This window comes from Cloeon dipterum, chromosome 3, assembly GCF_949628265.1.
Source record: "Cloeon dipterum chromosome 3, ieCloDipt1.1, whole genome shotgun sequence".
Lineage (NCBI taxonomy): Eukaryota > Metazoa > Arthropoda > Insecta > Ephemeroptera > Baetidae > Cloeon > Cloeon dipterum.
In genome coordinates, this window is record NC_088788.1 from 21128819 (window position 1) to 21189766 (window position 60948).

The window sequence follows — 60948 nt, forward strand, 5'->3', positions numbered from 1 at the left end:
GGAAACAAATACAAATTTAGTGGTGCAGTCAAGACAGTGGCCTGCACGATTTAAAATTGTGGAAAATCACACAGCAGAGCCGAATCACCTTTTGTTTATTTTGTTCAGTCACGTCTTTCCCTTGTTCTTAATTATCTTCTTGAATATATGAAGAAATCACACAATTTAAGATTTTTCTTTTCAAATTTGTATTTTTCCCAAAGGATTGATATTTTTGCTTTCACATCAGCGAATTTTTCAATAGTTTACACTCAACCATTCATAAATATTGCTAGTAAATTTATTTTAATCTTTGCTTTACAGCAAAAATTTTTAATTCATTAGAACAGATTATTTTTCGTCTTGATTATAAAATTCAGATAATTTTTAAAAATTAATTAAATATCCTTGCTTTTGTTAATTTTCTTGATAAATTAAAAAGCGACACATATACAGGCTTAATTAGTTTTTTAATCTACAATCACATATGTTTACCTAAAGATTTAATCAAGCAAAAAAAGATTTTTAAATGGGGACCCCGCGTATTTTTTTCTTACATTTCACTGGACATATTTTGCTTCAATAGAGGAACAGTTTGAATTCTCTGCTTACCTCGTGCGGAGCGATGCACCTGCCGCCAAAGATGACTGTCAAAGTGCAGAAAACGCTACTTTGCTCTGCGCAATTAATTTCGACGAGCGGCCTGACGATGTGAAAATCCAGCAACACTAAAGCACAGGCGAGGATCGAGAGGCGCGTCGCGGAGAGATCCGCTAGAGCAGCAGCTGAGTAGCAGAGGTGCTACTTCGCGAGAGATGCTTGGCTGACTGAGCTCCTGAAAGGTGGAAGAAGCGCCGACTAAGTGTGTCATTTGCACACACCGCGCGCCGGACTGCAAAAGCGCTACCGCCGCCAGCGCTGATCTCACATCAGGTTGGATAATCCGACAGGACCGATCAGGAAGGAAACGAAGCAAATATATTTATGACATTCTGATCCACTTAAACTCTTGGTTTTTAGATAGCGGTCGTTTACTTTGAATATTCTTTTTGTTTCCGTTAAATATAAAAAAACTAAATTACATTCAATTGAAAATAATTTCCTGTTTCATAACAATTTTTTGCGTAAAAACTTTCTAAAATAAGGAGTTTTTGGTATTTTTAACAATACTTATACATTCTGTGAGCTAAACTTTCGATGGTAGATTGTGCGCAAGTCATTTTTGTGGAATTCTACACACATAATGTGTATAGCAATAATGACTAAATTTGTACCAAATAAGGAAACTCTTATAGGGTTCAAAGTTTTTACAAAAAGCATTCTGGATGGATTTGAGTATCAAGCGTAAATTTATGCGGTCAAACTTTTATCGAAAGCTAATATTTATACGAGAATCAATCGATGGGTCATATTTTACATTCCGGAAAAGTATGCAAAATTAAATAAAGGGGTATTTTGTTCTGCGGATTTAGCGACTCTATTTATCGATCACAACCTGTATATATGAAAAGCTTATATATAGAATAATATATTAAATTATTGTATTGAGTTGATAAAAACGTTCTATGAATATTCTCAAAAGTTAATGGGGAAAATTTGCAGCTTCTTCAGTGTGTATCGAGCTGCCTATTTTTCCGTATTTTTGCAGATGACCCAATAAACAAACTTGAATCCGCAAAAGGCTCCTTAAAAATGACTAGATTGAAATTCATTCAACCACATGACTCTTAAACTGAAAATTATTATTCCTGCTGATTGTAAAACATATGCAGTGTTAGCTTTTACCGTAATTAAAAATAACAAAATCCAAGGATAATTTTCATCCGACGCCATATCCGCTTTTAAAATAAATAAAATCTCATCACAAGTAGATCACAAAGAAAAAATTGTTAGCTAGAAAAATTGGAAATCAGTCTGCTGCACGAAGTTTGGATGCTTTCTTTCTGAGAAAGCATTCAGCGCCGCCTCGGAATCAGAATCAGTGACAAGGAGTCACATTTTGAGAACGCATTCGTGTAAAGTGCACCGACCATTATAATTATTATTACTCGCGTCCTTCAAAGAGTGATTTCTGTGTGCTAGTTGGCTGGCGCGCCAGACACGATGTTCATCTTTACAATGCTCCACTTGCAGTTCGACAGGCTACTTTCTTTCTCTCCGCCGCGCATCGCGCATCCACACACGCATCCAGTCTAATTTTCCTCGCCGCAATCAGACGCTGAATGAACAATAACTACTATAGTTCCTGGCGTTCCTGCTAACCCTCAAATGCACTGCCACGGACGAGTTTAACGCGAAATCTCACCTGAATTTTTGAATCCACATTGGCAAGAGAGGATCTGAATAACAATAATCGTGTCTATTATGATTTCAACATAGCTGCACGACATAGGCATCAAATTTCAATTCAAATGTGGCTATTAATTTATTTCAATACGACTCTAACCACTTATTTTAATATTCAGGAAATTAAATAGCACTACACATACACACTCTATTTATGTAATGTTTTCCAATGATTAAAATAAATAAAAATTCATTTTTTATTTTAAAAAAGCAAATATTGAAATTTTTGTTTTCCACATGAGAAAAATTAAAATGACACTGAAAAAATTTAATATCATTTTCAAGTTTGCAGTAATTTTTATTGCAAAAAGTTGATTGGACCTCTTTTATATGTCTGAACCCCTGAGAAAGATTGATAATTTCTGTAAAAAGGAAAGAATGCAACGTTTAAAAACATAAATATTTAATAAAAGAAAAACGGTAAAATATTGCTTCTCAATATCCAAGTACCTCCAAATTATGACATTTCAAAGTTAAAATGAGAGTACTGATGCATATAATATGTATAATATCACTAATTTTTTTAAAGACACATTTTTGCAATTAAAAATTACACGTGAGCAAGTTTATTTAATCGATTTAATCTATCAACCATCACTATTTTTATGAAATATGGGGCATCTAAGTGAGAGAAAAGATTATTATTATTTTCTTGCCCATTTTATTTCTTGTTCTCTTTCGAAGTTTTATGTTTGCCTGGAATGCTATTTATGCTATGCAATTATCATCTGCACTAAAAATTAGTTGACGGAGCTCAAGGGGCATTAGGTTGGCAACAGTTAAAGTGAACCACGCCCCTTATGTCAGTCAATAACAAAACACGAAACACGAGGGTAGACGTTTGGTGTCTTGTCTGTACTCTCCTTATTGTCTGTTACTGTAGCAAGGTGAGAGGGCACTTAGGGAATTGATTGGTGAAGTGAGCACAACATACTTCTTCCTGTTTTATTTAAGTCCTTCTTTGTTGGTTTTGTTTTATAGCTTTTTTGTAACACTGACATTAATATGTACAGTATGAACTCTTATAATTATTATCTAAATTATCGTGCATACATAAATATCATACACTTCTCACTCTCAGTTACATATTACATGCATATGTAATTATATGTACATCACATATTTATATTTTATTTATATTTAGAAAATTTATTCTCGTTCTTCTATAAGAATGTCATTTTTGCACCGAGAAGTGTATTGTATGTATGTATCTAATAGAAAAGCTACGTGCATAGATACATACATGTATGAATGTATGTATCTAGGCAATTTATGACGAGTTTTTTGGTTTTTGGTTGTGTTTAGCATATATCATACCTCAATAATATTACATAATTTTAACACATATCATACGCCATCAAATAATTTGCAATGTGATAAAATTGTGCGATGTAATTAAACTATAATAATTATATTCCACAGTCACAGCTAAACAAAATGTCTTGGAACCAGAAGAAACGCGGAGGTGGCAACTTTCACAATCGCTCCTCTGGGCACAAGGGTGGCGGCGGTGGTGCAAGCTGGAGAGCGAGACTTGAGGTTGGACAGCGAGGTTTTCTCTGTACCTGTAACAGCTTTGAAAAGGAGTGCGTCAAGGAAGCCATGAATTTGCTCAATGAGTACGCAGACAAGTTGTTTGGTCCAGACGACTGGCGGAAAAATGAGTCAGCCCCAAAGGTTTAAAAATAAAATCATCTTTAAAAAAATATTTTATGTATCTAGAACATACATAGTCACATGCCATGTTGAATGGATGCTATATGTATAGTGAAATTATATTGTCTTAAAACAAGTACATTAAGCTACTGTTATCCGATGATTGCATCTTTCAAATAATTTGAATAAAAATATTGATTTTTTTCCTATTCAGACAGACATTCCTCCTGTGGATAATTCCAAGGAGGACGAGGAAGAGGAAGGCAGTGAAGAAGACGTCAGCAAGTCACTGCAGAAGGAAGTGCAAAGCTTAAAGCAGGAGTCCAAAAGGCCCATTCACTTGCAAAGATTCCGAGCTGTTGACTCTGGCGCTAAAAATGTCATCTTCATCAGCTCCAATGTATGTTGGTTATCTTTTATTCCTTTAATTACAGTCAACAATTTTATGTTGTCCATTAAGGTTCCTGATCCTGTTTTGCTTGGACACACCCTCCTGACTGATCTCAAGACTTCCAAAGTAGGCAGAAGCAGGTTCCTGCAGAGACTGCTGCCTGTCGAGGTCACTTGCAAAGCCTACTTAGAAGATATGACCAGAGCGGCAGGCCCGCTTTTTGACAAGCACTTTGCCAAAGGGAACACCAGCTTCTCAATTGTTTACAAGTGAGAAAATTTAATGTTGATTCATAAATCCACACTTTTACATGAGCACAAAATATAATTAGGTTTGAAAGCTATCCAAGTTAAATTTGGAAATAGTTTGTTATTACCAGAGGAAAAATTTTCTTTCACAAACTCATTTTTTTCAGCTGATTAACTAAGCGGCCTAATTCCATTTAGTTGAATTGTGTTGAAGGCATATTTTAATTTTTGAATTCATTATAGGTGATGAACTTAATGCTCTGAACGTTATTTGCCTGACAATATAAGGAGTCTAATTTTTTTTAAAGAATGTCGGATTTGATTCTTTTCTAATTTTTGTCAGTGAAAGGTTGGTATTTTTTTATATAGCCTTACATTAGCCAATACCATTTTCTCTGATGTGTTTTGATAAAAATCAGGTCATTAGGTTACAATCTTGTATTTTTTCTTGAGAAGAACAAATATAGAAGATTTAACCTAAAGACAAGATTTCTCATTGAAATACTTCTACATCTTGTATATAAAAAATGTATAATGTACAAAGATTCTCTTGGATTTTTTTATAGATGCCAATGTTGTCAGAATTGTAAGAATAAATTGATCCATTATTTAAGGTTTGTCTACAACAGGCTTTATAATTTTCTATATTCTTAGAGTTGGAAGTCAAGTTGTCCAAAACTTAATATGGCGTTGTTCGGTTGGCAGAATATTCAAACTTCAAATTTATCTTTTCGCAAATCTAATGAACCTGCGAGCGTTAAATTTTAGAAATCAAATAGGAGGAGGATTAACAAGCTTTTAGCATAAAAATCAAAACATGAAGTTTCTTAGATCCTATTAATGACGAGATGTCATCAACAATATTTGCCTGTAGTTTTTCACTAACTTTTGACGCAAATTGCATTGCAGGTGCAGAAACAACAAATTGAATCGAGACGCTGTGATCAAGGAGCTAGCAGATCTGGTGTGCCTGAAAAATGCATCCAACCATGCTAACCTGACTCAACCTCAACTGGTGGTGCTGGTGGAAATTATCCGCAACGTTTGCTGCATCTCTGTGCTTTCGGATTACTACGAATTGGCCAAGTACAACCTGTTAGAAGTCATTGCTCCACCCAAAGCTGAGAAACAAGGTGAATATCTTTGCCTTAACTGATTGATATTCAATGGAATTGAGTGTCTTATTAATCTTTTTCTACATAAACTTTCCAAATAATTTGAAAATGGTTGTCCTTCTGGGGAAAGTTATAGCTTCCTGTTAGTGGGTTTGGGGCTACATTACTTTAATAAATATGTTCATCCTGGCATGCTTGAACTAATATATAGATTAGAATTAAATTATTGTTTTACTTAACTCGAAGCATAAAACGTATATTAAAAATTGAAGCTTGCCCATTATGTTAAAAAGTTTTTTTGTTGAATATTGGGAATTTGTCTCATTCTCTGCTTGGAGAAGAAGCTTTTAAAGTTATTCTTGTAAAAACTTACCTGTCAAAGATATGTACATATTATAATAATGCTGTGGCAGAGCCTTTTCCCAGTTAACCTTTGACATAGGGTTGAATTTTTATTTTTGCATCAATTTTTGAGTGATTTTTTGCAACAATTAAATTTTTGTTTTGTTATGAGAAGTTACTGGGAAAAAGCGCTGTCACAGCATATGGCTTTTGTACAAATCTTTCCTGTCAATAAGCGGTACAAAAGTTTAAAATATGCCAACGTTTACTGTGTTTGCAGAATCTCAGACAGATGGAGCTGATGGCTCTGTGGATGAAGAACCTGAGGAAGTGCCTGCCTCTGAAGAAGCAAATGATGCTGATGCTAGTCCTGCAAAGCAGGCGAAAGAGATGTAAGTTGTAGAATTGTGACTTACTCATCGGTTTAGGACAATGTCAGCTATTTTGTCATGATATTTTTGTTACTCTGTAATGAACTCGTTTAAAATAAATAAATATCCAGAAAGCTTCGTCAGATTAAAGTATTCCTACAATAGTTAAATGCAGTCATTATTCATCTCTCTTTACAAGAGCTATAATTACGCAACACAACAGTGCTGTTTGCATCAACTACTGACCCGCCTGACTGATTAGTTCCTAGGCAACATGTAATAGCCATTATACATCTATGGGCCACATAATTGACCAGAAACCAGAATGTAAAATGAAAGAAAAAGTAGCATCTGAGCATTAATGGCACCTGCAACCTTGAGACTTCGCGGCTCCTCTTCCAAAAAAACCTGGCTCTTTTACTCGCTCCTGAAGTGTGGGATGGGTGTGGTCTTTTCTAGAAATCACGGAACGAGTAATCAAAGCAGGAAAATTGCTCCAATTATACATCAGACATTAAGTTTATTATCTTTTTGTAAAAATGCGATGGTAAAAAATCCAATAAATCATTTATCTATTCAGAATGGATATAGGTAAATTAGAGGATGGTTTTTTAAGTTCTTCAAACGCGAGTCTTTCGATTTTAACGGTAATATTCTGGTAAATTTGAATTATGTGTTAAAAGTAATTGTTGACATGCAGAAGCACGCGAAGTTGGCATAATTTTCATATGAAATTAAATGCAGCTCCCGCGGTGTATAGTTAGTTGTTTAATTTCTGTATTTCTTCAGAAATTTCCTGTCCAACTAGTTTCGGCTGCTTAGTTGCAGCCCTAATTCATCAGCTTCCTATTCCATGTGAGGGCCGAGATGAAATGTTTATACATAAATTGGAGCAGCTGAAACTAGTAGAGCAGGGCATATCTGTAGAAGTACGGAAATATATTCAGCTCACTATATATATACACCGGGGAAGCTGCATTTAATTTCAACAAAATAATTCAAATTAAATATTTCTGATACAAGTATGCATCAAAATCTGTAAATATAGTCAAATCCTTATTTTCCTTAAACTGTTTGGATTTTTTTAAATTTGTTTTGCTTTTCCATTAAAAACCATTATTTTTGGTTCTATTTGCAAACGTTTATGCATATCATGATTGATTCTATTATTATGATAATTATCTCTATGTTCCATCTGGGGGAGAAAAGGCAGGCCCTATTAATTTAGCTATTTTTTTATAAAAAGTGAAATCGCCTGCGATAAAAATTAGTTATGCATCCCGCTAGACTTGGCTTCGTGGCCGGTTGCATAGTTAACCACAAGGAAGGAGAAGTGAGCGTAAATCGAAACAAATGCGTTTTCCGATGAGAGACAAATAAATTTATTAAATTAAACAGTCTACCTCGTTCTAGGTGTCATGCGAACGAGCGTGCGTTTTTACAAAAATTGGTGATGGACTATTTAGTAAGCGATCTTGTAGCCGTGCTGCTCAACGGGCTCGGCGGAGTAGGTGATCTTCTGGCCAGTTGCGTAGGTGACGGGAGCGGGGGCGGCATAGGCGACGGGGGCAGCAGCGTAGGCAGCGACAGCGGGGGCGGCGATGGCGTGGTTGTAGGCCAGAGGGGCGGCGTTGTAGGCCAGAGGGGCGCCGTAGGCATAATGGCTCGAGTAGGCCAGGGGAGCGGCGGCGTAGGGGTAGGGGAGGGCACCAAAGGAGGTGACACCAGCGGCGGCGACGGCCAGGACGGCGGCGAAAACGAACTGTGGAAAGAAAGAGAATTGTTAGGAAGTGTCGAAATCTATTTCTAGTTTGGGATATTGAATTTGGATGATTTTCGGGACTGTTTAGAATATTTCGAGTGGCACTCACGAGCTTGTACATGGCTGCGGTTAGCTGATTACTTGCAAGTCAAGTGATACCTGTCGAGGACCCGGCGAGGGTTTTATAGAGCGGCGTGGCTGGCCCCTCCCAAGGCATTCCGCCTCCCTTTTTCTCACGCGCGCAGTGAGAGGATGTGCCTTGCCTTCTTTCTCTCGTTCTTGCTCGCTCAGCATCCGTAAATCGCCCTGCCCGCAGGCACCCCTGGCCCGACTGCCAGATTGATGGGTGCAAAAAATCGCGCAAAATTAAGCATAATTGTTGCGGCGAGTGAGGCGGTCACTACATTGGTTGTGTCCGAGTGAGTAATATAAAAAATGTATTAGCCAAGGTGAATGCCAAAAGAGACTGGGCGGCTGGTAAAAAAATCACTCGAAACACACACGACGTTTGAATGGAGTCAGTGTCAGCATATAGTTCCTTGAACGGTTTGCGTTGGTGCAGTGCACTTCAATCCAACCTTATGCTAAATTACTTCTCTCAATAAATCCACGGATTAATCACAAAAGAGCCATTTAATAAAGATATATATTAGACCTTGTTGATGATAGAGTTAATCATTTTTTAAATAAAGCATTGTTTTTAGATATTAATTTTATTAGTAACGCAAATAGATTATAGAAATAAAAATTTGGTCTAGTTTACAAAGACAGTCAAAATATGATATTAAAATACTAATTTTAACTGGATGTTTGTTTAATTATTAGTTTTAATATAATACATACAAAGCGTGATATAAAAACCTTTATTTCTTTATTGGTTTTTTCATTTAAATATCAAAATATATTTGATGCAATAACTACATTTATTGGATAGAATGTTATCATTCGAAAGCTAGCTGAAAATTTTGAAAAGAGCAGTTATCTGCTACTGAACCCTCACGCTATACTACAAAATAATAAGTGTCACAAATGCCTCTTGGGAACTTAAGCACAATACATGATAAGTTAAAGAAATAAAAACGTTGATTAAGTTTAAAAAAATATGGAATGAGAGCGTAAAAATATATTTGGAGTAAATTGTTGCAGTATCACTTTGAAATTCATGTGTAAGCTGATAGGGCGGGCAAGAGTAGTACGTTGCATTTTATAATCTATAACACTATACATAAACTTTTAGAAATAGCAATTATTTAAAATTGCATCTGAATAAAGAAAACCAGTTATAACAATACGACATTTGTTCTGATTTCAGAGATGTGTGGGTTTGATGAAGTAAATTTACTTAAATCAAAAAGTTGAAAAATATTTAAATTTATTTTTTCGAAGCAATTTGTTTCATTTTGCTCTTGTTTAAAGTAAGGCTTTCGGGAAATTTCTGTGAAGATATCGCAGTAGTTTTTTTATAGTTTTGGTCGCATATTTTTCCCACATTTTTCCCACATCTTTTGTTTTGGGTGTGAACTTGAAGCATTTTAATAAATTTTGGCTTTAAACTGTTCGTACATTCGTCTGATCTATTTCCCTTCCCAAGACAAGTGATGAAAGCATCGTGCGTACTTGGTGCGCACAGAAAAAGACGCAACATCCGCTCAAATTGTCAACTTCGATAGTTCCAAAGTTCAAAGACCCCCAATGGTAAACTTTGTCACCATTTTTGTAATTTAAACAAATTTTTGGATTAAATTGTTGAGTTAATATGCTGCTTGTTAGAATTAAATTATAGACAGTTACCGACAGTCAACAAGTGCCTATACAAAGGTTCACCATTTAGGGGCATATAACGCGCCGGATGTTATGAGGATTATCTCGAAAACTACATCGCGGATATTTTACAAAAAGGTTTTCTCTGGCCGAACCTGATACAACGTATTTCGAAAAATAAAAAATACAATAATTCTCTCCTTGATGCGAATATTTTTTATTAATTCATAAAAATACATATTATGCTATATAACTTTTTGTGTAGGGCAAGTTAGCCCACAAACATTACGTGCACACTCGTAGTTTTAATTCACGGTCTTTGATTGTGATTAACTCCATGCACCACCCACTGCTGCATGCGGAAATCACGAACTGGATGAAAGCGAGACTATTTTTACAACTGTCCTTCAACGTCCACGACCTGTCGCTTGTGCACTTCAGGCCACTCTCAATTATTCTTTTGTCGCGCTGACGTTGAAAAAGAAAACTTAAAGGTGTATTGAATTTCCAGCTTCGTCGCCGAAAAACGAGGGTCATGGTTTACCTTGAAAATGCCGTCGCTCGGAAAACTCCATCAAAACACAGCTCTGATATAATTTTATTACAATAAATAATTATTTTACTGGAATTCCCGAAATTCCGGCTTGTTGTCAGTGCTTTGAGAAATTGTTTTTGTATATAGTTGCTCATTTTCTGCATGCCATTATAGCCATTATTTGTTGCTAGCTATCTTATAATGTATTTTATTAAATGACAAACAAGCATATCTCAAAACGGAAGTAAACGATCCATTAGTTATCAAAGTAGTTAATGATTGTTTTCCCAATCCTCTATCTGTTCCCGATGACAAGTCTTGATGTATTTCAATCGCCCAGAGTCGTCTGTAGGCGGCCATGCAGCATCCGTAATCCGATTCCTGCGATATAATTAATCATTCTGTGGCGCACCGATCAGCTGCTGGAGTGCGCTACCAGTTGAGTTGGGTAAGAAAAGTGGAGAAATCGGATCGCTATGCATTTGCTTTGATTTCGAGTTAAATAATTCAGCGTCGAAAGAAGGAGCGCGAAGGATGCGGCGGCGGCGGCGACGACTGTTACATAAATGGTGCCAATATGTGGGTAAGTGGGTGGGCACGGTCATTTGGCGCTCGCTCAAAACTCGATATACCACAGAGAGTGAGTGAGCGGTTGCCCAAGACCAAACGCGCGCCGCGGCACGCTGCTCAATGATTGATTGCACTGCGCGGCGTGCGGTCACGTATACTTTTTCAAGAATGGTATTTCTTCAATGAAATATTCAAATTAAATTTCAACGTGGTTTTCCAAGTATTTTATTCATTTTGCAACGCATTCAACCGCAAAAAGTTTATATTGAATCTCAACGAATGTCAAATTTTTTAAATTAATCGTAATCGTTCTCTGACTGCTATTAGAAGTTTTTTTTCTTAAAGAGGGTTTAACAAAATTTGCGACACTTCCACAATTTGTCGGCTAACGAAGAACCAGCAGTCAATATTTTAATATGCAGCTTCACAGCTTTAGTTGATAGAACAAAATACAAGAGTATTACTTGTTTTTTCTGATGGTTGGTGCTAGTTGTGGTTTTTAAAGTTAATTTTGTGATAGTATGCATTGAATTAATTTACTATATATATACCTGTTTATTCTTACTAAATAAATGCTGGTCTTTCTAATTTATTTTTCCCTTTCAAGAGAATTAAGTTATTAATTATAAAGGAGAAGTTTGCTTCCTTCATCATGCCCCAATTTTGACAGATTTTTTAGCTTAATGCAAAAATCAACGTCTCTAAGACAGGTTGGCGAATTTTGCTTGTGTTAAATAACCTAAGCCTTCTGCTTTCTAGTTGAAGGTCGCTTCTTTGCATCAATATAACCTGATACCTGGCCTATAAATATGAGTAGATCAACAAATCAAGTCTGCTGACGCAGACCATATTAAGCCAAAACCCATAAAATTTCCTTTTGACGCGCTTAGCGTGAATGACAATTTTGCTCCTTCCTGATGCTGCTCACGCAAAATATGATTTTATACCAAAATAATTATAAATACTAAGAGAGTTAAATAAATTATGACTACGAACAATTTTTGTGTGAAATAAGTCCTCTCTTAATTGGTGAAACAGGTTTGAATATAATTTTTGTTGATTATGCTTAATATATTGAAGACAATTTCATTTGGTTTGATCGTTTGAAAATATTCTAAAGTGAAGTTTCAACTTGCTTTTATTTAAAATTTGCTGATTTTTTCCGGAAATGAAGGGTGACTCAACCACAATATTTTGATTAACGATCCAAAGTGACACGCTCCATTTGTCGTGCATCAAGCGGATGGAAAAATAATGATGGCGACTGTGTCGTCAGCCACCGAGCACAAAATTCAAAACGAAAAGAGTAAAAAACTTCGATGCCAACTTAAAAAAAAATCTTAACAAGCAGTAAAATCATATAGCAATATTTAGTTGTATAGTTAGGTTTAGTATGACGTGTTTTTAATAAGTCACAAATGTAAATATCGACTTAAACAAAAATAAAATTGAATCTGAATCTGAATCTGAATCATATTTTAACTGTACTTTCATTTCTTGGAATTCATATTCAATAGGAACGACTGCATCCAGAAACTGAGATGCAATATCTTAGCATCTATAATTTTTCTGGTCATGCTCCACAAACTCGGTGCCTAATCAAGAACTGACTAATGACGGTGCATACAAAAGTGCTGATTTGCGTTGCAGCCGTGCATACACAGGCTAGCTGTCACTCGGTTGCATAATGAAGAGCGCAGGCGGCGTCCCGAGCCGAGAGCCATGCGGGTGTGGTGCGGCTTGTACACGGTCAAGAAAAGGCAGAGCCTCATTGTCTAGTCGAGTGTGACCATCGGCGGCGGCTGCTGCATCCCCGAGCCTACTCCGCAATAATACAGATCTACACTATAGCGCGTAAATAAATAAATTGGCCGGCCGAGAGCAGAAGCGCCACGCCCTGTGCACCAAGGCCCTCCGTGCAGACCCGATCACCTTGGGCGGAAGCTTTTCAGGAGGAATTCCTGCTGTCCAAGGCTGTTTGTTGATCTCCGCTGGACCATCGACGCGCACGACGGGTGCATCCTCAGGGTGCGGTCGGTGGGGGAGGCACGCCATACGCCTCTCCTCCAGGATTTTGCGTCTTTCGCATTGTTCGATTATTTTTGCGCTGTGCTCGCGATGACGCACCAAAAACACTCTTTATCTTTCTTTCAGCTTCCGTCTCGCGTCGATCCTGGCGCGAAGTCGGAACTTTCAGCTGCCGATAACTTGATAAGGCGTCGCCCATACCTGGTCACTGGTTTAATTTACCTGTCAGGTCCATTCGCACAAATCCTTTTTCGGCGCGGATGCCCATTTTCAAGATTTTATTTAACGGCTCTGGAGGGATATTATTTGCAACGAACGAAGGCTAATTAGAAATGACGTCCTTTTTAATTAGCTTATTAGGTGTTTTGAATATAGTTTTTTACTTTCAAAAGAAATTTCGGATATAAATGCAACATTGGTTTTTTAATAAATTTGATCGTCTCCGTGGAAGCTTCCTTTCATTAAAAAATATCCATGAATTCTTATTGTTAGAGTGCTTCAGCCTGCAAAAAAATATAAAATAATAAGTTAAATGTGGCTTGCACGCACACATAAACCCACAAAAACTTGCATGTTTTTTAAATCATCCGTTTGTTATCAGCAGATGTTCGTTTCTCTCGCAAGAAACGAGTCGATAAAAATGTATTCTATATTTGGCATTATTAGAGTGGTGAAGGTATATTTTTTTAAATAGTCCCACTTTCTAAGATGCGTTACGCGGAATTCTATAATGTACCTATTATCACGATTTCAATGCTTCAAATGAAATTTTGTTTTCGGACAATCTAATAGGCTCCATTAAAAAATTCCTGACAATAAGAGTTACAAACTGTTAGATATTATTATTATTTTTTACAAAACGTAAATATGGCATTAATTCAACTGACTTTTTAATTTGTGAATTCGCTGAAGTTATATTATTTTTACTATTTCAATGTGCAATAATGTCTATTAAGTGGACGTCAATTCTGTATTTTTCTTTTTGCTCGAGTTGAGAATAAAAAACTACATAAATTGCAATTTATATCAAAAGCTAACTTTCGACATAAAATCTTAAATTGCAATAGATTGTTTTAAAAAATCTAAAACATTAATTTTAACAAATGCGAATATTTATGGAGAAAAAAGTGAAACAATTGTAAGTAATTTTTATATCCATTCAAGTGCCTATTATCTTAGTCAATTGTTTGACACAAACAAGTAATAAAATTAACGAAACAATTTATGGATTGATTACAACGTCAATCAACTTGCTTACAACATTCCTGGCGCAGAACAAAGGCGTCCATTGGTCGATAAAATCTGATCACTCTATACCATGCAATTAGCAGGGTAAAAAATGAGTAATTTTTGCTCGTCACATGCACATACATTCTCACAACCTCTGATTAAAAGGTAGCCGGTGTTAAATTAATTTTGATTGGCACGCTGCTCAAAGCAGTTGGACGTGACTTTGGGGAACTTTTTACGCACTCGCCGGTATGCGAATGATCGCCCTCGCCGGTCCCGCCAAGGCCGATCATCGAGTGCCGGCGGCGAAACGAGAGCAAAAGCGCTCCGCGACTACCGTATTGCACGCACCCATCAGGAAAACCAAGCGCCGACGTCAATGACTGTGCACGTGAACACTAGAGCGCAGTAATTGCACAAAATGAATCGGCCGACTACTTGTCATTTGACTGAAACGGCTGCCACGCCAGATCGAACGAGTTCTGCTAAGCCAAGCACATTTGCATAATTGAGCCTCTCTAAAAGTTCCAATTTTTGTTTTATTTTTTTCTCTCTTCCTACTTACTTACTGCGTCTATGCGATCGGCATTGTTCATAATATCCCTGCAATTATGTTTAGCCGTGTATAAAAATTGCAGCAATTACAATTATTACAAATATATTAGTGTAAGCTGAAGAATGCTTTGTTGGTTGCATGAATTACGTGTAGCGTTTAAAAATAAGTGGACCTTTAAGAGTGCTCTTTATTTCACTCTCATTTTCATACAATGCGATACGGGAACGAAACCAGCTTTACCGGTGCGATGAGAGACAATATCTGCATACGCGAAACAACATTCCTCCAGCGGAAGGTGAAGACGACTCCTATTATATGGCGTTAACTTCATTAAAAAGAAAGAACATTAAGTCCCATTTACGTAACACGCAGTAAGCATATTATTATTAGTGCATCACGATACATGTTGTCAAAATAGGCTGCAAAGTAAGTAAGTAAGAATTTTTGTGATTGCGCTTCTAAATTTACAAAAAATCCACCACCATGCAAGGGAGAAGTTGTATAGCTAAAATAAAATCATAGCTCTATTTGATATTATAATTTAATGTCTTTTTTCTTAATATTACTCATGCAGATAAACAGGAAATAAAAAAGGCAATAATATAGGCGTTTGAAACATATTGCAAAATGGTACAAACATAAAATCAAATCCTCCGCTGCACAGAACAACAACAACAAACAAAACAACCAAGATGCAAGATTTAAATATTGCGGTAACGTGTATGCCTCTCCCCATTTAGCAGCCTGAAAGGCTGCGGTGAAATTCAAGAGACCGCATAGGCGGCTAGAATTTTCCGCGTTGGGATCGAATTCTGCGGTTTGAATCGTCGGTAATGAATTTTCCTTGCTCAACAAAGACCGACCGGCGTGGCTTGATTACTCTCCTCAAAATTAACCAGCTGCCATAGTGGTAAAAAAGGAGAAGAGAAATAGAAGCTATAACTTTCGGTGCGCCACATGCAGAGACTGAGAGAACAGAGGCGTTTTAGCGTTCAGGCTGCGGCGACCAGGGTCAGGGTCGGCCGTTCGTGAACTTGGCCGAGGCGGATCAGAAAATAAAATGTGCTCCATTTCGTATCCGGCTGACTGTTGCTTTTCGCTTGGCGTCTCGAGAGCGAAAGAAAGAAAGAAAGACAGAACAATCACGAGCAAAATATATTGTTTTATTGTGCGTTCGACCGGTTTGTTGACCACGCGGCCAGCATTTTTGATCAGCCTTGTCCATTTTTGGCCATCGCGTAATCAACGTTTTGATGTGCGGAAAATTTATGGGCGGTTTAAGCCATTTCAGAGACAGGCAGAGCGGACAATCGGACCTCTCTCTCTCTCTCTCTCTCTCTCTCTCTCTCTCTCTCTCTCTCTCTCTCTCTCTCTCTTCCACTCTTTCGCGTCTGCTGCGCAATTTTATGATACAGCTAAATTTTAAAAGCAGGGCGGAGATTTGCCCGCAGGCGCATTCCCGAGTAGCGCACTGGTATACTGCCCCGGATTAAATAGGATGAATTATATTCTATTATTAAGTAAAATTAAAAAAAGCTAATCTGCTATTTGTCAGTTGGATGGCAAAAAATTTTGCCGGCATCTCGACCTTGACTATAATCTTTGTTTCCGATTGTTATTTGTAACAAATGTCTATCCACTTAAAATAACATTTTATAAATAATGTATATTAGCAATTAAAAATTCTTCTCTAAATGAGGACAGTGACATTAAAAGTTAAAAATTTCATAGCTCCAAACATTATAGCTATACGCGCAAGAGCATGAATGACATCTTTGTGGCCTTCCATCCAGAAGAATGCTGCGGAAGGTGTGAAGAAATTTCTTAAAATGATGTCTTTTGCACACGTATTAATTACGTCCTTAACGGCTCTCACACGGTTTTTGCGTGTCAAAACGCCATGTTAATGGCTCATTTTCGCGTTTTTAACAATGTTCAACCGACGGTGACTGCAGAAAGTGCAGCGTGCCGTTTTTATCACGGCAGTATTTATTACTCTTGAAGGCCGCAATTCAAACGATAATCCGCGCCACGTCTTATCCCGTTGGTCGGCGCGTAATTGTAATTAAAAAGCAATTCGAATGCACACATACGCGTTGCTCAAGTTATTTGTGTGCAAACATACGTGTATTTATGGTGATCCCCGCGCCCATTACGCAACGACGTAAAGAGAGCGAGAGTATAGTGATCCTTCGGCGCGGTGTGGGAGGAGAGTCGTTGATCTTGTTTTCACATCACCTCCGCAAAAATTCATAACTCGATTTTTATTCTTTTTTTATATTCCATCTGAGGGTGGACTTGTTGCAATTAAGACAACTTGTGTGCGTGGAATCGCATTAACATCAAGGCGTGCATTACTCAACCAATCAATCGCTGCGACATGAGTAACCAAGCGTTGAAATCTCCAAACGACGCAATCACCCTTGAACTGCATTAATATCATAGTTTTCTGCGTTCATGGACTAAAAAAAACAATGCTGAACTGCATTCCTTCCCATGTGCTATGATTGGGGTATATTTGGTGCTTGGAAATCTAATAAATTTGCACTGCCTTTATAAAACAACATTAAAAATTTTACAACTAAAATTTAAATCAGGACCGGTTAAGAAGAATTAGAATAAACTTCATATTATTATAGATGCGCAGTAGGTCGTTATTTCATAGGCTAAGAATATATATAGTAGTGCCAGTGAAATGTTTGGTTTAATTACTGGGCGCCCTCGGAAGCCGGTATAATAGCCGGCATTTATTTATACATATTCGCACTTGAGCCGCCCAGATAAATTGTCATGTATATTTAAGAGAAGCCCTCGTCAAGGGCGCGAGCGCGACCTGTTTGGCGATTTAGCGCTACGATAAGCTGATCAGACTGATTTTTCGCTGAAAAGTCATGTTTTACGAGACGCGTTGCTGCCGTTTCGGGCGTAAATTTTAATTGTTATAGATATCACGCTGTTTGTTCCACGCCGATCGGGCGTCGGCCAGTGCCGCGGTGGTATGGGTCGGTCATCTCGCACCACACTGTTTGGCGACCCAAGGCCGGCGAGGACGCCACTGGGGTGGGGCAGGCGGTGTCCTAGTATAAATGCTGAGGAATGAGCCACACACAACATCTTCCACACTCAAACTCCCAACCAACAACATGAAGGCTTTCCTGGTAAGTCACACAGCAAATTCATACCAGTGCTTTTTAAATTGGAAAAAATTTCCTTCACTCAGCGGCTGGATTAAAAATTCTCTTTTCTGCAATTGCAGGTTATCTCCGCCCTCGTGGCCGCTTGCAGCGCCGCTCCCACCGTCCTCAACGGTCTGGTCAACCCTCTGGCCTACAGCGGCCTGGCCCACCCTCTGGCCTACAATGGCCTGGCCTACAACGGTTTGGCCTACAACGGTCTGGCCTACAACGGCCTGGTCGGCGCCCCCGTGGTCAGGCTGGCCGAGGATGGACAGTACAGGACCGGACTTTTGGACAGCGCCATCGACCTGCGTGGACAGTACGTCGCTGACGACGAGGGTTCCTACAAGGCCGACGATGAGGGATCTTACAAGGCCGACGATGAGGGATCTTACAAGCCCGACGATGAGGGTTCTTACAAGCCCGATGCCGAGGGTGCCTACGATGCCGCTGCCGCCCACGCCAAGGAGGCCCTCTCTGAGGATGGCTCCTACAAGGGTGAGCCCCTGCACACCGCCATCGCCGCCGGCATCGTCAAGCCCGTCGCTTACGCCGCTGCCCCCATCGCCTACGCTGCCGCCCCCGTCGCCGCTCCCCTCGCTTACGCCGCTGCCCCCGCCGTCCGCACCATCGCTGCTCCCTGGGCCGTCAACCCTCTGGCCTACCACGCTCCTGCCGTCCTCTCCCTGAAGTAAATTTCGCGCCCACCGCGAGATTTCTTCTTCACGTCTGAATCCCAACAACTGTTAGATGCTGCATATATAAATAGGATGGATGGATGAATGAGCGCGCACCTGCTTGCCCGGGAAAGTCTGCGTGTCCCGCGATTACTGCCTTTATTTGTCTTCTCAACTGCTTGCCACCTTCAATGTCAACATTTCTTGATTTGAATGTTTTGGCGACCAATGTCAGTCATGTTTCCTCTTGAATAAAGCCAGTAGTCGTGTTTTGACTGTGGAAAACTACATCTCTGCTCTATATATTCCTCTGCAAACCTCAGATACGAATGAAAATCAAGGCGAAAGAGCCAACCTTAACAGACGCTAAGAGTTAAAGCAATAACAAAAAAGAAAACCGCAATTCAAGACTGCCTTGGAATTAACTGATTCCAATTAGTTCGATTGTTTAGGACAACTTTTTGCACTTTCACTGCTGTGCGTTTGTTATAAATAATTCATTGCCTCGCTTTTATCAATCCAGACAAAAAAGTGTATCCTCAAACTCCAAGAAGTAAATTTTCTACACTAAAATGAACCTCTTAATATACAATTATTACGTGACAGCCGAAAAATGCGCACTTTGCATAAAAAAACACGGCGAATTGATAAACACAACTTTTTGCCTGCAATTTTTTTCTTCTCGCGGGCAATAGTTTTGTGTGTGAGTGTGCGTGCGCGACTTTTTTATTCCGGATATTTCGCCTGCTCCGCATTAAATTAAACGAGAGCGAGAAAGAAAACGCCCTTGGACCTCGCCCATCACGAGAGAAGTCCCATGTCCATATTCGTTGGAGTGGCCTTGATCGTGGCCGGCTCAGGGCGGGGCGTCGCGCACAATTTTATTGGCGCGGTAGGTAGCATCGTTGTTGTATTATTATTTGTATTTCTCACTCGCGCCGCCAAGCTGCATATTTTCACATAGGCGTGCTCGTTGCATCAGCCATGCACTGGCTAGCCAAACGTTCGCTATTAGCCTTGCATATTATGTCATCGATCGACTGGACGCGCGCGCGACTCTGGTCAATCGTCTCGCAATGCTCTGATTAGTCTGTGCATCGTACTATTCGCCTTCGGAGAAAATACGCACCAAGGCGGACAGCATTGATTGACCGTGTAATTTATGCCCATGGTGACGACGAGCTGATTACTTTGTTGTGACACTCACCACGCGATCTACCAGAATGCCATTCATTTGCAAAATGATCTCGCGTGTGCCAACATTCATATTCTCCCGACTCCAAATTTCTAGCCTTTGAGTTGAAGATTGGCTGTAAATAAATATATTCTGGATTCTGCTGCGGTCATTAATCGTAACAAAGAGCAAATTAATATAATTTCAATAACAATAAAAATTAAGGTAATATTAGCCTTATGAATGCAGGAAACTGAAGCAGGAAGGAAAACACATGAGATGAAAAATGATATATATTTTTTCATGCAAAAATATATCGAACCACAGTTTTTGCTCTCACTGCGCTGCAATATTATTGAATTTATTTTTCACCAAAATTTACAACAAACTTCTCTACTTGCTCAAATTTTTAAGACTTGTATTCTTGAATATTCTGATATATAAAAATAACGTTCATAGCAAATAGCAAAACCTGAATAATAATGTAAACCAACATTCCCATTAACATGACTTGCAGTGGATTTAATAAACTCTAATCCTACATTTTACCCATTTTACTTATATAGTTTTATTATTAATGTGTTATTTGTATCTCCTCAAGATTTTAGTTATTTACTCAACTCATCCCTAATCTAGAATTCTTCCATCACCACCTCAATGATATTAATTTCCATTTTACCAACGATCCAGCCGATTGAAAAACTGACTAAACAGGAAGACGGTTTTTCATTACAATTAAAATTATGATACGACTGTCGTAATTTTTAATGAAACTAAAAAATACTTTAAATAATCTTACTAGGGATGCGGTGTCTTCTGCCAAACAGGTCATAAATCAACCTAAACTAAGTCTCAATTTTACCCAAAAAAGAGATAAGAGGGATAAACAAGACAATATATTATATTCTAGGGGTAAAAATTTTCACATAAAAGCTGCCAAGTACTCAGTAATTTATTTATTATATATTATCCTAATATGAAGTTCATATAGAAAAAACATTCCAAAATCTCACCTTTATATTTTTCGGATTAATCATTTAATAAAAAATATTTTAAAGTGAATAATTAAGTTATATTGTGTCGCCCATTAAACATAAACCTGCATACATATAATATTTTGTACAAGTTGGAGTTGAATTTCATTTGACACAAATGGCATATTGTTTTCCACGCAATGAAACCCAATGCAGACAATTATTAAAAACGGTCATCAACCAGGTATATTTATGCTTTTATTTACCGTATTCTAATTTTGATTGATATTTATAAATTTAAAATGAATTAACAATCTTTATCTCTGTTTCCAAAATTTAACGAATCCAAAATAATTGAAGATAATTATATAATATATGTGCGATTTAACTATTTTGGTTTTGGAAATGAAAGATATCTGAAAAGATCAAACTTATTGAGTAAATAGAGGGTATCATGGTTCACTGATTCCTAAGCGATGAGAAAAAGCAATATTTTTTCTTCCTTGACCAATTTTTGGACTATTTACAAGCCTTCTTTTCTTAGCATTTAAATTTAATTGATGAATGCCGAGTTTAATTCTTTAATGTAATGAATGTGTATAGGGAAAAGTGAATAAGAGATTGATATTTCTGTTGTTCTCATACTTCTCACTCATAAATAGTTTTATTCAGGTGTTCACATACATTCCTTACTGCCCATGAAGGTGCGTGTCAATTCACACCATCAGTCTAAAATCGTTTTCGATGGAGGTCTTGTGAGATTCTTAGGCGATGGTCTTGACGACAGTGGGGGCGGCGTAACCCAGAGGAGCGGCGTGGGTGGCGTAGGCAAGAGGAGCGGCGCGGGCGGCGTAGGCCAGAGGAGCGGCGTGGGCGGCGTAGGCCAGAGGAGCGGCGTGAGCGGCATAGGCCACGGGGGCGGCAATGGTCTTCACGGCGGGGGCGACGGGCACGGGCACGATCTGCTGGGGAGCATAAGAGCGGACGACCTGCTCAACGGGCACGGGCCTGTGGACGGGAACATCGACGGCGACCTTGGAGACGACAACCTCAGGCTCCACACGGGTCAGCTGGGGGGTGATGGTCTGGACGGAACGGGCGGGGGCGATCACGCTCTGCTTGGAGACGATTTCGGCAGGGGTGGCGAGTCCGTGGCCGCCGGGGAAAGCGGGCTTCAGGATCTGTAACCGCAAATGGGAAAAGTTAGTCAGGGAGAAGAGGGGAACAGGGGAGGCTACTCCTTACCTGTCTGCTGTAGCCGGTGACGACGGGAGTGTTGGCGTAGTGCACGGTCTTCTGGAGGGGCACCTGCACGGCCACAGGGGCGGGAGCGGCGTAGGTGATAGCGGGGGCAGCAGCAACGGTCCTAACGACGGGGGCGGCGGCGGCGTAGGTCAGGGCGGGGGCAGCGGCGTAGGCCAGAGGGGCAGCGGCGGCGTAGGACAGATGAGCGGGTGCGGCGGCGTAGGACAGATGAGCGGGTGCGGCGGCAACGGTCTTGACCAGGGGAGCGCCGGCGGCGTAGGTCAGGGGGGTGTGGTAGGCCAGGTTAGCCGAGTAGGCCAGGGGGGTGATTTGGCTAGCGGTGGCCGCGGCCAGGAGCATGGGCAGAACGTACTGAGGACAAACAATTTGAAATTGAAATTTTTTGAATGGAAAAATGTGGAAAAGTTATTAGAGCCGCGCCGAATCGGCTGCTCGCTTACCATGAACATGGTGAGTGAGTTCTAAGAGCTGTGGGGCTGCTGAGAATGATGCTCAGGATGCTGCTGCAGCCTTTTATACTGGCGATGGGTGTGGTGGGCCGAGTGGGAGGCCGCAGCCACTGCAGCCCCAGTGCCCAATGCCGGCCGCCTCTCTTTGTGCCTCGAGTCGCCGAAACGCGTCCGCTTTTGCCGCGAACCATGCAAATTCATTTGTGTGTATGTGTATTAAAAAGTGATTGTCAGTGTCGGGCGTGTGTGGACCTTCTTGGTCACTCTCGTGAACGCACGCGGTGTTGATTTCGGTCTCTCGCTTTTCGTTTGCTGTCCCGATGCGGCTGTAAAAAATACCATTCGCGGAGTTAATAAGATCCTACACCGAAGGCTGACTGGATATGATCTAATCACTCGCATTTCTCGCTGCGCTGCCTGCTTAATCTAGTGCTTGCCTGTTGCAATTTGATATTCATTTACACCTCAATTCAAACTAATTGTTACAAATTGCTGATGCTTAATGTCAAAAGATAATCTTCTAGCGCTCGTTACTATTTTTCTGATTGCTGGCGCTTTGTTGTATTGTACACTTGCTGTCCAAATTGCTCAAATTGTTATAGCGCGGAGTTTGTAATAATTATAAAAATTTGCAATTCCATATCCAGCCAAATTTTTCGAACTTAAAATTTTCACGCTGATATAATTTAGTCATGATTACAGATCAACTGTATGTCATTAAAAATTCAATGTTCGCAGTTTTACATAATATATTTTATTTTTAGTTAGTAGGTCAACACTCGAGGTTTATTTCCACGCTTTAATTAAAATGGACTTCATCCTCTTTGCTTTAAAAAATCCTTCCTCTATCTTTCCTACAAGTTTCGGCTTAATAGCAGAACTTTATTTCATGGCTGAAACAATTAATATAAAAATAACTAAATACAAAAACTTGAAACAAATTAGAAATAATAAAATCATTCAAATATTCACCATCTATTTGATGGAAAAACACAACTGGCTCCAACAGAAGCCAACAACAGAATAAATATTTTATTTTATTGAGCTTACAAACTACTTCAATATTATGTTTTTGTAATATTTAGTTAGCTCTAATTCTCAGCACACAGTTCACAATGATAAAAATACTTTTAGTCAAATTTATATCATTAATTTTTTCTGTCAAAAAATATTAATCATGGAAAATAAAAAAAATTGCGCGTTTTACTAACTGCCATGATTCAATCTATGTGTTCTCAAAAAATATACACGGACTTACTTTTACAATTGTAAAGTTGAATTACAAAAATACAGAAACTTTTAAATTAAATAATAGCATATTCTAAAGAGGTTGAAATGAAAACGGTGGTCTCTGTGCTATTTCTTCACCAACCTCGCCGCACTGGGAGATATCAACTGATGCAAATGTGAATTATTGTTCCAGTGGACAAATACATAAAACATGTTAAAAGCGAATCGCCACTCCCTTAGCTGTAATGGATGACTGCATTTGCTCTCTTCGGATTACATAAATAAATCGTCAAACCTACGATTTCAATATATACGATATTGCAAGCTGCTTTTCTTCGCGACAGTCTCATCCCGAATGTGAATTTACTTTTAATTATGTTTGGAGCCGTCGGGGTAATCGTCGGTCTTAATGTAGATTCGAATAAAAAACACGCCCAAAATATGTGGCAAAGATATAAAAAAAAACTATGCAGGTTGGGTTGTTCCTCTAAATTATGTGTATAGTTTCTGGTCTGGACGAATTTGCGACGAGCAGCCGGTTTGGCTGTCAAGGTCGCAAAGTAGAGTGTAAAACTTCTAAAAGGGATGTGGTCAGGCCATATTCGCGCGCGACTCGTGTTTCTCGCAAACAATACCAGTTTATTCACTTTGTGAAAACTGTCCCGGCGGCAGGATGCGACAAAGGAGAACAAAAACACTGTGGAGCGTTCATTAGTCCTGCTGCGGTGCTATATTCTTGCTCTCATAATGCGTTTATAAACGCTCGTCTCGTTGAGCAAAACCAAGGGGCACAAAAAGATAATATAAGCAGCTTAAAAAATTACTGGGTTCCGTGCTCCGATTTTGGGCGCCGGCTGCTAGTTTTTTCCTCTCTTTTCCCTGGGCAAATTGGCCGGAGATGCTGAGAAATCGTAATTAAGCAAGGTCGCGCGGAACCAAGGCCGGCCTGCTCGATAGGGCGGCTCCTCCCAGCTGCCGCCCGATCCGTCTCCTATCGCTCTCGATCGTTTGCAATTTTTCCTTCTTATTATGCTATAATAAAGTATGGGCACACAAGCGACTCCGCGTGCGGCGAGTGTGAGTATCAGGATATACGTGCGGAATCCTGTGTCTCTCGCCCGCTCTGCAATAAACGCCAGAGCTGCCGTGACGCAAATTGACCAGCCTCTCACACAATTGAGTGATTCGCGACGGGAGCTTTTCGGAATATCGTTGAGTGCCGCAGGCGAAGACGCACCCGAACGATTTAATTATTTCCCTGTTCATTTGTACCTCGAAAAACGATGCAAACTGCTTATCACAACGCAAAAAGACAAAATATAAGGGTGTAAATATAGAAAAACAGAAAAATTTATGTGTTCCAGTATTTTTTCACTGCTCTTAAATAATTATGTTTATTCTCTTACTTCAAAAATATACATTTATCGACTATCGCAAAAAATGACTTGTCAAGGATGAAAAAAGTGAGAATGGAACCACTTCTGGCACACACCTTGTGTAGACTTAACTCTAGGAAGAGCAAAGCCAAAATGGGTCCATACTAAAACACAAGTTAAATGTTTTTATGATTTTTCTGAATTAATTATAGGCTTAAATCAAGAATATTTGGTATTTGGAGGAACCAAATACCAAAACTAATAGAACTTCTGTGTTATTTCATATAGAAAGAATTATTTATTAAACGCACTAGGCATAGCAGACAAACAAATAATAAAAATAGCAATTTTCATATTGATGTTGCCTTGAGCCACATTTTAAAGTTATTTGCTTGTGCGTTTCATTCTTTTGACAAATAATCATTATTCATTTTACACATAAAAATGACGAAGAAAATACATCATGAAGCACATGGGATCGATATGACAATAGCTCATTCGTGATGTTGAAGAAATTTTCGCTCATTGCAGTAGTAGCTAAACCCTGACAGATTCATTAAATCTGAACCTTTTTCACAACAAATCTGTTGAATTGCTTTTCATAGTTGTATCCATATTGTTGCTTTAGTAAATTCAACACTCACAACAAAAAATAATTTTACTCTCATTACTAATAAATTTATCTAATAACTTTTAATTATACAATAGTTAACACAGACAAATTTAATCTTTAAACTGAACAGAAATTTCTTAAAACAAAAAATTCTCAGCTAATTCTTTTTTTTTTAATTTTGACTGCTGAACAATAATTTTAATTTCATTCAAACTGTCACTTGAAGCCACTCTTTCGGTACCACCACTGTAAAAATGTTTGAGGTTTAAGTCCTAAATTAAAAGAAATATTTTTCACCACACCGTATCTTTATTCAACAAATTAGTAGATGCTTTTGAGATGTATCCAAATGACTATATATAGTCGCATTAATGGTGGCTAAACTTTAACTGAAAGGAGATGAATACGCCCATCTTTCTCCGTAGACCAATAATGAATATTTTAACTAAAATTAATGTAAGACTCGTATTTTAAAAATAAAATCTGGTAATTAAATTTTAAATATTGATTTTAAAACGGCAGAGGAAGGTTGTAGGAAGTGATATCAATACCCCTGCTATGAAGTAATTTTAAGTTATGACTTATTAGAATTAAGTCAATAAGCGTTTCCCAGCAAGGAGAAAATTAAATCCTTCTAGATCTCATTAAGTGCAATATAATTTGGATGGTAAAAAAATAAGAGACGATAGTTTGCATTGTACAGAATGAGGAACAGCTTCAGAATAATTTATTTTACACCAGTTTGACATAGGATATTACAATGTTAGAGCAAACAGACAGTCGCAGCGGCCACTTAGGCGGCCAGAAGACGGGCCTTGGCCTCAGCGTGGGCGGCGAAGTGGGCAGCCTTGGCGATGGCCACGTCGGGAGCGTCGGCCTGGTAGACGTGCTGGGGCACGGCAGCCAAGAGGGGAGCGGCCACGGAGGCGGCCACTGGGGCGGGTCCAACGGGCAGGTTGGTGGCGGCCACGCGGAAGCCGTTGATGGGGTCGGCGACGTAGCTGACGCTCTGCACCAGGCCGTTGGCGTCGACGTAAGAGTAGCCACCACGGGTCACACCGTCAAAGGTCTTGACCTCGTGCTTGGCAGACGGGCCGCCGGAGTAGCCGTAAGAGAACTGGCCCAGCTCGTCCTGCGCATGGTACTGGCTGCTCGACACAGCAGGGATGCCAGCGGACAGCAGGTACTGCGCCTGGGCGGCGGCCACGGCCACGGAGAGTACGACCTGAGGAGAAAAATAAAATTTTAGGAGACTTGAATGACTGCAAAAAATAAATTGGGAAATTTGAAATTTTTCAAAATTTAGTTATTCCGCGAAAGATTTGATAAGAAAAAATTACAAGGAGTCTGTGCATGTTGTCGGATAGTGCTGGTGGGTGCTATCTGAATGCCTTCTTGGCAGCGAGCTGCTGCTTTTATACCGATGAGGGTGGCATCGCAAGTGATTGGATGGGAGTGGTGCGTGCATTTGGTCAAGACCTTGCCTGGTTCACTTTCTCGCCGGCGTTTGGTAAACATGCACAGCACATAATATAATACTTACGGCGAAGCGCGCAATCATGCAGCACGGCTAGCAAGCAGAGCAGGTGCCTACCGCGTCAAGCATAAAAAGTGTAGCGAGTACACGCCTTGGTTCCGTGTTCGAAAATTTCAGTGAAGTTAAATGTTTTCGTCATTTTTCTGCTAATTATTGCTGTGATTAGGTGGCCGAAGCAGGAACTGTTGTTGGCGGCTGATGGACCTCCTTCTGCGGGGAAAATGAGAATCTGCACGCGTATTAAACGACACACAAGAGTATTATCATTATCTTCTACACATATTTACACTATATAATATTGTAATAAATTGAACCATGACAGTCAAATTAAAATTGAACTAGGTGCGATATACAGCGGCTTCCACATTTCGTGAATCGAACGGAGAAATAAAAATATTTACAAAACACGAGATAAAACCAAATTTTTATTGCTTTTGTTTAATTTTATACGATGCTCCATCAATCGACAAAACAGGCTCTGAGATGATCAATCATATCCAAATTGCTTTGATATCTTGAAGTGAATCATTATTAATATTTTGGTAGCTATCTCCACAAAGTTTTTTTACCAAAGCACGTACAAACAAATTCTGGAAATAATACATTTCAATACACTGTTTTTTGTGTTTGAATTATATTCATAATTCATTAGAATATTTAATCGTTATAGAAAAAAAATTATGTGTAGATATTTAGTATCGAGAGAACTTCTAAATCTAAATCACGCGCACCATCAATATTTAGACAAACCTTTACAAAATAATTTATTTCACACCCTCATGAATTAAAAATATATTTATTGTAAATATTTTAATACGCGCGTGTGTATATTAATTTACCATGCGCGTATCAGATTCTCGCTTCAGTTAAAATGTTCATTGCGCGTGCGAAACACAACGTGCTATACTCAATATTAGCCTCTCAACGAGCTAAACAGCAATAATTTCTCTGGAAATTATTTTATAAACATAAATTATTAACTTAACCAACTAAATTAATGAATTGTCTTTGTCAAAGAGTTTTCTTTTACCGTCTGCGCTAACACAACAGTTGAATTTTGATATTTCTTGATGCCATGTCAAAAATATTTTCTCTATTCGCAGCTCAGCAGAGGTTTCCAGGTGATTCCATTTTTCAGGCAGACACAGAAGCTGGCCTGATTATTTTCATTTTTTAGGTCAATTCATTTTCCACTGATTGTGAGCCTGCTGACCGTATGCGCCAATCACATGGTTTCGGCCTTCAATGTGCTATGGCATTCCCCGCAGTTAGACTCCATAATTTCCGCCGACCCAGCATAGAGAAAATTCACATAAAATTAAAAATTTTAATTATTCTCGAACTTAAATTTTTAAAGTTGCAGTCATCTAACGCGTGAATATATACTATTGAGTGAAGCAAAATCAAATCATTATATAGGCTCAGAAAGCTTGAATTTATTAATTCTATATTTATTGTATTTTTTCACTGATTGGGAAAATAAACAAGCATAAAAACAACCACTTGCTAATGAATAAACTTAACTTTTATTTCACAAATTATAATTAAAGTCTAGATTTTTTAAGAAAGCCTTATGTGTCGATAAGAGAATGAAATCAAGATTTGTATATGATCTAGTTGAGACTGATTATTTTGTAAATGACTTAAAGACAAAATTCTCCCTGCCGGACACACCTGTTTATATTAAATTCTTGGATAATATGATGCATAAAAAACAAAATATTCACCCTAATTTTTACAGTACCCCAGCTATGACAAACAAGAACTGGTGGCTACCCTATTGTAAAGATCGAAGTGTTTTTACGAGATACTCTTTCCATGGTTATCATTTTCTGTTATGTAAAGACAAACGTTTCCATCTAGATGTTTCTGCTAATTGTGTTTGCCAATTCTGCGATGAAAGCGGTATAGACATGTATCATTTCCTCAATTGTAAAAATAATACAACTACCTTATTTCAAGCTGCTAAATATATAAGAAATTGCAGTTAAATAATATCGTTATATAATGTACTCTGTGTTGTACACCGTTGGTGTCTAATATAATAAATAATAATAATTAAAGACATAATATATTATATTTATGTAAATGCAAATGAAAAGCCCAAAATCTTTACTGCTGCCATTGATATTAGAAACTTTCCTAGATCATAAACACTGGAAAAAATTTTCATTTGAGGTAACTTTAAAAAAGGGATCGTACGGTCAGCTTGGAAAAATGTGGTGCAGCCACAGTTGTCCTTCTAACAAATTGATGCATTATTTTGTGTTTTTTCAGGCATTAATTAATAAGACTTTACACCGCAGAAGCGTCACAGTGTACAGTACGACCAAATTTAAGCCTCTATAGCATAAATGAGCGAGGAAATAAAAAATACAACTTTATGATAACTCGTTGATTCCTCTCGTGATATATGGAAAATACCATAGGAAAGATGACTTCATAGCGGAAATTGAAGCACGCCAGTGGAGCATATGCTATCTGACCAATAGCAGCGCAACATATCGTCAGTATCGGCACAGCGATGACTATATATAAAGGGGCAAAAGATGTCCACAAAACATTCGTTGTTGAATTGACAATTGACTGTGAAAGTCTCAACCACGACACCATGAGGACCTTTGTGAGTTTCCTATTTACTGTTGACCAAGCCATTGGCTCGCATTGTTGTTGAGCACATACTTTGCGTGCACGTTGCAATGTGAGAATCCGAGTGATGTTTGGGATCCAGTGAGGGCCAATTCGCTTACGTTTAACACCCTTGCTTTTCATTTCAATGCTGACGATTTAATTCAGATCTTAGAGGATTTCGTAAGCTTTCCGACTCGCTACTTGCTGGTTTGCACCTTTACAGCACGCGACAAATGGCTAAAATACCCCCGGTCCAAGGGCAGTTAGGCAGTATTGTCCTTTTCTGGACTGATCGCTTCCTCCAATTAGGCCCGTGCGCCCATGTTATTCGTTCGTGATGTTACTGGCACGCGGAGTTTTCGCAAATTGTTCGCTATCAAGGGGTCGCCCACATCAAAAATGATAAAAACCGATAAAAAAATTGAGTTCACTGGGTTCCAATAATACTGCCGAGTGAATAATAAGATTCCATGGGGCCCCAGTGGCCGCAAAAGAGGCGCTTGAATCCCAATCGTGGTCATTTTTTCACTCCATAATCTTTACAGCTGCTATTACAGCAATGCCTTAACAATGCGAGCCAACAGGCTGGTTAAAAATTGAGTTTTGAGTAGAAAATTATATTACAAGCACTGAGATGTACACAAAATTGTATTAATGATATAAAAATTTATTTTAAATTTAAAATGCTTTGAAATTAACTATTGACATCCTCTTTTAGGTTTTGATGGTCGCTTTTGCCCTTATAGCGGCCGCGGTGATGACAGAGGCACAATACGATGAACCGGACTCTGTAGGAGGCTCGCTTGACAGCGATCCCTCTCAGGGTGCTGGGAGTCAAGATGGAGAAGGATCAAAAGGAGGAAATCCAAACGGAGAGCCAGGAAACGTGGCGAAGGGAAATCAAGGAGGAAAAGGACCAGGAGGAAATAGACCAGGAGTAAAAGGACCAGGAGGAAAAGGAGGACAAAATGGAAAACTTAAAGGACAAGGAAATAATGGACAAATGGGGCCAGGAAATAAGGGAGAATCAAAGGGACTAGGAAAGAATGGAGGAAAAATGGGACAGGGAAATAATGGAGGATCACAAATGGAACAAGGAGATAATGGAGGATCACAAATGGAACAAGGAAGTAACGGAGGAAAAAGGAGACAAGGAAATAATGGAGGACCAAAGGGACAAAGTCCAAAAACACAAGGTCAAAAAACACCAAACAGAGGGGGCATTAACGCATCAAAATCAGGAAGAAAAGGGAAAGCATCAGGTAAAAATCAATAATCAATGAAGTAAACCAAAATTATGTATTCCTGATTGCCTACTTAAGCACACCTACAAAATATGATGTAAATGCGCAATAAATATTTGAAACAATTGTAAATATTTTAATTTTTTTAATTGAATAAATATTTAACTATCACTAATGTGATGAAAGGTAAATAAATCTTAGTGGTAATCCTATTTGTAACCAAAAAGAGGTGTCCTCAGTTGACCCTAAAAATAAAAGCAAAAAGTATTAAAAATAATTATGAATAGCTCATATTCTTAAGCATTTTCTCTGCTCAACCTGCTCACATTATTTGTCATTATGTGAGAATCTAGAAAACGTAAAGTTACGGGCTGCATGCCTACATTGATTTGGACCAACTCTCGGTCAATACAGATATGAGTATTCACTTTGACTCACTATTAGTACTTATTAACTATGCTATATATACTGTATGTACTTCTCCAGTACAAGTGATTCATATAAATTTCTAAAAAAATAGCCACTTGCGGGCCATCCCTTACTGTGTTGGGCTTCCCCTCTAGAATACATGTGCTGTTGAAGGTAATGAAGAAATAAAGGCAATTAAAGAAATAATGGACGAACTGGTGCGAGATGAAGCTCAAAAAGACAGTACGCCCCCCCCCCCCCACGCAACCCTAATTTCCAGTTAACTGTTCCAGTTTTACCAACCCTCTTTGAAAAATCTTTCCAATTCTATCGCTTTGCTATTTTAATCCCCATCGATTGGAAAAAAGAAGAACCACAGGGACTATATATGAAATATGTAATGTTCATATGATTTTTACATTGGTTGTTAGTAAAAATATTCGCTGAACAAATAAGGTTTATGCTTTTCTGCAATGCAACAGGGCACGCGCATCACGCATGGACAGCACCTTTTCTTGGTCCGACCAATATCAACCAATATAAAATTAATAGATATGAAGAAGTATATTTTTATTTTATACAATAGATGAAACGTAACGAACCAATTATCAGTTAATATTTTTCAAATATAATTATTTCAAAAATCCATATGTAGCTGTCAGGAATAAAGCTGTACATTTTTATTCGTGATTGGAGAGCAAAGTTAAAGATATTCACTGTCCACTTGATGCTTATGATACATGGACGTAGTTAAAAAATACAAAGGATGTAAAAAATCATGTCCGCGTGGAAAATGGAGCAAGTCAAGGACCTGGTTTTGTGACCAATCGCAGCTCAACACATCGACAGAAATTCCCGCTGGTGACAATATATGAAGAGAAAAAGGTGTTGCACGAAACATTCACTGTTGTGTTGACGTTGAAGGACTCAACAACGACAATGAGGACGTTTGTAAGTTGCCCGTTCTTTATTTTTTAATTAATTATGTTGATATTCCAATCTAACCCGTTCGCGGCGTTCGCGTTAGAAGAAATTTATGGAATGCTATCTGGACCTATTAAGAATGATATTGTGAGAAAATTTCCTGGTGGAACTTTTCTCAACAATATCAAATATATATTGTAAATATATATTGTGGACTTTGGAGAAATAAACCGTATTTTATTATAATTACGCTGAATTGGAAAAAGGGTCGTCTTGCCCAAGACACTTACCGCAGGTGCTGGTGTGTTGACTTGGATATAGTTTGAAATGGTAGGGCAAGTTAAATAGTTCACACTTGACGGGAATTGTATGTGATGAAATTTTAAAACTATAACCCCGCACCTGCGAAAACTTTCTTTGTGGTTTTATAATTTAAATTGTTATAATCAAAATGTTAAAATCAAATAATACTGATCCAAATATTTAAACCAGCCCGTTGGCTCCCATTTTTAAAGCGGTCTTCATAGTGTAAATATAAATGGGAGATATTTGAGCATTTTGGAGATCTATATTATGTATTATACTGTACTGACTGCTCAATGTCAGAGATTGCAAGAGATAGTTAATTTAGTGACTCGAAATGCTCAAATAGCTAAACGAGCTAGGAGGTGCACCGGCGCCGACTCTCCACTCGCTAGATTTCGCACAAATATAGAGGTTCTAAAGAATAAAAAGTGAATTTTAAACGGTATCGTGTTGCTTCAAATGTATCGCAACTGTGAGGTAGATTTATCTTTTCATTTTAGGTAATATAAATTTTGCAGTTGAATTTCTATCAGCAAACAGCAAATCTCCACCATATTAAAAAATACAATCCAATACAAACCAAAATTAAAATACAATTTACAAATTCAAGATATTGTGTATTATTACCTTATGTAATATTATGTTATTTAATAGTTAATTATTGGCATTCTTTTTTAGGTACTATTGGCCGCATTTGGTCTTTTATTGGTCGCGGTCACGATTGAAGCTCAAGACAGCCTAAAGGGTAAAATTAAAGCAGCCGGGAAGAAACCAAAGCAGCTAAAGAAGGGGCCAAAGTCCGGATCACCTCAAAGCAATGCTGGAATAGCAGAGCAAGCAGGGGTTGGACAAATCCAAAACGGACCTCAAAACGAAGGCAATGGACCAGAACAGAGTTATGGACTGGACCAAGGCAGTGGACAAGATGTTGGACAAGGTGGTGGACAAAGTCAAGATGGCTTACAAAGTGGTGGACCAGGTCACGGTAGTGGTGGACGAGAAAGCGGACGAAGTAAAAACGGTAGAAAAGGAAAAGGCGGTAAACCAGGTCAAGACGGTGGACAAGGCCAAAATGGTGAACAAGGACAGGGCGGAGGACAAGGCAATGAACCACAGGACCCAGGACAAGGTGGCAGACCAAGTAAAGGTAGTGGTGGACGAGGAATCGGACGAAGTAAAAACGGTGGAAAAGGAAAAGGCGGTAAACCAGGTCAAGACGGTGGACAAGGCCAAAATGGTGAACAAGGACAGGGCGGAGGACAAGGCAATGAACCACAGGACCCAGGTCACGGTGGCAGACCAAGTAAAGGAAGTAGTGGTGGACGAGGAAGCGGACGAAGTAAAAATGGTGGAAAAGGAAGAGGCGGTAGACCAGGTCAAGACGGTGGACAAGGCCAAAATGGTGAACGAGGACAGGGCGGAGGACAAGGCAATGAACCACAGGACCCGGAAATGACCGGAAATGAGGACCAGAACGTTGACAGCGGACTTAGTCAACGCCAGGCAGGGACTCCAGGAAAGCAGTGAAGATCCTCAGGAGACAATTAATTCAAAATCCAATGGCCGATCTGGTACAAAATTTCAGAATATTAAAAGAATTGGCAAAAATGGAAAAGGACCTGCTGCAGGTTAATGCTCGAGATTTGACCAGAATGTAACTCACACAGAAATAAAAATTAGCTCAAATTCGAAAAAAATCGTGTATAATATTTGAAATAATTTTTGCCCTGATTTATAGATATATACATTATAGAATAAAATCAGGAAATAGCACGAAAGTTAAAGATGGGATTGGTTGATAAGATTATTTGACGCATAAAAATCTAAAAGGTTTTGCAGTAGACTCTTTTTGCTTTCCTTACCATGAAAACGATTGAAAAAAGGACGGTTTCAACATCAAGAAACACGATAACTGTAGACACTATCAATTAAGTAATAATTAATCTCTTGTTGAACTCTTCGCTTCAGGAAAATCTGTAATGTTTTATAAATCCAGCCAAATTAAATAACTGAACTCGTAATAGCGGGCTGGTGCTCATATGAGGCTTTTAGCGTTATAATAAATTTATAAAATTTGCAATTCATCAGTTAGCTTAACGTTGTGGGAAAGAAAATAGACGCCAAAATTATACCCCCATGTAATAAAAGATTGTAAAACAAGGGAGTCCAGAGGCATAAAATTAACTTGAAATAAATGAACGCATATTATATGAACAATGTACAAACTTAAGGCCAAACAAATGCTTCTAAATGTAGAGGTATATAGTTGAGCTAGTATTTAGAACTATTTTTTTTCGTAGCACGTGGAGGTTTTTGACTGTTGCAATCAAACACAGTCTTATATATGGATTACCCAAACTATTGGTGTATATGAACAGCAAGGAGAGGGCTGAATTGCTGGCCCTTTCAGAGAACAAAAAATGAGGTTTCTTGAGTTGGCAATTAAAAAAATTCACTTGGATGAGCTCCATGCCTGCGCAGGCACAAAAAACATCCATTTTTGGGTAACTGTGACAAAAGACTGAAGAATATGTGTTAGCCTCTTCCTCTGGCGCTCTTTTCACTTTCTCTTTCGAGTGAAATATTTTCGGTCTGCTTTTGTATTTGTTCCAATTTTTTGAGGGGCACGTGTAGTCTTACTTGATTGCAAAATTAATAACAGCAGGTGACCCTATTTTCCACAGTTGGAAAGTTTTGATGCGTGGAAACCCACGTCATTTGCAATTCATGGAAAAGTGGCCGCAGGTAATTAATTTCCCATTTTCCCATAGGGTTTGAAAGCGACAAGGACAATAGAGAACCAATTACAACGTAGCACGAGAGCAAAAATCGAACGCTGAAGGGGGGTAAAGCATATATAAATCCAACTGACCAACAAACTAAAGCTACTTTTATTGCAGAGGTTGAATTACTGCTGGAATGAGGACTCTTGTAAGTTTAAACTCTTTCATGTGTGCTGGATAACTGCATATTTGTATCATTATGTTTATCAAAGTATTTTATCTCTATAAACTGTAAAAACTTTGTTGGAATTGCCACAATAATTGCGAGTGCCCTCACTGTCCTCATTAAAAAGCAAATGTTGAAATTTTAACTTTTGTTAACTCACTTTTTTCTTCCTGTTATATACCTGTTCATGTGAGCAATGCAATTTTTAAATATGTCAAGCGAAAATGTTACTGCGATCAAATATTCTGCAATATTTAATGCTTGTATCCAATTGGGCCGTAAAATTTTTCGATGCTAAATTAAACAATTAAATCACAGGTGCTTTTCGTGGCCATAGGCCTCTTGGTCACAGCCGCTTTGATTGAGGCTGCACCCCCAAAAAAGCCTGGTAAAAATCAACCGAAAAAAGACGAGCCTGCTAACCCAGAAAAGGGGGATAAATCGAAGGGCAACTCAGGAAGTGATCCATCAGCTGAACCAACCTCAGGTGGAGATGCAAAGCCGGATGATAAAGTCGCAGATTCTGGAAGCAACGACAAACGTGAAAAGGGAAAAAAGGAGAGAAACCCCGATGACGTTAATGGAAATTCCCCACAATCAGACAGTGAAGTAGCTCCTCCAGGTAACGAAGGTGCTCCAGGCAAGGTTGGCGGAAAGACCAAGGGCAAGAAATCAGAAAATAAGAATGAAAGTGACCAACCGAAGAAACCTGAGAATGACAAGGCTGTAGTAGACAAAAATGAAAGCGGGGTTGGCTTGAACAAGCCAAAGAATGGCGACAAATCAAAAGAAGCTGGTAATACGAAGGCAAAGGTTAGCGAGGACCCCAACTCCAGCAAGAAAGGGCAGAATGGAGAAGCTAACAAACTAAAGAATAATAAAAAGAAGCCTACACAAAAGAAGACCAAAGCTAACTGAAGTGTGATTTTCCAATAAACTTGGTTGAATTCAATAGATAAGACCTAATTTTCATTTAATCATAAAACACGACTGTAGCTTTAAAGTAACTACTGTAAATACATAATTAACTTACTTCAATTGTCCCCTCCCCTAGATATAAAAACGATCGAATAATGAATAAATGTTATATTGCTTTCATGTACAGTCAGTTAGAGAAGTTGATGAACAAGGAATGAAAATTGTTGAGTGCTGGAGATGAATGGTAACCATCAAGGATCGCAGCACAAAAATTATTATAAAACACGTAAACAAATCTCTCAAATGCGCATCAAGGAATCATTCTATTACTCTTTGCTGTTGATACATTCAATACGATTATCAGCCCTTGATATTACAGACAAAATTGCAAGCAAATCCACCTGCATAAAATTCATGTAATATTGAAATAAAATTCAACTCACTTCAGGGATATGAACCTAAAAGTTACTGATTCTTGATTAGCTTCTCAATATCATAGTTATTTCAGAAGAAACCGGAAACATAATTATGTAGAGCTGGGATGTGTGCAAGCTTGAGAAATCAAACATTTTAGAGGTATCTGAATTAATTTTTTAACCTCTGCTCAGCACATCCCGTGGGCTATGAGATCACCTGGCCCCAATAACACCGCCAAGTGGATAACCTGGGGCCCGAGTGGCCGCAGAGGAGCTTGGACCCAATCGTGGCCATCTTTTCGCCTTTCGCACTGAAGTCTGTAATTGAAACGCCAGACATTTGTCCCTAAAGCGGTTGGAAAGGTGCGTATACCAGCAAGTGGCGAGTCGGCACTGGTGCGCCTCCCAGCACGTTAAGCTATTTGAGCATTTTGAGCATCACCTTTTGCAATCTCTGACATAGGGCAGCCAGTGATAGACCCTAGAAATGCTTAAATATCTCCCACTGCTTTGAAACTCCTGAGAATGCCTTAACAATGCGAGCCAATGGGCTGGTTGTCAACTTATGAAATAAGACGACCATCTTTGAGATATGAAAGGAGTATGAAGAAACACTACAAATTTTAAAATAAAAAAGTATTTTTAATAAATTAAAATGTTTTTCATCATATTTACTTGATGGGTGCGTTTTTCAGAGTCTTGCATGTCAGTTTTCCGCGCCTACTGATCAGTAGATTTCCCTGCCATTCAGCCTCCATGTTTCCATTAGTTTTCAAATCAGCCTTCAAGTAAAACCATATATAAGAGACATTGGCTACCAAGGGGGAAACACTATACCTGTAGCTTTTCCCACACTTTCTTCTTTGGGTTGAGACATTCATCAGGTGCTCCAAGTTCATAGCCTTCAACGCTGATTTTGTCGCCTGGCTCTGAGTCTTTGGGAGGCATCAAAGGCTCAACAGCCTTTGGATCGTCACTGAAATCAACATTGTTCGTAACAGGAAAAAGTTTTTTAAGTTGGACTTACACTGAGGCGCACAGAACCATACCGCATGATTCGACTCCTCGCATCTTTGCTGGCTTCAAATTGCACAAAACAACCACCATCCGGTTTTGCATTTCCTTAATGGGGACAAAATTGACAAGTCCACTTACAATGGTGCGAGGTTCAGCGTCACCTAAAATTTTTATAGTTAAAATATAACTCTGTGAATATATGAAATTACAAGGTTACGCACCAACATTAATTTTCTCAACATAGAGAGCTTCAGCATCAGGGTGCTTGTAAACCTCCACAATTTTCCCCACTCTGATGTCCAGCCTGTGAGGAGCAATTTCATCTCCACCACCAGCAGCGGCACCACCCTCTTAAAATATAAGCGTCAGTTTGTTATTTTACATTTTAAAAATTTAATCTTATATATTATAAGCACTGTAAATTTTATTGATAGACCTTTCAGCCTTCAACTGTTAGAAGGTAGCAATATAAGCAAAACTTTAACTGATGTTCCTTAAATTAAGCATCACAAATTGAAATTCGAAATCATAAAGGTTCTTAAACAAATGAAAATATTTAGATTGGACCCTTACTTTTGCTGACGGCTGGGTAGGCAGCCTGAACTAACTTCTTGAGTTCAGGGCTCTCAAACGCTTTCCTAATTGGGTCAAGCAGCTTATTGAGCTCAGCCTCGACGGACGCCTTCAAGTCCCCTGGATGAACTTCCAGCTTGGTGAAAGCAGTTTCCAGAGATTCGTAATTGTTGTAAACAACATCTCCTCCATTTTCCGGCGCTCGATTAATTTTGAAACCTTGGCCAGGCTTGTAAATGGAAAAGAGGACATGTTTGACAAAGGACAAAACTCCATTTCTATCAACGTTGCCAGGCTCACAGAAGGCTCTCTTCAGCTTTTTCTTGATGTTTGCTGGAGATTCAAGGATGTCGATCTTGCTGTCCTCCTCAGACGAACTCATTTTGTCACCAGTCAGTCCAGGAACTGAGCAGTTTACAATGCTATTAAAGCTAGTTGGTTCTATGGCTTTGTATTCATACCCATGGGATTCATCAGATGGATCCGCTTGGCGTATCCAAGCTGAGGCAGGTACTTCTCCGAAAAGGTGAAAATTTTGCGTTGATCTACACCACCAAACTGGGCGTCCACTTTCAAGTATTGCTCATCCAATGCTTGAAGTCCTAATGTTCAATGGTTAATTAATGTTACTCATTTAAAACTAATTCCCACCAACCAGGATAAAGAAGGCCAGAGAGCAGAGGATGATCAACCTGCTTTACAACCTCAGCTCCAGCCTTTTTGGCATCATGTTCAGTAATAACCGAGCTCAGTCTGTACACATCCAGCGTGTACTCTCTGGAAATTTATTTGCATTATTGTGACTCCTCAAATTATTTTAAAACAAACTTTGATAGTTGGTAGTCTGTTCCTCGGACAAATTCCAGCTTGTCCAGTGGGACGTCAATGGACTTCAACATTTCTTTGATTACAATCTCATAATAATCAGTTCGTCGAGCCAACAGTTCCCATGGCGCTTTCATGTTATCCAAGTAAGCGTGCAAATCGGCAAAGAGAATGGTTACCTGCAAAATGTTGAATTAATTACAATGTTAATATTTATAGTGTTAAAAATATTAAGCACTAAAAGAGTCTGTTAATGAATGATGACTGAATTAAATAAATTAAAAATGTGATTTGTTTAACTATCTTGTGTTTAACCTCCAGTTAAATTTTATGATACATACTAATAGCAATGAATGAACTATAATAATTTGATATAAAAATAATCAAAAAATTACTATCAGACCACAGTGGGACACTCTTATAAATTTGGCAACATGAGCAGATTTGAGATACAATAGAGAAATAAACAACTCTTTGATAAAGAAAACTATAAAGTCATTTTCATTTTTACAATGCTGACATTTTTTTACTACAAGAGAAACCTACTTTGCAGTCAGCCCTAAGAAAGTCAGCGATCTTGGACATAGGCACAAAGTAAGCGATGTGTGGTTTGCCTGTTGTGGCCGTGCCCCAGTAGATACTGAACTCCTTGTCTGGATTCTTCAGCAGCTCAACCATCTTGTCCTCGCCAAGGACCTCCTGCAGATTGCGGCTGATCAGGTTTTTCCGTTCCTCCCAGCTAAGACTCATTTTAGCGGCCTGCAGAATATAACTTTTGTATTAAAACACAAAATAATTATTTTTAGAGTCAAAGACCTTTTTACTGTTAGGGCAATTAGTTGTGGCTGATAGAAAAGAAAGCCGTTCGACAGCAGAGAAGCTAGAAATGTGCTTGTACCAACGCTTTAGGTGCGGGAAATCGTTGGGAGGACACCTAACCAGTTGGTCGAAAGTCGAACAGTCATCCTGACTGGGAAAGTGTCCGGAAATGTAGCTTTGCTCGGCTAAAATTGAATCGAGCGCCGCAAGGTCCAACATTAGCAATCTGGGAAAGGAGAAAAGCACCATCACCAAAAGAGAGAAGATGAAGCGATATCAAGCAGGAAGAGCAATTTTTTGTAGAAAAACACACGCACCTTCACGAAGTAAAACTTTTTTACAAATAAAAGCTTTCAGCAATGTTTTGAACAGCTTGCATCAACTTGCCCTCGTGGTTTGCGGTATCGTGGCAAAAGGCACAAGAAAACAACTCTCATTGAACGCATGCGCTCTAATTTAGCCACGCCCTCCTTGTTTGAATAATCTCATTTCAAAAGGCTTTGATACAGAAGAGGGCCGATAATGAATTTCTCAGAACCGAATAATTTACATTTATAATTGCCTTCCTCTTGGAACAGTAATTTATTTGTTACTAAGCTGTGCCCACGGGCATTTTAATTTAGTCATAAAAATCGTTTGAAGTAGGATATTTGACACACGCTCTCATTCATTTTTTAGCTATCCTATTAATTTCTCCTGCAGTAATTTTAAATTAAATTCTGCTATTAACTTTTCTCCATCACAAAAACTATAGAGTTCGGAAATTCTAATGAACATTTTATTTTTTATTTACAGCAAAATGTTGTTCGCTAATTTCTCGTGGTCATAAAACACTGCTTTTACTTGCCGCCCTCCAAAGAATCTTCCATTTAAATCGACGACAGCTAAATATAATAAAATTTGAATTCTGTTAGACTGGTACGGTTTTAACTTACCTTTAATTGCAGATTCCATGCGCTTGAACTCAACGTAAATCTGTACTGCCTCCTCAGGCACCACGTTGGGAATTTCCTTAATGACTACTTTAACTACATCGCCGTACTTAGTGATGCATTCGTCTTTAACCTCAGGTTCCAAATCCGCATCAACCTCACCAGGACCAACCATATTCTAGATCAAAATAATCAAGTAGTAGAATTTTTTAATTAAAAACAAGCAATTCTATAGCTAAGTTCTATGACATTTAAAATTGTCTAGAAATTTATGGTATGCAAAAACATTATGATTAATTTTTTCCTTTAATATTATAAAATTATTGATGGTTTAATAAAGTTTTCGATTTTTCTTGAGTGCCGTTGAACGCCAAGAATCACTATGGGAAATGTATGGATTACCCTGAGCAAGACAGCTTTTGAAGGGTTCCTCATCATTTCTGTGATGTTGACATCGTCGGCAGTAACCCCCGATGGGGCTGAAGGAGCAGGGGGCGGAGGAGGCGCAAACAGATTCGGCGGTGGTGGCGAAGCAGGGGCGCCGCCAAAGAGTGTGCTGACAGGCGGGGGCTCGTGCACTATCCTGCCGCCTCTCTTGCTCGTTTTCTCCACCTGAAGCGCCGTTGAAATTCCTTGCTCCTGTCTACCGAGTCCTTGACCCTCCTGTTAAAGGAAAATTTGGGAAAATTACTGAATGAAAGCTTAGTAACACACAGTAAAATTAAACTAGAAAAAAAATAGGGAGATCAAGCTTGTTTTTGTCATTGGCGGTTTGGGTGTTTAAATATTTCTTTCCCAATTGTTTTTCTAACTATCAGTGTCATATAAACACGTGTTAACATCTAACGATACTGGTTTGGTAAATAAATTTGAATATTTTTGTTGACATTAAGGCAGCTTCCTCGGTGCATCGCGAGCTGTTTATACTTCTGTAATTCTACAGAAATTTCATGCTTAACTAGTTTCTGACATTTGCTGTGGAAATACAGAAACATTAAAAGATCACTTAATTATGAAACAGCCTTTAATTTCAAGAGAAAATTAAACAACCTCAAGTGCATCTGACTTCAATCGCATCTGCAAGTAATTTTTTAAAAATTTTATAATTTCTCCATCAATCACGCGAAATCGCATTGAAATTTGTTAATCGTTAAACTAAAAGAGAAAAGTACCCCTAATATTTTTCCTATATCCTTGTACTCAAGTCATTTGATTCAACCGACATTGGCATTTCAGCTGTTTGACTTAAAACCAGTTAGAAGACTTCATTGATTTATAATTATTTATTGCTAAGGTTGGAAACTAGGGGATATAAAAGATGCGGTACCTTATAACCAAATTTCGCCATGATTTTAGCGGCCACGGACCCGCCTTCGAAGGTATTGCCTGCACTCTTTGGTGTGGAAAGCGCTCTAGGAGGGCTTTGCTTTTCTTGAAGGGATGGAGGGGGCGCAATCGCAGCCCCACCACCTCTTTGAATCCTTGGTTTAGGACTCTCTTCCTCTTCCTCATCGCTTTCCCGCTTGCCACCAAAGCCTTTAAACCGCTTTGTGTCCTCTCCGTATCTGTTTGAGCTGGTAGACCAAGCAATTAAACTAATTTCCAGGTAGCTGATTATTACCCATTTCGTTTTGTGTCGTCCCTATTGCTGCCCCCACCACTGTTGCTTTTGCTTTTCCACTTTCCTCGCTCCTCATCGTTCTCTCGACTTTTTCTCTCTTTCATATCTGCAGCAGACACTTGTGGTTTAAAAAAGCAATATTTCAGCTATTTTAATACAACCTTGGACAACATTTTCGTAATCATTTGGCCACATAGGATCATACTCGTCGTCCCAATTCCACTCAAGTTCATTACTGGCCGTTTTAGGAATGTGGCTCATTGAGGTGATGGGAAGGACATGTTTTCGACTATCCTGTAGGTTTTTTTAAATATTCATTTAAATCATCTGAAACTCTGAAGCCAAATGCAGTACATTGTGAAAACCAGACACGTGAATGGGTCTCTTCTCTATTTTCACATCACCGGGGGTCGATTTCGCTTTTTTCAAGTTGATTACAGGCGCAAGTGTGGGTGGGGGCTTCTTCAGAGGGTCTTTTTTCGTCTGGTTAACTAACTGTAAATAAATTCAATAAATTAATAATCCTTTCCAGATCAATTTTTTATTAAGGTGAATGGTAAAATTGTATAGAAACTAAAATATCATGCAACTTACAGACTTTTCCAAAAAGGGTTTTGACAACTCCTATATTAAAGTGTAAAATTTTAAAAGAGTGAAAAAGCAATAATATTTTAGCACTACAGCTAAGGTTAAGGTCTTAGTCTTAGAGGTGTCTACCAGGGATGGTGCACTCGACTTTTGTTTGAGCTGCAACTGCGACTGCATCAGTTTTATTCCTGAAGACCAGCCGGCCACCTGGTCCGTCTTGTCCTTCATCATCCCATCGTCGTCGTCGTACAGAGACATTATCTGGTCTGTGTTTAGCACAGTTAATTTTTTTTTAAAATCGATCCAATTTCAACTGAGAAACTAACAAAAATAACAGGAGAAATGCAAACGAGGCAACCTGTGTTGCTGGGCTGCTTACTGCTTGGCTTGCTGATCTACTGTGGATGTTGATCAAAACAAATAAAACAGTCTAGCCAACGTGATTGTACAAACCTTTTTGCTCTTTGGAGAATATTTTCATAAATCTACAACTGCATGGAATAAGTGACTCTAGAATTAAGATTAATTTGCAACTCCTTTGTTCTAGAATGATAACGGAATGGTGACAGCATAAATGTTGCTGAGACTTTAACTTAATGTTAGAAATTTCCAAAAGTTGTAATTTTATTAACTGGTTGTAAGATTAGAGGACTGGCACAACTTTTCAGTGATGCGGGTCTGCATAGTTGCGATTCACAGGCGCTCGAAATTACAGAGTGGGGGTCCAATCCGATATAACCCTGATCTTTCCCTCTATGACAGGCGATTCTCTATAAGCACTGTTTGAACCAGAGTTAAGAATTTCTCACAATCAGTTTTCATAAGATTCAAATTTTAACAGAAAGAGAGAAAAATATTAATTTTATTGTATCGCTGCGACACCCTATTAACAATTTAGACGATCCAAAATATTCATTATTGACAATTTTACTTTAAGTTTTGGACCAAATTGTACATATAATAAAATAAAATAAAACAAAAACTTATTCTAGTAGAGTGACAGTGATATTTCCTCATTAATTCGTTTTGTGAAAAATTAACAAATTCTTGGCACAAAAATGAATGAATGGAAAAATCCACTCAGTCTAGACATTTACAAAGATGCGAGGATTTCTGGCTGAGTCATCTTCAGGGGAAGGGCAATTATGGATTTCTGTTGGACGCGCGCAAGTGGAGGAATGCGCGTTCCTTTTTTCCCGAACGCGACGAGCAGAGGGTTGCCTGCTGCTCGCAAGGCACTCTCGGTGTCTCCGTGTGCACTAGGTCAACCGAGGGTGCGTGTGCGCTCTTTTCCACCACACATTTTATTGATTCAGCAGCTCAGCACTCCGGCAGTGTTTGGTCACTTCAAAAACCGGTTAACTCGATTCGGCGCTGTTTAAGCGCCATTCAGTCAGGGCTGGTCTTCGGCGCCATCGACCGCCTCTCCGAGAGTTAAACCGGTTGCGCGACTTTTACTCCCTCACGTAATCACACACCGACACCCTTATCGACCATGATAACTATGTGGACTAAAATACCGATTAGTGGGCCCACCCCCGCAGAACATCTGGGTCAAATATAATATTTTAGGTGGAAAAATAAATGAAATTTAATAAATTTTTTACAATGAATGTATCAGCATTTCCTCACTGAATCGGGATAGTTAGAGATTTTCCCCGTTTTTGCAGGCATCCACAACCGGTTTTGCCTGCACAAACACTGCCCCCGTAGCGCCAGTTGCCTACTTTCGCGAGCAGTGTGCATGTTTTTTAGTATTTCTGATTGCGGAGAGTGTGTCTCGCGGATTATGACCCGTCGCATCGTGACATGCACTTTGTCCTGTAAGTTTGTCCTTCCTCTCCACTTGCTGGGCCGAAGAATATCTATCTGCTCTTCATTCCGCCACTCAGCCTCTCTCAAGGTCGTTTTTTCGCCGGAAGTCGGTGCCTTTATCGCCTCCTCCCGAGTGTGTTTCTGATTGAATTTTGCGTGTGTGAGAAGTACATGGCGATAAATTATATCCATATCTGAGCGCCCTGGCTGTCGCAGTGTGGCAATAAATCCGGTTTCGTACTCATTGATTTACGAGACGCCAGAAGATTAATTTGTTTCCTCTGGCTTTTTATTAACAACAACTTGAGATCTGATGGCGGAATGAAATCTTATCAAGTGAGCTCATTTAAGGGAACTTTTAAGGCTCGCTCTTTCTCACAATCTCATTCACCTCTCAGAGTTACTGTGAATTTATTAATTGGTAAATTACATTCTGATTAAGACCTTCAAGCTATTTACACATAATTTTATTTTTTAGGAAAGAAAAATATAAAAAATTTTGTTGCCCTCTTGGCACTTTAGTGAGATTCAAGCTAAAGGGTTGTTCATTTGTCTTAAAAATCTGTATTGCTCTGCAAACATTTACATTGCGTCGTCAAGAGGCGCTTTCCAAGTTGCAACATCTTTATTGCGATGAATGTATAACAACTGCGCTGCATTCTTAGTTTCCTGTCTGGCTCGAGAAAGCAATCCGAGATGCTTTACACAAAGAGGGCAATGAGCACATAAAACCCGACGCGTACGTGACACTTTGCACTCAGGGCTCCCATCAAGGTGGGAGTATTTTGTTTCTCGGTGCGTTGCCCAGGGGAATCAATTGAGAGGTGGGCGGATTTCTCACTCGGCAGCGAGCAAAGTTTATCGCGTCCCACGTGAGGAGACGGAGATAAAGTGTGAGAACTGCAGAACGAAAGTGAAAATCAAAAGCTGAATGCAATTAAGAGCAGCGCGGAGATAATTAATTCGGCACATGGCAGCCTTGACCTTTGACCCGCAGCGCTGCTGCTGGGCATCAATACGTGAAGAGTCACATTCACACGGCCGGGAGTGACGAAAACGTTCCCAATAGCTCGTCGGGATTTTATTCCCCCCGCGCGCTCACGCGAATACCATTTATCAGAAAAAGCAGCTCAAGCACCATAAAGCATAAAAATTCGTTCATTCATGGGTGCGTTGCTCTCACCCGCTCCATTTGTGCGAGTGCTTCTCTGATTTTCGTTGGAGAAATGCCGCAGACACCTTTTGGCAGCATATGCGGCATTTTCGGAACCCGCCAACGCATCCTGATATTATTACTTTTGGTATTAAGAGAGTAACCTTTCACAAAACATCCACTGAAACGCTGCTTTCAACAAATTAATATACTAGGCCTGCATTATCTGTTTAAAAAAATAAAAATCCGCATTCAATCAGACAAACCAAATTTAGGCCACACGTCGTGAACGTATAATATAATTGAGTAATAAAAAGCATTTAAATTGGAAGAAATATTGAAAATACATTTTCATTCCTCTAGGGAAATATTTTACTGTTTCACGCACCAATTTTTTAATTAAATTTACAATGCATGCTCTCGGAAGTAGTTTAGAACATAAGGAAAAATAAATTGTCGTTAATCTCACCTTATCTGTTGTGGTGAGCGTGGAGCAACGTAATTTTCAGATAATCGCTACCTAAAACCAACAGTTTTTATCCAAAAGACCGCTGGTGCGGTGGTGCAAGTGCTGTATCAAATTTCGAGATGGTTTTTGCGTCGTCGTCGGTTTAATTTCCTGCGCGCGGAGAGTAGAAAGTGTCCGTCTGCGTGGCGCCTGAATTATGCCCGCTGGCGGCATTCCTCTGCATTTCCATTTTTCACCCGCTCCACTTCATCTGCGACAGACCGCGCAAACCCCGAAAAGACGCGAGACCGAAAATGCGATTTCGTTTCCGGAAGGCAGTGAAATTTTCAGCAGCTCATCCAAGGGCAATTAATTAATTGGTACTGCTGCTGGGAGTCTCTGCTCGATGCGCTTGACGCTGATTGCGAACCGACCGCGTTGGACATCGTCGCCGTTGCTAGGTACTTGTCTGATATTTCTCTGCCAGAGCTAAACTGCAGATAGAGGCCGACGCACTATACATATTTCCTCCATTGACCTACATATCTGGATGATGCACCCTTTAGTAGTGTTTGCGAATGCGTCAGACCACTCCGTTTCATGCGATAAATGTAAGGAGCAACTTCTGCAAGTCCGTGAACTGTTTAATATTGAGCGTAAAGGTCATAAAACGCGGTGATGAAATCCAGAAACAGGTACTTTTACTGCCGCAAGTATAATGATTATTTCTAAAGCTATTTTCATCGGGGTGAAAATTAAAAAAAGTCTCCATTCTAAAAATTATTTTGTTCTCGTAGTTCTCGATTTTTCCCTCAAATTCGAACAAAATTTAAGAGCTAATCCTTGTTACAAAAGGTTGCAGTAACCTTTTGGTTCGGTGAAAATGTAAAAAATGCATTCAAAGTTTAAGATGCATTAGTATGTAATATCTTTGGGGGATAGAAAGATTTGAAATGATGAAGACCGATGAATTCAGATGAAGAATTTGGTTGGTGTATTAGTTACAGTTGGAAATCCGATCAGACACTTAATAAAATACCAGAACTGAAATGGTTTACAAATTCTTTTGTTTAACTGACGGTTGGACTCACCCCTTTGAATCGGGTTCTGAACTATTAAACGTCTCACGTCAGCACTGTGTGGCTGACGGACGAAAACTGAATTATTATTTTAAAATCATCTTTCTGCTGTTAAACAATAATTCAAACCGTCGACAATAGTTGGCTCCCAACAAAAAGCAAGACCGCGTTCTTATACCGCTACATATCCTTAAAACAATATTATCTCTAATTTAACACAACATAAATATTTTATTGCAATAGAAAATTATTTATTTAAGGTATTAACCAAGAAATAATATTTAAAACTTAATGGCTAAAAACGAAAGCCCATATTGCCCTTATAAAATTTCTGCTAGAGTTCCTTTTTAATATGATTTCAAATATGACAATTTTATATTTTTAGAACTTAAATGACTATCATGTTTTGGAAAAAAAGGAAAAAATTTAGCCGTCACGACTGACGTAATATGCGAACGCTTATAGCATTTTTCCTTTCCAGTATTCACCCAATCCGGTTGCATAATTAGCGTGCAAAGAAAAGCCCTAGAAAAAGATTACAAAAGCAAGCGTTTTTGACTCTTGCACTGCTGAGGTTTCGGAGGCGCGAGCAAAAAGAGCCGCGTGCGAGTCAGAGTGGAAATCCATATCGCAATAAAGTTCGGTCGGGAAATTAAGGGAAGATTTGGGATTTGAAAATTAGATACAAATTAAAGCAACAGAGAACTACACACTTTGAAGGCAAATGGAATGTAAAAGCGGACGTCAGAGTGTGTGAGCGGACGCATTCGGCATGTGGAGAAAGAGAGAGAAGAGAGAGAGAGAAAGAGAGAGAAGAGAGAGAGAGGGCGAGCGAGCGGGGCGCGATTGTAGTAGGTGGGTGGTCGGGGCCGAGTGGCGCCTGCTCATTCACGGGCCTATCGATCTGGCTGACAGGAGCACCGAGAGCACCGCCAGCACCCTCGACCCTCTGGCCGACGCCATCTTGTTCGCCCGTGAAAGCGCTGCCTGTGCTAGCAGGGTCCCTCCCAGCATGGCGTCCTGAATCCAGGCACACACCCTGAGCGTGCACCTGAGTGCGTGTGGTGAGCAGCCCGCCCGACTGAACCCTCTTCTTCGCAACTCGACTCGTCCCAGCAGTTCAGAGGTAGCCGCGCTGACTCGGGCGCCAGCCCCGACCGACCCCCTTTGGCTCTCGAACGCGACCGGCCGCCCCTGTGCCGAAAAGCAGACCTGCCGACGGCCGGGGTGCGTCCCCGCCGGGCCCGAGGGTGCCCTTTGTTATAGTGTGAGCGGTGGCCGAATTTCGGCGCGTCGTGCGCGGTGCGTGGGCGCCCGCGGTGCCTTTCGCCGAACATTTCCATTGAGGAATTTTCCGTGAGTCGATACAACTGGGAATTCACGTCTTTTTGTTTGCCAAGTGAAACATCACCGTATTGATTTCTTTCGGAAGGGCTCATCGATCAGGGGAAAGTGCGGGCGCGTTTTCTCATCTTTGCACTTTGTTTACTCCCTCCAACACCAACAGAATCAAATCCATTTTAATCGGCTCATTATATATGATTTATTCAATTAAATCAGATTTTTCTTATTGTTAACGAACAAAAACTTAGTTCAAGGTTTTGGATTCCATTATTTGCTCTTATCGTGTAAAAAAATATTTAAAAAAAAACTATAGTTTTGCCAGTGCCAGAGTAGTGTCTACATGGTTGTCTTGCTAGTGCTGTATTTTTTTTAATTAATATACACTTGCAATTTCCAACAAAATCCCAAACAGAGTTCATTTATTGCCATTTCATTTTAAAGCCTTAACAAAAATGTATAATAAGATTGCAGCAAATATTTACCCTCAGAAAAGCCTTCATTTTAGCTTATCAGTTTTAATTTTTCAAGATTGATTTGTCCATATAGTGACGATTGTGTTGGTTTATTTGGATGAAAGGAGGGGATTCAGAACATCATATAGAAGTAGTTAGGGTTTAAATCTTTGCAAATTTAACCATCGTCGCGAGCAAGAACCGATTCCGTGCGAGCAACCACTCTTTAGTTGCGAGAGATTCTGTTAGAGGGGGCAGATTATGGGGCGCGCAGAACATGTGTGAACTTATAGGAAATCAATATTTGCCCAAAATTCGGACTAAGGCAGCCCCGCGGTGTTGATGAATTGTTTGGACTTTGTTTCCGATGCTTTAGCGACGCGAAAATAGACGTGTGCCGTTGTGTCCGCGGGCCAGCCCGACTCGCGCTCGAACTCGCGAGTCGAGGGGTGCAACCGAGCGACGGCCGCCCCAGCGAAACTTGACCTTAATACGCTTTTTGAGCTTGCACTCGTTTGAAAATTGGTTTCCTTGCTTTGGGGCAGCAATTGCAATCTCGTTGCGTCGAATCCGGATCCGCGGGAAGTAAATCGACTTTCTCAGGCCTGTGAAAGTTTTGTAGGTCGTCACTGAAATTCTCAGCTCGTTAAAAAGTTTTTAAGTGGAAACGTTTTCGTGGAAGTTAAGCCACGCACATTTTGTAAATAAAATAAAAGTGTGCAAGAATTTTCACAGCTGGATAAATTTTAATCAGGGTTTCCTTGTGAGAAGAGATGATTCAAATTTGTCAATTTCCCTTAGGAACCATGGCGCCTGTTTTACAAAAAAGAGAGGTGGTGGGAGGAAAGTCCGAGACCCTGCCTTACGCGCCTCCAGAGGCGGCAGACAAAGTCTTCAGTCCTGCAGCCACCGAAGCGACAAATGTCGGTGAGTACACGGTCGATTCCAAATTAACTTTTCCCTCATTAACTCTACATGTGCGCATCTGGTGACCTGCCCTCGATTTCAAAACTGTCTGTGCTCGTTGATTGAGGGCGGCACCTCGGCGACTCTCGCGTTGAAAGGCCACTGATAGCATCGTGCTTGCGGTTTTTTGCGAGCTAATTTTTGCTCCATCTGAATACCCTCTAAGAAGGGATTAATAGAAGCCGCAATTTCAACAACTGTCAATTAACAGAGAGGCTTTTCAAACTATTTTAACGGGCAATGTTTGAATTTGTTCTTATACGAAGATCCGGACTTTGCAGAACCAAGCGAAGAGGCATCAGCAGAGCCAACGAAAGAAGCAGGCGAGGAGATCGGCGAGAAAGCGATGGAAATGGCCGAGCACCTCGCCGAAGACATCGGGATTCCTACGTGGGGTCTCATCGCAATTATCGTAGGTGAGTGAGCCCCGACCATGATTCTGGAAGAGCAATATCCGCCCACCGTGCGAGGTCGGTGGCACGCACTTCCTCTGCTCCTCCGTCCCCATCTCTGGAAATTACACAATTAACGAGATGCACTAAAAAGCGGCGTGCGCGTTTTGTTTCACTTTGCAGTTGTATTGCTGGTAGTGTTAGCCATAGTAGGATTCTGCATTCGGCGGTGTTGTAAGAAGAGACGCACCAAAGATGGCAAGAAGGGCAAAGGCATGGACCTCAAGAGCGTCCAGCTGCTCGGAGGCTCGTACAAAGAAAAGGTAAACAGATGTCGTCCCTCGGCGGGCCGATCAGCATGCGATCGGCCCTCACTCGATTTCCAATTATTGCCTGATCCCGAGTTTTCTAATCTCAAGTTATTTGGATGACATTTGGTTTTTCTCTAAATCACACATTATGCAGACAGTTAGACACGCTCATCCAAATCCATTAGGCCAACTTTGGCCATCAATCACTTTAGAGTTTTGACCTGAACTGAAACTTTTTCTGGCTAAAAAGGGGCACATTTTCCAACATATTGACACATAGGACAGGGAGAACATCAAAATTTAGGTCAAAATGAATCAGTCATCACACGGACATTTTCTAAATAGTTTTCCCATAGGAAATGCTCATGCTGCCGATGTTTGCATGAAATTTATACTCACTTTTGCTCACGATGATTATAATCGACACCACGTTTTGGCGATAAAAACTTCCCCCGACATTAGATACAGAAAGTTACTTACTAAACAAACACGAATCACTTTTTGCGACGACAGCAGAAGCGATAAATCTAAATTTTAGTCTGCATGCGATTGATGGATTGGGCATGTCCGGCGCCTGCTAACTGTAGACTTGTATCACAACTGGCGGAATGACGCTCGGCACGTTGCAGGTACAGCCGGACATGGAGGAATTGACGGAGAACGCCGAGGACGGAGCCGACGAGGGCGAGAGCAAGCAGAGTGAGGTGAAGCTCGGACGCCTCCAATACAAGGTAACGGACGCGCCGACGGACGGCTGGGTGGGCGGGAGGGAGGCGGGGGAGGCAAAATCAGACGAGTTAGGCAACCGGTTGAGCCGGCGTGCGCGACAGGTTGCCTAAATCGGCGATTCGCAGGCGATCCCGTGTGGTAATGGCGATTCCGGTCGTTTCAGCTCGAGTTCGACTTCAATACCAATAGTTTATCTGTGACAGTGATGCAAGCAGAAGATCTACCCGCCCTTGACATGGGCGGCACTTCTGACCCCTACGTCAAAGTCTACCTCCTGCCGGACAAAAAGAAAAAGTTTGAAACCAAAGTACACAGAAAAACTCTAAGCCCTGTCTTCAACGAAACTTTCGTCTTCAAGGTAAGCATTGAACATTTTCTGATAAATATAAACACAACCCTTTTTTTAGCTTCGTTACAAATTTGATTAACTTTAATTCCATTTGAACATGTAGGAAGGGCTCCGTAAACTGACCCTGTAACTTCGATTTCAGATTTACCTAACCACATTTTCTCCTTTTTTGCAGAATCTGCCATACGCAGAAGCCATGAACAAAACGCTGGTTTTCGCGATATTCGACTTTGACCGCTTCTCCAAGCACGACCAGATCGGTGAGGTTAAATTACCTTTGTGTCAGGTGGATCTCGCCCAGACGATCGAGGAGTGGCGCGACCTTGTCAGTGTCGAAGGCGAAGGTGGTCAGGTGAGTGCCCACCGCCGAGAAATCACCCACACCCCCACCCACCTCCGCACCCCTCCGGAACAGAGCAATCTGCTCAGACTACCACAAAAACCACCACAATTATGGAAATGTTTTCACGGGAACAATGGCAACCACATATCTAGATTTATTTTCTATATTATTTCTATATAAACTATATTTATAAATAATATCGCCTGATTATACTGACAAGCATCTTCTTTACAGGCACACACACTCTTTCTCTATTTTCGTTTCAAACCAGAGTTTATTTCACAAATTATATCTCTGAATGTTCGATATGTTATATTTAAAAATGACGATGATATAAAACCGTTAACAAATGTTTTTCTCAATGACTCACACCGTTCTTTTCATTTGGTTGAGAATCCATACTTCTTTTCTATTTTGTTTCGAGTTGACAGAGCAAAACGCCGCCTGAGTCCACTATATACAGACTTTTTCAATATTTGCTTGACACGATAAACCGCATGCAGAGTACGTTTTGTGCGATCCAAAATTCACGAGGCACGATCTCTTTTTTTCCTTTACTAATTCCCCGCCGATCCCATTGCCGCCTTGAATTTTTGTCGCACACTCTGAGTTTTGCAACACTTTTCCTTATTTAGGCTGATTTTCTGCCATTTTGAGCTTGAGAATCCTAAGTTGATTTTTTCCTTTCAATGAATTTTGCATGAATTTTATCTCTTTTCGTGAGAATACGTTCAATCATTGTGTCCAGCCCATAAAATTTTTCTTGGAAATTTTGAGCATTTTGCCGATTGGATCACGTGTATTTTCGTGCATATACATACTATAGTTTTCATTTTCGCCAAGGTGATGGGAAAGCCACAGAATTTCGGCCAAAAATTTTTTTGTTGCTAAATTTTTCTCACCACTTTGGACATACTCGAGTCTCTTCCTTTGACGTTGACCGACAAATTTTGACCAAGGAAAGTATGTTTTTACCAATATCTTTTTTAACTTTCCGCATATTTATACCACATCATGGCAATAATTCTTTCTATCCATCTCTCTGTCGCCCCGACCCTTGATGAATTTGAGCTGTGCATGGCTTTTTATTTTCGAGAACGGTTTCACACACACTCTCTCTCTATCTCTCTGTTTCATCGAGCGACCGATTCCTGCACACACACGTCTTCTAGCCCACTGTCAATATATCTCTGTGTTCTATATAATTTTCCTCTAATGGGCTGGATTTTAAGAGCACTACTTCTGTGAAAGTCAGCATGACCGAGTGGAAAGTGTAACTACTTTGTTTATCTTCAGTCCTCGAGCGCTAGAAATGATAAATGTCACAAACGGCATGGGACGGCCGCCTCGATTGGAAATCGACGTTTCACCACACTTCAGACAGAATATTTAATTGCGGAACTTATAATTACTCTGAACTTTCTTGTCTAATATTAATGATTCGATTCTCCATTAAAGTCGCCAACGAATGTTGAACGATACCTTACTTTTGTTACAAAAAGCAAAATTTTAACTCGTATATGTCTGGTTTATATTTTAAAGTTTTTCAATCAAAGGATATTAAAATTTTAATCCGCATCTGAAGAACATTATTAATTTATGGGAAACCTCGATTTTGGCTCTCAAAATTACTGGTTGCATGCTTTGCTCTGGTCCTTCCTTCTTTTTATATTATTATTATTATTATTATAGACCTGTCTCGTTCGTTTTCGACCACCACAAAAATACCATGATAACTGGTTGCGAATCAAACTCAGGCTGAACGTACAACCAACCCCTTTTTATACTACTAAACAAGTTTGTCACCATAATTTATAACTGTAGTAGAGTGACGCTTTTACTCGGCCCGTTTCTGCTCTCTCCCCGTCTCACTCTCATAAAATATAGTACACTCGCTGTCAGACATGCCCACACGTCATAAACCAGAATTAATCATGCGTGCATCTCGTCCTGAGGGACCAGGGCAGCCGTAAGGATTGAAACTCGCCCTCACATTTTCTAGTTCTACCCCCAGTATATAACAAATCATCCACCGCCACTCTCTATCCATTTCACATAATCTATATTCTCTTTCTCTCTGCCTCTTTTATATCCTTATTACGCTTACGCCCATTATATATAACTCTATCTACATATTATACTACCAAGTTTTGATCAACCTCCATTCCATTATATATTGTTCTAGCGTATTTTCGCCATTTTTACATAATCTACATATTTAATATATTATCAGCAGATTCGATCATTATACATTTGAACCTTTTTCAAACTACTCAACTGCCTTTTGACTGACTGATTACATTTTGATTTTGGTTACCTTTTTGATCAAATTGTTGAGGTGATTTTTGAATGAATTATTCATGTTGATTCTCTCTCTCTTTTTCCCATAAATTTTCTCTGCTCTGCTTTTGGCCTGTGTATGGTTGTGATGCCCTCGACTCAATTGCATGCCGCTTCAAACTCCATCACGTAAGTACGCTCAATTCCACACGGTTGGGATTTTTTATTCTGGCAGCGCATGTTTTCGTTCGTAACTCTGTTTTGTGTCAGCATGCGTCGCACGCCGTACTTATCGTCATTCTTTTGTGTTTTCATTTCGATTCACAGTCGACTGTTTGTATATTTATTCTTTTGTGGATTATCTCTTTTCTAAAGAACGGACGTGTCTCTCGTTTCTATTCTCTTGATTTTCAATTAGCTGGTTCATCTGTGTGTGGTGTTGCCTGCAAATTGATTGCCTGCGGGCGAGTTTCAACGTAGGAAGACTTGATGGCGATAGATTTGGTGTTTACTATTATATATCTATCTATTCTTATTATTGCGATTATGTTTTTTCAAACTTACGACTCTCCTTCTCAAAAGCGATCCGGCGCCTAATCGAGACGCGCTGTTGTCAGGAGGCTCGATCGGGCGCCCAAGATACTCTCTTTTCGATATGTTATTGTTGACCAAGTGACATGAGATGGTGTTTTTATTACTGTGTCTGTTTTTCACGTGTTGTCTCTATCTCTCTTTCTGTTTCACCCTCCTTTCTTTGATCGAGACCCCCCAGTGCTATAAAATAGTCTTGTGGATTTGCAGATCAATATTCGATCACTCTTGCAGAATAATTCACAAGTCAGTCTCCTAGCTGTCCCTCTGACTCCCACATGGAACCCCCACTTATACTTACCTGTTCTTTATCATTCGATAACTATTATTATTATATTAGGACCGTTTCGTTTCCTTTCTTTCGTTGTAATTCAGTGACAGCAAATGAGTTTTTTTTTGTCTTATTTCACTCTGTTGTATGTGCTGCAGCCACCAGTTGGTTACTATGAATAGAGGCGATTGGTTACTTATTTCCATTATTTTCACGGACTTGACCCGCGAACGGCGAGCTGCAATGCCGCCTCCGCCTGCGCAAATAATGCGGCGGAAAGTGGTCATTGGTGCGTCGTTCCGGGACGGTCTCCTCAGATAATCACTATTAGGCTGTTAGAAAGCTATTATACATATTGTTAAATATGAATGTGAGCTCAGTGTTGTGACTGTAGAATTAGCTGTGGTTCACAGTTTGTTTGATATAATTCTAAAACTCTTTTAAATTTTGAAAAGTATCAAAACCAGAGACAGAACATACGAAATATCCTCACGCCCTGAAATCTTGATTAATATACGCTTAACATTTTCTACAACACGCTCTAATTTACACTTTGATCAAGCGTTGTTTCAAGTATTTCTTTGAAAAATTTACTCCAGACATGTTTCCTTCCTCCAATCAATTGAAGTGCAGATTTTAATCCTTCTCAAGTGGGAAATTTGTAATGCCCACATATCTTTTTCACAGTCTGAAGAAAAAAAATCGAGTCAAAGTCGGAGCGCAACTTTTGCAAAAGCGCAGTACAATCGAGTGACCCTCACACAGACACACTTTAACAACCAACCACACTTACTATGTGTACCGCTAGTTGCTTCAATATATCATTATAATCTGTGTGTGTTACAAGCTGAACGGGAAGAAATCGCTCTGGCCCGGCTGCATTGGTTGTCCTCGATTTTGGAAATAAATCGAACCCTTTTGGATCAGATTGGACTCCAAGCGCAGCGCGGGCAGGGTTGGCTTCTTTTCAAGTGACAGTGTGACACGATTATGTCTGAGTAAAATTGTAAAATATCGAACTTTGTGTCGCTGCCAAGAAAATCCCGGGGGCCGAAACGCGTCGCCGGTTCGCGAGGAGAAACTCTCGGCGTGCAAAAAACGGTTGACACTTCCGAGCGCCGAGTTTTTGTCCGCTGCGGCCACCGCGGCTCGGTTTCGGTCGCCGCACACTGGGAAACCGATACACATACGCAACAAAAAGAAGCCGAATTCCGTTCGGTCGTCTAATCAAAGGTGAAATGTTGCAGGAAAACAAGTTGGGCGACATTTGCTTCTCTCTGCGCTACGTGCCGACTGCCGGCAAGCTCACCGTGGTCATTCTCGAGGCAAAGAATCTTAAAAAGATGGACGTTGGCGGTCTATCTGGTCTGATTTCATCGTCACCTCGCCTTGTATTGTACATTCTAATATTTCTGCATTGCAGACCCTTACGTGAAAATCGCTATACTTCAGAATGGCAAACGACTCAAGAAAAAGAAAACGAGTATCAAGAAGTGCACATTAAATCCGTACTATAATGAGTCCTTCTCGTTTGAAATTCCCTTCGAACAAATACAGGTAGGATAAGATCTTACAAAATCAATCAAATCTTATATTCGTTGAAAAAAAAACACATATAAATATTGTACTAAATAAGGACTTTATCAACGCCAGATTGAGAAGAAAAGTTTTTTCTGTCAGAAAAATAATTTTTTTTAAACTGGGTCATCTAAATATTATATGGCTGAAATAAATGATACTTCAGTTAAACATGACCCACAAATTTGGAAAATTTTAGTGGATTTAATCTAGCAATCTGCAGTATTTTATACAAAATTGATTTTGCATCAACTCTTTGGGGTTTGTCTAAATGATTTTGCTGAAGAGCTATTCACTAAGAATTAGCGGCTTATTTCCGGTTTTACGTTGTAGAAAGTGAACCTGTCGGTGACGGTAGTGGACTACGATCGTATCGGCACCTCAGAGCCGATCGGCCGGGTCATCCTCGGCTACAACGCGTCCGGCACGGAGCTGCGCCATTGGTCGGATATGCTGGCTTCGCCTCGCCGGCCGATCGCCCAGTGGCACACCCTCAAAGACCCCGAGGAGTGCAAAGAGTGCTAAGCGGCGCCCCTCCCGCACCCAATCACCAAACGAATTTGAGCAGAACTGTTTGTCTCTCCTAATGATTGAGTTGAAAACACACACACGCAACCGCCCCTTGTATTTGACTAAATTTTCCTATTTGCTTCGCACGGTTAGTTTTCTCGCTTCTGCTCAAATTGACGTATACACAAAGAAAAAAGAAATACCAAAATTCAGAGAGTTGTGGTTTTGCATTTCCGTTCGGTTTTTCGGTCGAGTTACGTAAAACGTGTGCGATTGGTTTGTCTGGTTTTTCGGCAGGATTAGCAGCCTCCTGGCCTAATTAAACGGTAATCACATTGCATCGCAGCCTTGGATCAGCTCTGCACAACTCTCTGGCAGATTTAAGGATTATAGACGAGTTACAAATTACTAGACACAAGATACAATATATTCCATGATTTTTATGCCTTTCATTTTTTCACTCACTGTTGTCTAATATGCAGAGCATTTTCATGTTTATTGTTTTGGTAGCACCTCTCATGAATCGATCGAATGTGTTGACGAAAATGGAGCAAAAGATGAATAATTAAATTATAAAAATCGTTGTTGATGTTGAAATTTCTGATTTTTATCAAAAAATAGTAAATATCGCGGCGCATTGACTGCGCGGCCGCTGCACCCTGTAGTGCGGCACTTGATTACACGATTACACACACACGATGACGCATTAATATACTTATTACATAGAGCTCAATTGTCACCTGATCTCCTGAGTTTGATTGACTGCAGCGATTGAGATGAACGCTAAGGTGGATACGTGAACGAAGTAAAACGTTTAAAATTAATAATAATTACCATAGGTGCTTACACGTTGAACGACATTCGATGGTGCGTCATTCACTTATAAACACGCAAACACACAACAATTTACCGAAGTAAAAAAGTCATGAGTGTGTAAAAAATTAAACGAGCGCGGCGTTTTCATATCACTATTATTATACATATATAAATTATCATCACTCCATTATTTTTTGATTTCGATCAACAACTGTATCGTGACTATGTATAATTGTAAACTAACTAAGCAACCCTTTACAAATTGTGATTTGAAGCGTATGAGATAGATAGGCTCTGCCTTTTTTCCGAACTAGTTGACCAAACGCCGTATAGTCAACACTTAAGCAAAGATCTATATATACATTAAGAATTAACTAACATCACTGTGTAAATTACTACATGATCAGCAGCAAATTTTAACCCGACTCGCCCGGCGCCGAGCCCCGAGCGCGCCTTCCGCCGCGGCGGCGCCCCGTCGGCTCCGCCACAATTCTAAGTTTCCGACGAATTTTGTGTTACGAGCGTCGCGATCGGGTCCATCTCTCGCTGCAAGCCGCAAATTTGCAGCGCTGGTTGCTGGAAAATCGCGCCCGCGTGTGTACATAGCCTCTGTTTCCTAGTCCCGTTTCTGGAGCCGCGGCGCCGCCTGAGGCCGGGGGGAGAAGAAAGGGCGCAGGGTGCTCGCGGCGAGTCGAAAAACTAAGAAAAAGGAACCTGCGTTTTTGCCATACGTCCTGTTCTCTTTGATTAAGTCGATGTGTGTTTCCAAGTAACCCTTGTTTCCCCGAGGTCAGACAGACACAATACCGGCAGGGGGCCCACCCAACCCACCCCCCTGCCACCTCTCATGTATGGAAGGTACTGCTAGTAATAAAATTGTTGATGATGTGTTGTTTTATCACACTATTGAGCAGCAAGAAGAATAAAACTTGTATCTGTGTGCGTATGTAAATAATCATTAGACACATATTGTTGGCAAGGAGTATTTAAAACGAGTAATAGCAGCGCGCGACGCAAAACGTATAAAATATAACACTCTCTCGGTATAACAAAATGAAGAAACAAGAAAATAAAGGAAAATAACAACAACAACAACAACCAAAAAACCATCACACACTACTTTTCTCTATAAAAAGAAACATTTTTGCGATATCAAAGGATAACGATCGTTCTGTAGCTGGTTACACCCAGTACCAAGACAGGTTAAATAATAAATAAAAATCTATATATATAAAGGTAAATATGAATTATATATATGAATATAACGTCTTCACACTGTCGGTTTATTGTATGGCAAAGCTGCGTAATTACCATTATGGAGTACGAATATATGATTGTTATCATTATTTCCTATACTCCTCATGAGTAGAACAATGTTGTACCACTAGTTAATCAAAATAATAAAAAATAAACGAATAAAATGTAGCATTAAATTGTTAGCAAGCTCCCTTTTATTTCAGAAACCACTAAAACCCCTCAATATATAATTTAACTATGATATACGCATACTATTATTGCACTCAATGACATTGGGAACTTTAAAATAGAGTGGCATATTTCTGAGCTCGGTAAAACACAATTCAACCTTTTGGTCATAAGGAAACCAAATAGAAGTCGTCCTTGATAGAAGACGATTTATTCACAAACAGAAATACATATATATATATATATATATATATACACACATATATGTATTCAATTCAGTCAAATGATATATATCACATATATCAATTTCATTTTGATATTATTCTAATTTTTACTGGTTGTATTCTTGACGTTTGAATTTGAATGTGTGTGAAATTCGTGTGTGTCTCATCACCAGCAAGCCAACTGAAACCCCATATACGTCATTGAAAATGTACTGCTGCAGACTCTTAAGCCCAAAAGCTTCACCGCAATCGTCGAGAAAATGCAAGCTTTGCAGATGGGGACTTTGCATCTTTATAAATCCAACCTTCGTCAAGGAACTCAAGAAGTGCTGGCGCAAT

General features: G+C 39.7%; 11 protein-coding genes and 1 long non-coding RNA gene across 22 annotated transcripts in view; 6 read left to right on the forward strand and 6 right to left on the reverse strand.

Annotated features, from left to right (window-relative positions):
* The window catches only part of f (forked), a 31654-nt gene extending 30840 nt beyond the window's left edge, over positions 1–814 (reverse strand). Inside the window, exon 1 of the mRNA XM_065483917.1 lies at positions 592–814. The gene's annotated coding sequence lies outside the window, so the exon portion shown is untranslated. The remainder of the gene's footprint in view (positions 1–591) is intronic.
* A 2329-nt stretch (positions 815–3143) lies between these two features.
* LOC135940100 (THUMP domain-containing protein 1) lies at positions 3144–8041 on the forward strand. 2 transcript variants are annotated; one of them, XM_065484841.1, is made up of 6 exons: positions 3144–3212; positions 3748–4002; positions 4196–4381; positions 4442–4641; positions 5530–5753; positions 6358–8041. In XM_065484841.1, exons 2-6 carry the CDS (start codon positions 3763–3765, stop codon positions 6471–6473), a joined length of 966 nt encoding a protein of 321 aa, XP_065340913.1. In that variant the 5' UTR covers positions 3144–3212; positions 3748–3762; the 3' UTR covers positions 6474–8041. The 2 variants fall into 2 exon arrangements, with proteins under 2 accessions (XP_065340913.1, XP_065340915.1); XM_065484843.1 differs by having other exon boundaries at positions 3158–3244.
* On the reverse strand, positions 7807–8460 carry LOC135940101 (cuticle protein 21-like). Its single transcript, XM_065484844.1, has 2 exons — positions 8320–8460; positions 7807–8210 (listed from the first exon to the last, which is right to left on the reverse strand). Exons 1-2 carry the CDS (start codon positions 8329–8331, stop codon positions 7911–7913), a joined length of 312 nt encoding a protein of 103 aa, XP_065340916.1. The 5' UTR covers positions 8332–8460; the 3' UTR covers positions 7807–7910.
* Positions 8461–17913: 9453 nt separating this feature from the next.
* Positions 17914–19031, forward strand: LOC135939912 (uncharacterized). Its single transcript, XM_065484523.1, has 2 exons — positions 17914–18048; positions 18147–19031. The coding sequence occupies exons 1-2, from the start codon at positions 17977–17979 to the stop codon at positions 18759–18761; spliced, it is 687 nt and encodes a 228-aa protein (XP_065340595.1). The 5' UTR covers positions 17914–17976; the 3' UTR covers positions 18762–19031.
* Positions 19032–21518: 2487 nt separating this feature from the next.
* LOC135940082 (cuticle protein 16.5-like) lies at positions 21519–22758 on the reverse strand. Its single transcript, XM_065484765.1, has 3 exons — positions 22598–22758; positions 22137–22508; positions 21519–22072 (listed from the first exon to the last, which is right to left on the reverse strand). The coding sequence occupies exons 1-3, from the start codon at positions 22604–22606 to the stop codon at positions 21656–21658; spliced, it is 798 nt and encodes a 265-aa protein (XP_065340837.1). The 5' UTR covers positions 22607–22758; the 3' UTR covers positions 21519–21655.
* Positions 22759–26514: 3756 nt separating this feature from the next.
* LOC135940352 (cuticle protein 6-like) lies at positions 26515–27307 on the reverse strand. Its single transcript, XM_065485197.1, has 2 exons — positions 27166–27307; positions 26515–27050 (listed from the first exon to the last, which is right to left on the reverse strand). The coding sequence occupies exons 1-2, from the start codon at positions 27178–27180 to the stop codon at positions 26619–26621; spliced, it is 447 nt and encodes a 148-aa protein (XP_065341269.1). The 5' UTR covers positions 27181–27307; the 3' UTR covers positions 26515–26618.
* A 2605-nt stretch (positions 27308–29912) lies between these two features.
* LOC135940353 (uncharacterized) lies at positions 29913–31371 on the forward strand. Its single transcript, XR_010574840.1, has 2 exons — positions 29913–29985; positions 30712–31371. It is a non-coding gene; the product is annotated as an uncharacterized LOC135940353 (long non-coding RNA).
* A 1122-nt stretch (positions 31372–32493) lies between these two features.
* LOC135941000 (uncharacterized) lies at positions 32494–34572 on the forward strand. Its single transcript, XM_065486194.1, has 2 exons — positions 32494–32596; positions 33554–34572. The coding sequence occupies exon 2, from the start codon at positions 33756–33758 to the stop codon at positions 34329–34331; it is 576 nt and encodes a 191-aa protein (XP_065342266.1). The 5' UTR covers positions 32494–32596; positions 33554–33755; the 3' UTR covers positions 34332–34572.
* A 1153-nt stretch (positions 34573–35725) lies between these two features.
* On the forward strand, positions 35726–36783 carry LOC135940999 (sporozoite surface protein 2-like). The gene is made up of 2 exons (XM_065486193.1): positions 35726–35806; positions 36143–36783. The coding sequence occupies exons 1-2, from the start codon at positions 35795–35797 to the stop codon at positions 36740–36742; spliced, it is 612 nt and encodes a 203-aa protein (XP_065342265.1). The 5' UTR covers positions 35726–35794; the 3' UTR covers positions 36743–36783.
* Positions 36784–37779: 996 nt separating this feature from the next.
* On the reverse strand, positions 37780–40804 carry TyrRS (Tyrosyl-tRNA synthetase). Its single transcript, XM_065486180.1, has 11 exons — positions 40710–40804; positions 40390–40618; positions 40120–40332; positions 39577–39752; positions 39404–39525; positions 39210–39350; positions 38749–39153; positions 38397–38525; positions 38186–38336; positions 37996–38134; positions 37780–37940 (listed from the first exon to the last, which is right to left on the reverse strand). The coding sequence occupies exons 2-11, from the start codon at positions 40609–40611 to the stop codon at positions 37830–37832; spliced, it is 1809 nt and encodes a 602-aa protein (XP_065342252.1). The 5' UTR covers positions 40612–40618; positions 40710–40804; the 3' UTR covers positions 37780–37829.
* Positions 40805–41148: 344 nt separating this feature from the next.
* Positions 41149–43901, reverse strand: Spf45 (splicing factor 45). Its single transcript, XM_065486192.1, has 9 exons — positions 43860–43901; positions 43663–43799; positions 43300–43440; positions 43107–43239; positions 42946–43051; positions 42652–42898; positions 41727–41987; positions 41328–41502; positions 41149–41276 (listed from the first exon to the last, which is right to left on the reverse strand). Exons 2-9 carry the CDS (start codon positions 43789–43791, stop codon positions 41182–41184), a joined length of 1287 nt encoding a protein of 428 aa, XP_065342264.1. The 5' UTR covers positions 43792–43799; positions 43860–43901; the 3' UTR covers positions 41149–41181.
* Positions 43902–45215: 1314 nt separating this feature from the next.
* Syt1 (Synaptotagmin 1) lies at positions 45216–60069 on the forward strand. Of its 10 annotated transcripts, none has more exons than XM_065486185.1 (11): positions 45216–45356; positions 48944–49154; positions 50626–50751; positions 51057–51206; positions 51366–51505; positions 52123–52224; positions 52386–52580; positions 52747–52923; positions 57304–57421; positions 57480–57613; positions 57968–60069. In XM_065486185.1, the coding sequence occupies exons 3-11, from the start codon at positions 50631–50633 to the stop codon at positions 58157–58159; spliced, it is 1329 nt and encodes a 442-aa protein (XP_065342257.1). In that variant the 5' UTR covers positions 45216–45356; positions 48944–49154; positions 50626–50630; the 3' UTR covers positions 58160–60069. The 10 variants fall into 10 exon arrangements, with proteins under 10 accessions (XP_065342257.1, XP_065342260.1, XP_065342258.1 ...); XM_065486188.1 differs by having other exon boundaries at positions 51072–51206; XM_065486186.1 differs by having other exon boundaries at positions 48944–49092.
* The last annotated feature ends 879 nt before the right edge of the window (positions 60070–60948 follow it).

Excerpts from the sequence above, each read along its gene's own strand:
- LOC135940100 (XM_065484841.1), top strand. The coding sequence starts at position 3,763 with ATGTCTTGGAACCAGAAGAAACGCGGAGGTGGCAACTTTCACAATCGC. Across the intron at positions 4,382-4,441 it reads TCATCTTCATCAGCTCCAAT|GTTCCTGATCCTGTTTTGCT; the intron begins GTATGTTGGTTA and ends TTGTCCATTAAG. Across the intron at positions 5,754-6,357 it reads ACCCAAAGCTGAGAAACAAG|AATCTCAGACAGATGGAGCT; the intron begins GTGAATATCTTT and ends CTGTGTTTGCAG.
- LOC135939912 (XM_065484523.1), top strand. The coding sequence starts at position 17,977 with ATGCTGAGGAATGAGCCACACACAACATCTTCCACACTCAAACTCCCA. Across the intron at positions 18,049-18,146 it reads ACAACATGAAGGCTTTCCTG|GTTATCTCCGCCCTCGTGGC; the intron begins GTAAGTCACACA and ends CTGCAATTGCAG.
- LOC135940082 (XM_065484765.1), bottom strand. Across the intron at positions 22,073-22,136 it reads TCACCGGCTACAGCAGACAG|ATCCTGAAGCCCGCTTTCCC; the intron begins GTAAGGAGTAGC and ends TTGCGGTTACAG.
- LOC135941000 (XM_065486194.1), top strand. The coding sequence starts at position 33,756 with ATGGACCAGAACAGAGTTATGGACTGGACCAAGGCAGTGGACAAGATG.
- TyrRS (XM_065486180.1), bottom strand. The coding sequence starts at position 40,611 with ATGTTGGACCTTGCGGCGCTCGATTCAATTTTAGCCGAGCAAAGCTAC. Across the intron at positions 39,154-39,209 it reads CCATCTGATGAATCCCATGG|TTCCTGGACTGACTGGTGAC; the intron begins GTATGAATACAA and ends TAAACTGCTCAG. Across the intron at positions 38,337-38,396 it reads TGTTGAGAAAATTAATGTTG|GTGACGCTGAACCTCGCACC; the intron begins GTGCGTAACCTT and ends TAAAAATTTTAG.
- Spf45 (XM_065486192.1), bottom strand. The coding sequence starts at position 43,791 with ATGTCTCTGTACGACGACGACGATGGGATGATGAAGGACAAGACGGAC. Across the intron at positions 41,503-41,726 it reads CAAAAGCTGTCTTGCTCAGG|AATATGGTTGGTCCTGGTGA; the intron begins GTAATCCATACA and ends ATTTTGATCTAG. Across the intron at positions 41,277-41,327 it reads CATGGAATCTGCAATTAAAG|CTGTCGTCGATTTAAATGGA; the intron begins GTAAGTTAAAAC and ends TATTATATTTAG.
- Syt1 (XM_065486181.1), top strand. The coding sequence starts at position 47,356 with ATGCGCTTGACGCTGATTGCGAACCGACCGCGTTGGACATCGTCGCCG. Across the intron at positions 51,207-51,365 it reads TCTCATCGCAATTATCGTAG|TTGTATTGCTGGTAGTGTTA; the intron begins GTGAGTGAGCCC and ends TTCACTTTGCAG. Across the intron at positions 52,581-52,746 it reads ACGAAACTTTCGTCTTCAAG|AATCTGCCATACGCAGAAGC; the intron begins GTAAGCATTGAA and ends CCTTTTTTGCAG.